The sequence below is a fragment of the Ovis canadensis genome, chromosome 25 (assembly GCF_042477335.2).
Source record: "Ovis canadensis isolate MfBH-ARS-UI-01 breed Bighorn chromosome 25, ARS-UI_OviCan_v2, whole genome shotgun sequence".
Lineage (NCBI taxonomy): Eukaryota > Metazoa > Chordata > Mammalia > Artiodactyla > Bovidae > Ovis > Ovis canadensis.
The window spans coordinates 61,678,623-61,734,086 of NC_091269.1; the positions used below are offsets into that span (position 1 = coordinate 61,678,623).

The window sequence follows — 55,464 nt, forward strand, 5'->3', positions numbered from 1 at the left end:
GAATTTTTCAGTTCCAAAATTTTCACTGGGTTACTCTTTACGCCTTCCATTTCCTGACTGAAATTTGATAAAAAATTGTTTCAAGCATGTTTTTAATTTGTTGTTGAAGCATTTTTCATAATGCCGCTTTAGAGTCTTTGTCATGTAATTTGAGTATCTCTGTCATCTTGATATTGGTGCTAACTTTATTGTCTTTTTTTCTTTTGAGTTGAAATTGTCCTTGTTCTTGTTATGACTAGTTACTATCAACTGGAACCTGGACATTTTTTGGTATTAAGTTATGAGACCCTAGCTCTTATTGAAATGTTTTGTTTTATTTGGTGTCTTGGACACTGCTATGACAGAATAAGGGAGAATTTTACCTTATTACGGCCACGTATGGATCCAAATTCTCCATTTGACTTTACAACTCCACCTTAGTAACATAATGCAATGGGACTTTATAAACTCCAGGAGGATTATATGTAGTCCACCACTGAAGATTTTCATGGAGGAAGATCCCGACCTTTGTGAGTCAATATTGTTATATTTGCATACGTAATGAGAGACTATAATGTGTGTGCTATAATTTTATATTTCCAACAGTGCCCAATTAGCAGTCACCAGGGATCCTGGAGCAACCTTGATTTCTAGAAGGTTTTGTTCTGTCCTCTTCTAATGAGGTTGGGTGTGCCCACTGGTCCTGGTGGATCCTAAGTAGTGTCAAGAGACAGAGCAGTACTAAAATACAGATGGGAAAATTCATTTCACTTTCAGCGCTGCTCCCAGACACATGTGCATTTCCCCAAACTGGAGAGGTGGGGCGTGGTAATGCATTTTACCTGCCCTGCAAGTCATTTTTGAGAATTTCAGAGAAGTGTGTGTGCCAGGGACCAGTTTGAGAGGAGGCTGCTGTCTCCCACAATGCCTCGTAACGTTTCCCAGCAAGCGGCGTCTGCTGCTGGCGGTGGCTGAGGTGGGAGCAGAACGGGAGTCCAGGAAACTGGGAGTCTGCAAGGAGAGTGTGCTAGCTTTTTGAAATCCCTGGAGAACTCACTCCCAGATTCCAGTAGAGTCTCAACGGCAATATATGCTCTTCTTTCCTTCCCAGAATTTCATCAGGAAAGATTGCCATGGAACTGTCAGTTTGGTTTATCCCAATTTTGGAAAACTCTGGATTCATATGAAGAAGAATGCTTAGCAGACATGATACACATGTTGAAATTTTCTCTGGGGCAAACTAGGGTTATTTCAAATACAGGTGTTTCCCTCTCTTCTTCCCTCCTTCCTTCCTTTCTTCTCTCTCCCTCTTTCCTTCCTTCCTTTATGCCTTTCTTTCTCTTTCCTCCCTTCCTTCTGCCTAAACCAGCACCTTCCTTTGTTTCAAGAGTAGAGGACGAGTCTCTGGTTGCTGTTCATTGCATGTTGGTGAGTACATGACCTGAGTGTGACTGGATGATTTTGTAATTTATTTATTTTAAACCGAAGCAAAATCTGCTTCTCTTTAAGCTGAGCTTACATACTGGGCTGTATCAGATGGCTAGTTCAGAGATCAAAGATGAACATTAATTGCGTGAGAAAGGCTCACATAAGAGAAATTTATGGATTAAAGAGTGAAAGGTGTTATTTTATTTAGGTAGACAATTGGAGAGAAAGTGAACTAGAAAATAATTGCGGGAGTCAAAGCAAGCACTCCCTTTTTGTCCTCACCCTGAGTGAAAGTGTTAGTCACTCAGTCGTGTCTGACTCTTTGTGACCCCCACGGACTGTAGCCTGCCAGACTCCTCTATCCATGGAATTCTTCAGGCAAGAATACTGCAGTGGGTTGCCATGTCCTTCTGTAGAGATCTTCCCAACCCAGGGATCAAATCTGGGTCTGCATTGCAGGCAGATTTATTTATTTATTTATTTATTTATTACCATATGAGCCACGAGGGAAGCCCAAGTTTCCCCAAATATACAAACTGAAAGGGTCCGGAGATATTGATTCTCCCCTAGACTGAGCACTGTGTGTGTGAAGTCACTTCAGCTGTGTCTGACTCTTTGCGACCCTACGTACTGTAGCCTGCAAGGTTTCACTGTCCATGGGATTCTCTAGGGTTGCCATGCCCTCCTCCAGAGGGTCTTCCTGATTCAGGGATCCAGGGATTCAGGAAACCTGCGCCTCTTACACTGCCTGCATTGGCAGGCGAGTTCTTTCCCATAGCGTCACCTGGGAAGCCTGCACAGGGCAGAGGAAAAATTCTGCTCTTTTACTAGCTAGTCTCAGAGTTTGTAGGAAACTGGCCTTGGTTGGATCTCCAACAATCTGATCAGAGTCTGTCTGTTAACTCTTCTAACCTGACTCACTTTAGAAAGCTGAGACTCCGACCACCAGAAATTCTCCTGCAAGTGATGCTATAAACACAGATGTCAAATTCTGAGTACATCAAGGGGGATTTTTTGTGTGCAGTGACAGACTCCATCACCATGAGTTTTTAAGGCTATAGTTGCCCTTTTGCCATATTCACCTTGAGATGCACGGTACGAGAGAGATCTCACCAGGAATATGCTGCGTAAGTAGATACACAACCAAAAGGACTTTTTTCCTGCTTGGCAACAGACTATTTAGGAAAATGACTAGCACTGTTAAAATGATTTTATGAAAACTTGTAGCTACATGCAGTTCTCGTTTATCCAAGATTTTAGGCTGTGTCTCTGTAAACATAATCAAAGATAGAAATCACTTATATATACTTATTAACGGACAAAAACTATACATGAAATATCATGTTTTAAATAATAAACACATCTAGTCACCAAGCCTACCTTACTTTACATATGTAATAAAACAAGGTTCCTCATTCCTTAGTCATGACACTGCATAACGCAGAGAGGTTATTGAAGAAATGGAAAAGTCATGAGTGGGGGATGCGAGAAACAGGGCAGCAGCTCCGGAACTCACGCTCAAGGGGTTTCCTGCTGTCCAGCCCCTGGGGAAGGTCCTCTTCCCGGTGCACCTGCTGACGTATCTGGCCTCCGTCACAGGAAACACGCTCGTCATCACCATCACCTGGGCTGACCATCACCTCCAGACACCCATGTACTTCTTCCTCAGCAATTTTTCCTTTTTAGAATGCTGCTTTACAACCACCGTTATTCCTAAATTGCTGGCCATCTTTCTGCTGGGGAGGCAAAAAATTTCCTTTGCTGCCTGCATCACACGAGCCTTTGTCTTTCTTTTCCTGGGAGCAGCTGTTTTCTTCCTAATGGCCGTATTATCCTTGGATCGGTACATGGCCACTTGCAAGCCTCTTTATTATGCAACCATCATGAACCCAAGGATGTGTTCCCTTCTGGCCACTGCCTGCCTAGTTTTGGGGTTCTCCCTCATGGTGGTTCCAGTTACAAAGCTTTCTCAGTTATCCGTCTGTGGCTCCCATGTCATTCCTCACTTCTTCTGTGATTTGGGGCCCTTGATTAATCTCCCTTGTTCTGACATCAGGTCTATTGAAATGTTGGCCTTTGGCCTTGCTTTGTTTATCCTTTCGACACCCCTCATTGTAACCATGCATACAGCAACATGGTCGCCACAATCCTGAGACTCCCCTCAGCCAGGGAGCGACAGAAAGCTTTCTCCACCTGCTCCTCTCACCTCAGTGTCCTCTCTCTGATGTATGGCAGCTGTGCGTTTATCTACCTGAAACCAAAGCAGGTGAGCAGGCTGGACTCCAACAAGGAGGCTGCCCTTGTGAACGCAGTGGTGACCCCACTGCTGAGCCCTGTCATCTACACCCTGAGGAACAAGCAGGGCCACCAGGCTCCGAGGGACACACTGTCTAGGGTGAGGTTGCAGAAATAGATCTTTGGAGGCTAAGTGGATCCTCTTGACCCTCTAGCTCAGCTTCCCCCCATTGGCAAGGTCCGTCCTCGAGCAGCCCCCCGTCTGGCGGTCCAGCCTGCGCTGCTCTTGGGCTGGATGGCACCGTCTTTATTCTGCAATTCGATCTCGTGTTTGCGCTCAGTCGCTCACTCACGCTGTTTGTGACCCTGTGTACTGTAGCCCACCAGGCTCGTCTGTCCATGGGGTTTCCTGGGCAAGAATCCTGGAGTAAGCTGCCATTTCCTCCCCCGTGGCATCCCAACCCAGGGGTCAAACCTGCATCTCCCGAGTCTCCCGTACTGGCGTGCAGAGTCTCTCCCACTGGGCCACCTGTGAAGCCTTGTTCCTTTATTTGAAACTTTCATTCGTTCTCCATGTTGTGCTGATGATATCTTCCTTGATTTTCTGATGGTCTTATAGGAATTCAATTCAAACAACATTTATGGAGCAACTATTACACGTAAATCACAAGATACAATATCTTTAAGGTAATAATTCAAGTGTTGCCAATCAGATTTAATAAATGTCGTTCACGATACATTCCGATGCTTTAATTTTCTGAGACCTATGAAAAATAGATAGAACTGTTCTTTACCTTTAGATATTCACGTTTGAATTTTAAGAAACAAATTTGTTTCTGAATACTACGAAAAGTCATAGTACAAATTAATGTTGTTTTATTAACTGAATGTGTTTATGTAAATGAATCTGCTATATGCTCACTGGTTCTCTCTGGGTCTGTTGATGTTAGTATAGTAACAATTCAGTGTATCTCTAGGTGGTTCAGATGAATCATCTTTGGCTGTATCAAACATTGTTAATAAAATTTTCTTCAACTTCTTAAAACACAGACAAAAGCACATTTTTTCATATTTCTGTAACTTTATTACTTAAAACAGCAGTGGAGAGAGTTTTATAGGATTTCCTAGCATAATAATTCTGGATGTTTGGTTAAAATCTACTCTGGATGAAAAGGAAATAAAAAATGGTAATGTTAATGACATATATAATTACTAAATAACTCAAGTTCATATGGTTGGCAAAACTGTTTAAAAACCTGAAGATCAAAGGGGAACAATCGAGAAAATGCATGAAACTGTGTTCTCTGGTGGGAACCTTTGGTCTACAATCCGGGGTGGTCCCCTGCCCTATTAAGGACAGATAGGATAATTAAGGTAAGCAAGTTTAAACCTGTGCACTTATTTTTCCCTAACTGATGTTGCCAAGTTCTGGATTCAACCGTTTGTTGAAAGGCAGGTGATCCCAGTAGGAAATGCTTTCTCCCCATCTAAGTGGTATTTTCTCCTTAGTGTGACCTTAAGGTGTGGGAACTGCTTCCCTTAACATGTCTTCCCTGTTAAGGTAAATTCTGGTTGACATTCTAGGTAGCAAAAGCTAATAGAACTCACACTAAGAAAACTTTAAAAGGAAAATGAGTGCCTTAATAATTAAAAAGTGGATTAAAATGGAGGCAGTTATCATGTTTACAGGTTCACTGAGGAAGTGACTCCCATCAGAAGACAACTGGCCCTAGTGGAAACGCGGTTCAGTCACATCTGATACTGTGTGTGCCTGAGCTACACTGGAATTTTAGTATGTCTGACTTGAGGGCATATCTTCCTTTTAGCTTGTTCTGAGAAAGTAAATTATATTTAAGATATAATCTCATTAGGAAGAATTTTAGGCTGTCAAAAGAGTGTTTGGTGATTTGGGTTTTTAAGTAGGAAACGGTTTGATTACAAGCAGTCCTGGGGTTACGGTTTTCCAAGGACAGGCACGTCTGTGTCACTCCCTTCTCCAAAGTAGGAATAAGGTGGGTAATTTTTGAGCCTGATCTAAAGGTAGGGAACTCCAGACAGTTCTCTGTCTTGGTTTCTGTGCATTAGATAAAAGAGCCAGTCTTCACAGATGTGATGTGGTCTATTTCACCAGCTTTTCATCTTATAGATCATACATTGATATCAAGCCTAACAGCTACTTAGTCCTAGATTCCAAAAATTTCCTTTCCTCTTATATTTCCTAAAAAAAATTTTTGTGTTTTAAGTTTGTCTGTAATCCATTTTGAGTTAGTATTTGTATAAGCTGTCAGGCTTAGACTGAAGTTTTCTTTTGCCTGTGAATGTCTAATTGATCCATTACCATTTGTTAAAAAATTATCCTTCCTCCATTGAACTATTTATATATCTTTGTCAAAAATCAGTTGGGCTTATCGTTAAAGGTCTATTTCTGGTTTATCTATTCTGTTCTACCAATCTGTGTGTTTATGTCTCCACCAATATCACACTGTACCTACACAATAAAAATTAATACTGAATAGAGTAATCACTCCTATTTTCTTTATTTTTCAAGATTAAAAAAAATTATGTGGCCCAGGCCAATCAATATAATTTGTAGAGTAAGTTTGTCTATGTTTACAAAAACTTTTCTGAGATTTTGCTGAAAACTGCCTAAAACCTGCAGATCAGTTTGGAAAGATCCTAGTGTTAATCTGTTGAATCTCCCAATTCACGAACACTGTAAGTTTCCTCACTTATTTAGCCTTCTTTGATTCCTAACTAACACCCAAAAAAGATGTCCTTTTCATTGTAGGGGACTGGGATGCAAAAGTAGGAAGTCAAGAAACACCTGGAGTAAAGGGCAAATGTGGCCTAGTATGGAATGAAGCAGGGCAAAGGCTAATAGAGTTTTACCAAGAGAACACACTGGTCATAGCAAGCACCCTCTTCCAACAACACAAGAGAAGACTCTACACATGGACATCACCAGAAGGTCAACTCCGAAATCAGATTTGTTATATTCTCTGCAGCAAAAGATGGAGAAGCTCTATACAGTCAGCAAAAACAAGACCAGGAGCTGACTGTGGCTCAGATCATGAACTCTTTATTGCCACATTCAGACTTCAGTTGAAGAAAGTAGGGAAAATCACTAGACCATTCAGGTATGACCTAAATCAAATCCTTTATGATTATACAGTGGAAGTGAGAAATAGATTTAAGGGACAAGATCTGATAGACAGAGTGCTTGATGAACTATGGACAGAGGTTCGTGACATTGTACAGAAGACAGGGATCAAGACCATCCCCATGGAAAAGAAATGCAAAGGAGGCCTTACAAATAGCTGTGAAAAGAAGAGAAGTGAAAAGGAAAGATAGAAGCATCTGAATACAGAGTTCCAAAGAATAGCAAGGAGAGATAAGAAAGCCTTCCTCAGTGATCAATGCAAAGAAATAGAGGAAAACAACAGAATGGGGAAGACTAGAGAGCCCTTCAAGAAAATTAGGATACCAAGGGAATATTTCATGCAAAGAAGGGCTCAATAAAGGACAGAAATGGTATGGATCTAACAGAAGCAGAAGATATTAAGAAGAGGTGGCAAGGATACACAGAAGAACTGTACAAAAAAGAGCTTCACGACCCAGATAATCACGATGGTGTGATCACTCACCTAGAGCCAGACATCCTGGAATGTGAAGTCAAGTGGGCCTTAGAAAGCATCACTACAAACAAAGTTAGTGGAGGTGATCAAATTCCAGTTGAGCTATTTCAAATCCTGAAAGATGATGCTGTGAAAGTGCTGCACTCAAAATGCCAGCAAATTTGGAAAACTCAGCAGTGGCCACAGGACTGGAAAAGGTCAGTTTCCATTCCAATTCCAAAGAAAGGCAATGCCAAAGAATGCTCAAACTACCGCACAATTGCACTCATCTCACACACTAGTAAAGCAATGCTCAAAATTCTCCTAGCCAGGCTTCAGCAATCCATGAACCATCAACTTTTAGATGCTTAAGCTGGTTTTAGAAAAGGCAGAGGAACCAGAGATCAAATTGCCAACATCCGCTGGATCATGGAAAAAGCAAGAGAGTTCCAGAAAAATATCTATTTCTGCTTTATTGGCTATGCCAAAGCCTTTGAGTGTGTGGATCACAATAAACTGTGGGAAATTCTGAAAGAGATGGGAATACCAGACTACCTGACCTGCCTTTTGAGAAACCTATATGCAGGTCAGGAAGCAACAGTTAGAACTGGACATGGAACAACAGACTGGTTCCAAATAGGAGAAGGAGTACCTCAAGGCTGTATATTGTCACCCTGCTTATTTAACTTCTATGCAGAGTACACGCTGGGCTGGAAGAAGCACAAGCTGGAATCAAGACTGCCGGGAGAAATATCAATAACCTCTGATATGCAGATGACACCACCCTTACGGCAGAAAGTAAAGAAGAACTAAAAAGCCTCTTGATGAAAGTGAAAGAGGAGAGTGAAAAAGTTGGCTTAAAGCTCAACATTCAGAAAAGGAAGATCATGGCATCCGGTCCCATCACTTCATGGGAAATAGATGGGGAAAGAGTGAAAACAGTGTCAGACTTTATTTTTGTGGGCTCCAAAATCACTGCAGATGGTGACTGCAGCCATGAAATTAAAAGATGCTTACTCCTTGGAAGGAAAGTTATGACCAACCTAGATAACATATTCAAAAGCCGATACATTACTTTGCCAACAAAGGTCTGTCTAGTCAAGGCTATGGTTTTTCCTGTGGTCATGTATGGATGTGAGAGTTGGACTGTGAAGAAAGCTGAGCACCAAAAAATTGATGCTTTTGAACTGTGGTGTTGGAGAAGACTTGAGAGTCCCTTGGACTGCAAGGAGATCCAACCAGTCCATTCTAAAGGAGATCAACCCTGGGATTTCTTTGGAAGGACTGATGCTGAAGCTGAAACTCCAGTACTTTGGCCACCTCATGTGGAGAATTGACTCATTGGAAAAGACTCTGATGCTGGGAGGGATTGGGGGCAGGAGGAGAAGGGGATGACAGAGGACAAGATGGCTGGATGGCATCACCGAGTCGATGGACATGAGTTTGAGTGAATCTGGGAGTTGGTGATGGACAGAGGCCTGGTGTGCTGTGATTCATGGGGTCGCAGAGAGTCAGACACGACTGAGCGACTGAATTGAACTGCATTGATTTCTTTCATCACAGTGTCTACTTTCCGCACATAGATTATGTACATATTTTGTTAGGTTTATACCTAAGTATTTTATTTCCTTTGGAGCTATTATAAATGGCAATGTGTTTTAATTTGTTTCCACAGTTTTATTGTGATTATATAAATATGTGGTCTTTCTTTTGGGGGGTTGATCTTGCACCCTGTGATTATACGGAACTCACTCGTTAGTTCTAGTGATACTTTTGTAGGTTGCTTAGGGTTGTCTCTGTAGATATTCATATACTTTCCCAACAGAAACAGTTTTCTTTCTTTCTTTCCAGTCTTTATGCATTTTATTTCTTCTTGCCTTACTGCAGTGGCTAGAACTTACAGAGCTGTCATGTTCTCTATCTCAGAGAGGAAGCATTTAGCCTTTTAGCACTGAGAGTCCCTTGGACTGCAAGGAGATCCAACCAGTCCATTCTGAAGGAGATCAGCCCTGGGTGTTCTTTGGAAGGAATGATGCTAAAGCTGAAACTCCAGTACTTTGGCCACCTCATGCGAAGAGTTGACTCATTGGAAAAGACTCTGATGCTGGGAGGGATTGGGGGCAGGAGGCGAAGGGGACGACCGAGGATGAGATGGCTGGATGTCATCACCTACTCGATGGACGTGAATCTGGGTGAACTCCGGGAGTTGGTGATGGACAGGGAGGCCTGGCGTGCTGCAATTCATGGGGTCGCAAAGAGTCGGACACAACTGAGCGGCTGAACTGAACTGATGATGTTACCTCTTTTTTGTAGATTTTTTTTTGTTAAGTTGAGATGGTTTCTCTCTGCTCCAAGCTTGCTGAGAATTTATTTATGTTTATTTTTTATCATGAATACGTGGGGAAGCACAAATCACTGCTCAACCTTGATGAAGAAGGTGTGGTTTTTCAGGTTGGCATGAAGTTGGAGTAAGACTGGTACTGATAAAAATTCATTTTCTATTAGGCCACTGTCTTCCAGTCCTTTGGCTAGGGGGCACAGGCCTTTTTTTTTTTTTTTCCTTGAAATAGTTTAAAAAATATACCCTCTGGCGATTCTATGCTGGAGGATTCGGCTGCACCCTGCCTGGGAAATACGAGAGGCAATAAGGAAACGCAGGGAAAGGACTGGCATGCTGTTCTTCAGGACTGCCCCTAGGCAGTCCACTGCTCCTTTCTACTCTTCCAGAATCTTTCTATGGTTCTTTGCTGTGTTATGTCCAGGATATTTTAATTAAAGAAGGAGGACCTGGGAGAAATGGGTTACTTTACCCTGATCAAAAAGTCCTTGATAAACTTCTTATAAATCAGGTTTTTTGATGTGAAAGACATTCTTCATGCAGAAACCCATGTAAATTTAGATAAAGGATTGATTCACAGAAGAACCTTCATATTATTGTGTGTGTGTGTGCGTGTGTGTGTGCGTGCGCGCGAGCACTCTGTTGCTCAGCCATGTCCAACCCTTTGTGACCCCCTTGACTGTAACCTGCCAGGCCCCGCTGTTCATGGGATTTCCCAGGCAAGATTACTGGAATGAATTGCCATTCCCTTCTCCAGGGGATCTTCCCGACACAGGGATGGAACTCGGGTCTGGAGCCGCCTGCATTGGCAGCTGGATTCCTTACCGCTGAGCCGCCAGGAAGCCATATTATTACTACGTAGGGCATGCTTGGTCGCACAGTTGTTTCTCACCCTTTGTGACCCCATGGACTGTAGTCCACCAGACTCCTCTGTCCATGGGATTTTTCCAGGCAGGAATACTGGAGTGGGTTGCCATTCCCTCCTCCAGGGGATCTTCCCAACCCAGGGATCGAACACGTGTCTCCTGAGTCTCCTACATTGACAAGCAGATTCTTTATCACTGAGCCACCTGGGAAGCACCTATTGTGTATATAAACATGGACAAAAGTTGTCAATTTCTGACCATACCACATGTTATAATTATTAAAGCTCTGTTTTGAAACCAGAAAAAAAGTTGTGAATTTTTGAAGAAATGAACTAGGTAGTAGAAGGAAATTCAGTGTCTGATTTGAATTAGTCAGAAGTACACCTGTAAGCAAGGATTTGAAGAGGGTTAGCTTATTTGACGGAGAAGGCGATGGCACCCCACGCCAGTGCTCTTGCCTGGAGAACCCCATGGGTGGAGGAGCCTGGTGGGCTGCAGTCCATGGGGTCGCAGAGTCAGACACGACTGAAGCAGCCAGAAGCAGCGCAGCAGCAGCGGCAGCAGCTGGTGATCAGAATGCCTCTTTAACCAGTCTTTCTCTGTTGCTCCACCCATTCAGGCACTTAGTGGGCTCCCTTGCCTGGGGTCCTTCTCTGTTGTTTAGCACGTCAGGCACATAGAGGGGCCCCCCTGACTGGGGTCCTACTCTGTAGATCAGCATGTCAGGCACTTAAAGGGGCACCCTGGGTGGGGTCCTACTCTCCATTTCAGTGTGCCAGGCATCTGATGGGCCAGCCTCTCTATTGTTCAGCTGCTGATGCTGGCATGTGGGGAGAGGGAGGCTCTGGTGATGGCTCCACCCCCATACATGACTCAGCAGTACCGCTTTGCTTCGGGGGCTGCCTGGCTTTCCTCCACTGGCATTTCCCACCAGGATCTCCTCCCTCAAATCCCCTCAATCCATCCGCCTGTAATCAAGAGCAGCCCTCACCCTGGGATTGCTCCACAATCCCTAAACTTCAGCTCCCAGCTGCTGCGCCTTCCAGGAGACCAGCGTTCCTGTCTGCGATGTGTACGGCTGCAGCAAGGACTGTGTGATTCTCATTCTGTTTAGGCTGCCACAGATCAGCTGTTTCACTCTCAGTCTTAAATATTTCTCCTCTGACTCAGACAATTGCCCTGATGTGGGGATGGGACCCCTGCTTCAGTTCCCCCACCCATGGAGGGCTGGTCCCGTCCTACTAACACTCGCGTTTCCCCCTAGTTCCTTCATCCTACTGAGTTTTGTGTGGTTCTGTATATTCTTGTCCACTGGTCAGGGACTCCTGTCCACTCTCAGCTGGAGTTCTGCATGCACTTCTGTGTCTCAAGGTGTGCTCCTGATGTATCCATGGGGAGAGAGGTGCTGCCCGTCCACCCACTCCCCCGCCGTCTTCTGGACTTCTGTTTCTGAGCTTGCTGACTCTCTCTTCCAGATGGCTGCTCTATTTTCAGAGTTTCCTGATGAACTCTTCATCCCATTTACCAAGTTCCTCAGCTCCAGAAATTCTGTTTGCTTGTTTTCAGAGTTTCAGTCTCTTTGGTAAACATTTTCTTCTTTCATTAATTTTATTCCTGAGCTCACTGAACTGCCTTTCTGAGTTTTCTTACAGCTCATTGAGTTTTTTATGACCACTATTTTGAATTCTCTATCAGCTACATCGCAACCTTCCATGACTTCAAGTTTGGTTTCTGAAGGACTGCCATCTTCTTTTTGCGACACTGTGTCACTGTGGTTTTTCACGGTGCTTGATGAGTTGTTCCTCAGCCAGTCCACATCACGTAATGAACACTATTCTCATTTAGGCAAAGATGTGTTTACTTTGATTCTAACAAGTCAACAGATTGGTAGCTGGAGACCGTTCTTTCGATTTTCAGTAGGTGGCATTACAGCGCAAGTTTCTGGATTTTCCTGGCTGTGCTGCCTCTGGCTACATTTGAGAATCTGCGCTTTCTACCTCCCAGTGTCTGTGCCAGAGTGTTGCTCATGCCCTCACTGATGCTGCTTGAGCCCCTGGGGTTTCTGGTGCCTTGGAGCTGCAAGTGGCACTGCTGCCACTCGTGTTGGCACCGGGGGCGCTGGGTTGGTAACGAGAGACAAGGAAGGTCATTCCATAATGATAAAGGGGTCAGTGCATCAGATGACGTAACAGTTGTGTGTGTGTGTGTGTGACAATCATATGTGTGTGCGTGACAATCATATGTGTGTGTGTGACAATCATACGTAGCTATGCTACATATGTGCCCAACATTGGAGCACCTAAACATATTAAGCAAATGCTAACAGAACTGAGGGAGAGATAGACAATGATACAAGTAGTGATTTCAGCACCCCACGCTCATCATTGTGATGATTTCATCAAATCATGCAGACTGAAAATCAACCAGGAAATTGAACCATGTGCTAGATCAAATGAATCTAACAGACATTTTAAAAACATCCCATCCAGCCAGGCAGCAGCAGGAGAATGCATATTATTCTTAAGTGTGCACATACCATTCTCCAGGACATACCATAAGATCAAAAAACAGGGCTTAGCAAAATTAAAGACTGAAATAATTTCAAGTATATTTTCGGATCACCATTGTTTGAAACTAGAAATCAAGAACATGAGGAAAATTAGAAAACCTGCAAATATGTGAAAAACAACCAGCATATTCCCGAACACTGATAGTCAAGGAGAAGCCAAGGAGAAACAAAAAATATTTTGAAACAAATGGAAATGAAGACACAATGTACCAAAACTTATGACATGTTGGAAAAGCAATTCCGAGAGGGAAACATGTGATGGTGAATTACTATGTTGAAAAAGAGAAAGATATCAAGTAATCAACCCAACTTTACAGCTTAAGAAACTAGAAGTGAATAGACCAAGTTGAAAGTCAATAGAAGGAAGGAAATAACAAAGACCAAAGCTGAAATAAAGGAAATAAACAAAAGGGATGAAAAAAGTTAAGCAAAACTAAGAGCCGTTTTTTTTTTTTTTTTGAATTATAAACAAGGGAAGTCTGGCGTGTTTGTAGTCTATGGGGTTGCAAAGAATCAGACATGACTGAGCTACTGAACTGAACTGAAACAAGGGGAAAAGAGAGAACACTCTTCCCAGGTGGCACAGCGCTAAAGAATCCGTCTGCCAGTGCAAGAGGTGCGGGTTTGATCCATGGGTCTGGAAGATCCCCTGTACGAGGAAATGGCAATCCGCTTCTCTACTCTTGCCTGGAAGTTCCATGGGCAGAGGAGCCTGGCAGGCTACAGTCCATGGGGCTGCGAAGAGTCAGACATGGCTGAGCACACCAGCATGCGCACTTAAGTAAATTTCATTCAGCCTTAAAATAAAAGGAAGACAATCCTGGCATTTGTGACAACATGGATGTGCCTGGGGACACCATTCCAAGTCAGATAAGCCAGACACAAGGAGGAGCAACGCTGGATGATTTCACGTGTGTGTGGGGTTTAATCAAACCCACAGAAGCTGAGAATAGAATGGTGATGGTCAGGGCTTGGGTGAGGGAGAAATAGGGAGGTATTGATCAAAGGATACAAAGATTCGGTTATATGAAATAAATAATTTCTGGAGATATGCACAACATAGGGCCTATGATATATAATACGGTATTGCCTATGAACAAAGATGGCAAAAAGAAGCCTGTGGAGGTGATTTGTTAGTGATGATTTCACAGATGTCTATGTCTGTCCAAACACATCAAATAACGTACATTAAATATCTATAGTTTTTCTGTCAGTCATACTTCAATAAAATCATCTTAAATGTTATGAATGGAAACACCTTTGATGCAGAATCAGGTTAGGGAACTTGTCTCTATAAAATGTTTCACAGCACCAGAGCCTAGCGCATGAATCTGCATGGTAGCGTGTGTCCTCACTGGGCACCACCTGTAGCTGGCAATGACCAGGCTAGATTCATACATTAAATTTTGGCTTCCTGGGATTCATTCTTCTATTCATCAAGTCCACCACTCAATCATAGTCTATCTTAAGTAACATAAAGTACATCTGAATAGTTTAAGTATAATAAATTATAATCAAGTCTTGATTAAACCTAAGAAGGCTTCCTGTTATTTCTTGATTCCTCAACTTATTAATAAAATACTAAATATCAACGACTTCAGTACACTTTTCAGTAGTTTATCTTGCAGGGTGGAACATTATTTCCATGCTCCTACGACATCTTGAATCATTTTCAAGTGGACTTGAGATTGTCTGGCTCAATCGCCACATGCTATGGATGACATGACTTAAGTACTTTCGGAAGTTGACCAGTGAGAGGAAGGCAGCAGAAGCCTCAGAACTCAGGGCTTCCAATGCAAACTGCTTCAGAGTCTACGAGCGGGCCCTTCGCATTCCATCTCCACCGCCAGTCCCCTAAGCCGTCGCTCTCTTTCTCTTGATTTCTGCAACAGTCTTTGTATCCACTCTCCTCCTTTGATCTTTGTTTTTCCAATGTCTTTTTCATACAACATCCACAGCTATGAATTAAATACGCAGCTAATCAGAACATACCTGTGATATTTTTAGAATGCATTTGATACCTCTTCATTGTCAGGAAGATGAATATAAACTTTGTAATATGACCTTCAAGGCCAAGTGTGATTCAACCACGGTGTAGGACATATTTCATAAAATTCATCTGTGATTACTTAATCTCAGAGTTTGGGTTAAAAAGCAAACAAGAGAGAAGAAAAACGGTATTAATCTAGAGGTATTTCCTCTGGAAATGAAACAGACACATTTCTATCCTGGAAATAAGAGCTAAAAGCACACAAAGGATGAGAATTGAGATAATAGAAATGTTGGTTTTAAAAGAAGTTGTCATTCAGAAGATAACCTTGTAGTTGACACCACAAGCCTACCAGAAAAAACTGTTTAAATTATTTTCATTAGTAACATGAAGTAGGTTGATAAGCAAATAACTTATATTTCATTGCCTTGTGACTTTGGAAGCAATCAGACAAGTGTGGATTAAGTGCTCCTTTTCACTGATGAGCACACCCATTCTGTAGCAACAATTTTAGGATAAGAACCATCATAAGTACACATTTTGCAACTGGAGTTGGAATAAATTATTTAGAAAATAGAAGCACTGATCAGCTGTGGAGTGCTGTGGTTAATCCCCCTCCTTAGAGGACGGTCCGGAGAAAGTGATGGCGCCCCACTCCAGTGCTCTTGCCTGGAAACTCCCATGGATGGAGGAGCCTGGTGGGCCGCAGTCCATGGGGTCGCTAAGAGTCGGACACAACTGAGCGACTTCACTTTCACTTTTCACTTTCATGCCCTGGAGAAGGAAATGGCAACCCACTCCAGTGGTCTTGCCTGGAGAATCCCAGGGACAGGGGAGCCTGGTGGGCTGCCGTCTATGGGGTCGCACAGAGTCGGACACGACTGAAGCGACTTAGCAACAGCAGCAGAGGATGGTCTGAGAGCTAACACAGTTCTATTTCCTTTAGCATGAAAGTGATCCATACATGTGCAGCTAAGCTATCTAAAAGCAGCACTTAAGAGCACATCAGGCGCAAGCTATCTATATCCCATTATAAAGGGCACTAGAACCATTATTTCCTTGAGGTAGGCATGAAGGGCATGTAGACCTGAGGACTGGTACTATAGTTATCTTTTCCTTTATTGTTTTAATTATATGGGTGCTTGGAGGGAGATGCCATACCCTTCTCCAGGCAATCTTCCCGACCTGAGGATCAAACCGGCGTCTCCTACGTATCCTGCGTTGCGGGTGGATTCCTCACCAGTGCGGAGCTGCCTGAGATGGCCTGAATGATTGTAATTCAGTTGGCTGATGTTGATGGTCAGATGGTGCGTGCGTGCTCAGTCATTCCAGTCGTGTCCGACTCTGCGGCACTATGGACTGTAGTCCAGCAGGCTCCTCTGTCCATGCCTTTCTTCAGGCAGGAATACTGCAGTGGGTTGCCATTTGGGCCAGATGGTAGTAAAATAAAAAGAGCATAAGTTACTAAATTTCAGAAATTTCAAAACATGGTTTATATCAGAGGGAAGAATGAAAATGTATTAAAGGATTTTACAGTCAAAGTCAAATGTCATCAGTATGTGGCATATTTAGGGAGAAAATATTCATGCACACCAAGGTGAAAAGCGGCCTTGAGAAAACAGATCTTCGCTGATGGGGATGAGTTAACAGAGATCAGGTAAGGTCTGCCACAGACTTCCCACGACAGCTCTGGGGACTGCTACAGTGTCCGGAATGAAGACAAATGGTTTTCTGAAGCCTTCCACCCCAAGACCATATGATTTTTTTTTAGCTTGATATTTTCATCCTGAACATCATTTTTCTCAGGGCCTGGTGGACCTGCTTGTTTCTCAGGGTGTAGGTGACAGGGTTCAGCAGTGGGGTCACCACTGTGCTCACAAGGGCTGCCTCCTTGTTGGAGTCCAGCCTGCTCGCCTGCTTTGGTTTCGCGTATATAAACACACAGCTGCCATACGTCAGGGAGAGGACACTGAGGTGAGAGGAGCGGGTGGAGAAAGCTTTCTGTCGCTCCTTGGCTGAAGGAGTCGCAGGACTGTGGCTACTATGTTGCTTGCACAGTGATGCTTTCGACGAGGGATGTCAAAAGGACACACAGAGCGAGGGCAAAGGCATCCATTTCAAGCTTAGGGTCAGAGGAGGAGAGATGGATCAGGGGGCCAAGGGCGCAGAAGAGGTAAGGGATGGCTTGGGGGCCGCAGAAAGAGAACTGGGACACCTTCACCACCAGACCAGACATCACGGTGAACCCCAAAGCACAGCAGGCTGTGAACAGGAGGCAGCAAGTGCTCGGGTTCATGACGGTTGTGGAATACAGAGGCTTGTAAATGGCCAAGTATTGGTCCAAAGATAACACTGCTATGAGGAGGAAGCCTGCTGCTCCCAGAAATACTAACACAAAGGCTTGTGTGAGTCAGGCAGCAAAGGAAATTGTTTGTTTGACTGAAAGAAAGATGACCAACAGTTTAGGAACACCTGTACTTGTGAAGCAACACGCACAGGTGTCTGTAGCCTGGAGTCAGCCCAGGTCACGGTGACTGAGTGCATCGCCCGCAGCGGGGGCCAGGCGTGCCAGCAAGAGCACCAAGAAGAGGACTCTGCCCAGGTGCTGGGCAGCAGCGAAGCTCTCCACGGTGGACTCTTCGACAGCTGTCCCGTTCTCAGTTCCATCAACATTCCTTTCCACAGCAGCATCATCTGCAGGTCTTAGCCTGCAAGAGAGACATCACAGCGAGAACAAAGCTTTTAGAGGCGCACAAGGTCAAGCTCCTTAACTACCCAAGAAGGCAGCGACATGGAGAGCAAAGCAGTCCTGTTCGCTGGTTATTGGATCAACAAGGCATGACTTCAATACTAGTTCAATACTGAGTTCTAATCCTTTGAGAGATTGATTCTCTTGGAAAGTTATTAATGGTTAACATTTGTGAACTTCATTTTCACTCTGTGTAAAAGGAAGACAGGATCTATAGCTCACGTACCGGTGAGAATTAAATGAAATAAAGGATGTAATTCACTTGTCATGTGATATCAATGATTCTTATGTGTTCCTCAAGGTCTAATTTTAATATTGAAATCACTAGTGTATTCTTAAATATGGCATGATGAGTAGGCAGTGTTATTCACATCTGCAAGTTATAAAATACAATATTACCAATTTATATTTAAATAAAGACAACAGTAGTGCAATAATATTCCCTTTGAATATGCCTTTTACAATATGCAACAAATTCTATGGTTCAAATTATAGTCATCAACATTGCTGAGAACTTTACTAGTGCTTGGTATTTTGCTGGTCACTGAAATCCGGTGTTTCTCTTGCTCTACACAATAATCGCGAGTGTCAGATTCCCTCACTCCTTCTTCTACACAAGGGGAATTTGAGACATAGAAAAGTTCCAGAGAGGTTAGGTCACACAGCTGGGACTTTAGCGACTTCTGTCCGAAAGCCCTTACTGCTTCCAAATGCTATGAAAATAGAAACAAATCTCTCGGTGATGGTCTCTCAACCTTAAGTGAAAGTTTAGCTTTATTGATCTTACTTGTTCACCATTCAGTTAATATCATTGAATTACTGACCCACAGTATGACAGGTCTTAGATTAGTATAACCAGGTGTAGTTTAGTATAATCATTTCACAGAACAGATTGGAGACCAGGGGTGTTGGGGAACTGCTCAACAACGTGGCACAAATTGTCAGCCCAGGATCTGCTCTGCCCTTTTAAGTCTCCGTGCTGGCAGGTCAGAGAGATGGGGAATGAGAGCAGCTTGCAGAATTGGCATCCCTAGGAAAGTGACCGGGGAGCGTGGCGCTGCGCTCACTTTCGCCTCAAAGCCCGTTCCCGCAGTCTGCTCAGTAAACCACCCCTCTTGTGACGGTGCTTGGCTCTGGCGTCTCAGTAGGAAGCTAAAGGTCTGGCGTCACTTAATCTCTCAGTCACGTCTGACTCTGTTGTGACCCTATTGACTGTAGCCCACCAGGCTCCTCTGTCCATGAGATTTCCCAGCGGGGAATAGTGAAGAAGAAAAAAAAAGGATACTGCAGTGGGTTGCCGTTTCCTTCTCCAGGGGATCTTCCCAGTCCAGGGATTGAGCCCATGTCTCCTGCATTGGCAGCAGATTCTTTACCACTGAGCCACCAGGGGAGCCCAGAGGTCTGTAGCACAGAGTAAATGTTTCTGTCCGGCGGAGGGGCTAAGTTCTCTTTAGTGACGCTCATGCAAGCAAACTGCTCACCCCAGAGTGACTCCGCTCCCAGGGCAGCCTAGAGGTACCCCTGCTTCTGTTTCAGTTATAGTAGCTAGTCCTCAAAACTACCATGGCCCCTGACGCAGGAACACAGAAGTCACCTCACTGGGGGTGGGGTGGGGGTCCCTCCTCTTACAGTCATTCTCTTTCAAGAAATCCAGCACGTTCTCTGCGCTGAGGAAAAAGGAGAGGAAGAGGAAGCGGCACAGCCTGCTGCTCCGGTGTGGGGGGAGCACACGTCCCGTGCTCTCTGTGTCCCGGGCTGGCAAACCCGGTTTCTGTAGCCCATAAGTGTTTACACCACAACAAGGCCGCGTGGCAGCCTTGGCCCCTGAAACTCCAGGAAGGAGCACGCGGAATGAGACACTCGCACACTGCTGCCCCCAGTCCCACGTGAGAGCTTGAGTCTAGGACCACTTAGGATTCTGATCAAAGTTCGGGCTCTGCTTCCCGGAGCTGGTGATTGCCCAGCCTAACACCAAACACTGCCATCCACCTCCTACACCAGCTAATGAGAACAGGCGGCTTCTTTTGAGTCCAGCTCTGGGAGCCGCTGAGACAAGTCTTCTGCTGAGGTACACTGCGGTCACGGGCACCTCTGCTCCAAGACACCTCCTATTGCCCTGCACTCCTCCATGACATCCCCACCTTCCTATGTGAAGAAGCATCCTTCTTCCACTGAGTCAGTGACGAGAAGCTCCAGATGGGCAGGTCTGGGCCTCTGTGATAGATTTCCCATAAGATTGTGTTTGGGATTGTACCAAGCAAGATGGACCCAGCTGATGAGCAGAGTGCAGGCTCTCAAACCTCGTTAGCGGCCAAAGGGACAGGTTCAGAAAGTAAAGGCAGAGCTGGGGCCTTGGGGACAGCTAATGGGTCCCTGTGGAGAATAAGATTTACTGGCACGATGCTTACGTTTATTCTTCCATTGTTCGTTGTTACGACGGCTCCCAAGTTTCCATGGCGTTCTCTGCCAAGATCTTCAAAGAAATTAAATGACTTAATTTCCCATGGGTTTTTAAAATCCCAATTTGAATGTTGCTACTGATTCCAGGTAAAAGTCCAGACTACAACTTTCTACATGTTATGCGTACCCTGAAGCCAGATCACAGAGGTTAAAACAACATGTTTTGTCATGAAAAATAGCTGGCTTACTGGCTTTCATCAGGCTTTGGGGAAGATCGTTTTGAGGAAGGAAATGTGGGGAATCCACCTTCTTCTCTCAGCTATTCTTCAGGCCTCCACCAACATTTGAATTTTTTTTATTGGCTTTATTTGTCTGAAGAATATTTTTGTTGCCTTCCCCAACCCCCTTGAAAAAAGGGAAGTATGCACTTCTTCTCTAGAGAAAAGGAGGAAACTGCGGGTGTTTTCTGTGACATCTCTAACCTGGCCTGCCTCTCTCTATAAAAGAATATATAAAGTGGATCCCTAGATTACTTCTAATGCAGAACAGGAAGGAAGAGATGCGAGCCCCGTGGTGGAAAAACTACTGCCATAGCAACCAGTGGCTTGGAAGGTTGTTTCTCTTCCTCGGTACCCTAGCTGGGTTGCTGTGGTTAAGACTGGCCCATTGTTTGGTGGCCTCTGGCTTCCTGTTGAAAGCTAAGGAAGGGAACTAAATTTCCAAGGTCCCATGTTCCTACAAATAGTCAAAATCATTTTTGAAACATCCATCCATCCATACACTTTGCTCTCAATCAAGGCCAGACGACACCTGGACTTCATTTTCACATTTTCAGTGAGAAGGTAGGGAAATACAGAATAATAGACGAGCAGCAGAAGCTGGAACAAACTGAGGCTAGTCGTAGCAACGCCCTAAGGCTTATTCGAGCTTCCCTGGTGGCTCCCAGCGGTAAAGAATCTGCCTGCAATGCAGGAGACCTGGGCTCAGCTCCTGGGTGGGGAAGATCCCCTGGAGAAGGACATGGAAACCCACTCCAGTAGCCTTGCCTGGAGAATCCCACGGGCAAAGGAGCCTGGTGGGCTACAGACCATAGGGTCACAAAGAGTCGAACACAACCGAGCAACTAAGCATGCGAGGCTTATTTGCATGTGGTTGTTTTAATCTTGTTTGGCACCAGCGTCATGGTTCAGGAGTGCCTGTCCCATCTGAGCAAGTCCCAGTGATAACATGATGGTGGGAAGGTGGGAAGAGGTCTAGCATGTGGCTGGATTGAAAAAAGCTTACAAAGGTAACACTCATAGAAATGGGTAGACTAACCGTATGCAGGAGATGACAGTCCCTGGGTTGGGAAAATCCCCTGGAGAAGGAAAAGCAGTCCACTCCGGTAATCTTGCCTGACGAACCACATAGGAGAGGAGCCTGGTGGGCTATAGTGCATGGGATGGTGACTCAGCGGCTAAACAGTAATAACAAAATTAACTGCACTATGCATCTAGCTTAAGGGGCAGAGCCTGGCACCAAGAAATGTTTCAGAGAGTTTCTTGCTCTGTCTCTCTTTTCTGGATAGTGTCTTCGTAGCCCTCCAACAATCGGTAATTTTTTGCTTTTAATGACACCTTGAGTCTCATGTTATCTGTGAAGTTTTTCTGAATTCCTTGTTGTTTGAGGATTTAATTAGCCAGGTAGGGTAAAGAAAGGGATAATTCTTAAAGCTGTATAAGGTAGACGTTGCTGTGTGGGCTTTCCTTTACAGAATATTGTTTTGTTTCTCAATCTGTCTGTGAGCCGGTCTTGAAAAAATTAAGCTGCGCCAATATTTGGGATCTAGATAATAAGAATATTTTGGTTTAAAATGTATATGATTGATGTAATCTATTCATAGAAAGGTTTTAATTCCGAGGGGTTTATCCCTGAGTAAGAAGTCTGCCTGGGCTTCCCAGGTAGCTCAGTGGTAGAGAATCCACCTGCCAAGCAGGAGGGGCAGGTTCAACCCCTGGGTCAGGAAGATGCCTGGAGAGGGCGAGGGCAACCCATGCTGGTATTCATGCCTGGAGAATCCCATGGACAGAGGAGCCTGGCGGGCTACAGTGCAAAGTCTGACACCACTTACCGCTAAGCAACAGACAAGAAGGCTGTGTGAGGACTGTAGAAGAGTAAATCCTATCAGCTATGGTGCTGTAGGAGAGGGACTGGGGATGATGTGTTCAATAGGAAATGGCTGTTGGGATGGGAGAAAGCACCATCAGCAGGCTGAAACCCAGTCTGAGGGTGGACTTGGTAAATACTAATAATACTTTGAGAACCAAGCTGTCCCTTCATGGAGTTTCCATTAGAATAAGCCAATAATCCAACCCCAAGGGGGACCCAGAACACATCAGTCCTGATCCAGTCCAGTTCAGTTCAGTTCAGTCGCTCAGTCTAGTCCCACTTTTCACAACCCCGTGGACTGCAGCACACCAGGTCTCCCTCTCCATCACCAACTCCCAGAGATTACTCAAACTCACGTCCATTGAGTCGGTGATGCCATCCGACCATTTCATCTTCTGTCATCCCCTTCTCCTCTTGCCCTCAATCTTTCCCAGTATCAGGGTCTTTTCCAATGAGTCAGCACTTTGCATCAGGTGGCCAAGTACTGAAGTTTCAGCTTCAACACCAGTCCTTCCAATGAATATTCAGGATTGATTTCCTTTAGGATGGACTGGTTGGATCTCCTTGCAGTCCAAGGGACTCTCAAGCACAATTCCTTTAAAATGGGGGCAAGGTTCACATTTGTAAGTTCACGAGTCTCCTAAGATCCTCACAGTTTATCACACGATATACAGTTTTACCATTTTGGGAGGGGAGCCTACTAGGAGGAAACTGTGAAAGATGCGCAATGGAGAGAGAAGACGAAGTTCTGTGACCCCTTTTAGAAAATGTGGTCCTTGTGACTGGGCTTGGGACATCACCTCACCAACTAACATTATATAGGTGTGTGTCATAAAGTCAGGTTCTAAAATTCTGCGAGCCAGACAGATCTCTTTCCACATGTGGAACTCTGTGGACCTCAGGGTTAGAGTTGTTTGTAAAGATGTTGGGGAGATATTCCCCAGAACAATAACATAATCAAATTCTGTCTTATTTAGTCATTGCTTAAAGGCAAAGTTTCTGAAGAGAACTCTCGGGAACTAGAGGCGACGCACTAGGATGCTTCAACATCCTAAGATGGTTGGGCTGCTCCACTTTGGGTGAAGGTAGCTATCTGCCTCTTCTCCATCACTTGGGAGGTGAGGCCAGCCACAAAGCAGCGACGGAAAAGGGCCCGTGCTGGCACAGCGGGGGAACCTGTGCTCAGGATCACGGAGAGACGTGCTTCCGGGGCAAGCATGTGCTGTACCGCCAGGAGGCTGGCTTCTCCTGGCAGCGAGCCTCTCCTTCACACATCATGTCAGAGGAAGAGAAAGACACATCCAGGCAGACGTGAAGGGGCTGGGTGGGCACAGCTCTGCCTTCTGCATGTATCTACTTTAGTTTGACTCTGTTTTGAAAAGAAGGGACATCTAATCAATCTTGGTCATTTGAAGGGGTTTTGTTTCATGAGTGGCATCTCATTCATGGAAATTTAGAAAGAGATGTCACGGTAGCCTTGGCCCTCACGGACGTAAAGTTGGAGACAGGTCCTAAGCTGAAGGCAGTTCTAGGAATTGCAGCATCTGTGTTCTTGGATCGTCTTCCAACGCTCTCTCCGAAGCACGCTAGCTGCATTCTTTGTCTGCCTCTTTATGGCCTTCTGCCAACGGTATTTCTGTACTCTTAATTTTTATCTCTCTGACACTTCAGTGACACAGGGTCCATGGCAGCTATGATGCTTTCTTGTGGTTCATCTCAGTGCTTTATTTAGGGGAGAAGCAATGTAAATCTTAAGCACTCTTGCCAAAAGTATGAAAAGAATTTATCTAATAAAATTTCCAAAATACGCTATGCAGCAGGCTATCATTCCCCCCATGCCGGGTCTATGCAGATGCAATTTGCCCGTAGTGTCTGTTTAAGGTTTGCATAGTAACGATTTGACACGTGTATACATCACAAAATGTTTTCTGAAATAAGCTGGTTAGCGCACCCTTTGCCTCACAGGACCAGTCTTGTTGCTCTGATGGTGATAACATTAAAGATCCGCTCTCACAGGAACTTTCAAGCATGCGTGCAGGTTTTGACGACAGTCACCATGCTGCACCTCAGGTCCTAGGAACCTTCTCATCTTTTACGGGTAAGTTATAGATGCAGAAATTACAGTGGAAAATCTGACCATTTAGCCAATCTCTTTTCATTTCCCTTACTCAGCCCCCGACAACCACCATTCCAATCTGAGGTCAGTGTTTCAGATTCCATATATGATTGAGAACAATCAGTATTTGTCATCCTCTGTCTGACTTGGTTTGTTTAGCAAAATGCCCTCAAGGTCCACTCAGCTTGTTGAAATGACAGATTTCCTCCTTTATAAGCCTAAGCGGGTCCCGCTCTGCTCTGTTCCATCCATCACATCTTATTTTCTTCTTCCTCTTTAATTCATGGTTGTCACCCTGCTCTCAGATGCGTCCCCAGGACCATTTATTTTATAAACGTGAGTGACTCTGTGCCTTTTGGCCGCCTTCACCCATTTGCCTGCCCCGAACGTCACACCCTACGCTCGGCAACCACCAACTGGGCTGCTGCACTGATGCATTCTTTCTGGTTTTTGCTTTAGTTTAGATTCCGCATACAGATGAGATCCTGCAGGGTGTGTCTTTCTCTGGCTGACCTACTTCACTCACCACAATGCGCTCGAGCTCCATCCGTGCGTTCTCACATGGCAGGACGCCCTTTAAAATAGCTGAACACTGTTCTGTCGTATTTGTCTATCACCTATCTTCATCCACTCGTCTGCTGATGGACAAGTTTCCATGTCTTCACTATTGTAAATAATGGTGCGAAGAGCGCGATGATGCAGGCTTATCTTGGAGTTAATGATGTCATTTTCGCTGGACATATACCTAGAAGCAGGATTGCTGAGCCCTGTAGTAGCTCTATATATCATTCCTTGAGGAGTCTCACACTCTTCTCCACACGGCTGGACCAATTTGCTTTGCCATCAACAATGTACAAGTGTCCCCTTTCTCCGTATCTTTGCCAGCACTCATTATTTCTTGTCTTTTGGATCATTGCCATTCCGGCGGGTAGGCGGTGATCGCCCACTGTGGTTTCCGTTTGCGTTTTCCTGATGACTGGTTGTGCAGAGTACCCTTTCGTATACCTGTTTTGCATTTGTGCTACTTCTTTAGAGAAATCTCTGCCCAATGCCTTTCCTCCGTTTAGAAATGGGCTGCTCGTTTTGGCAGTAGGTCGTTGGAGCTGCTTCTATGTTTGGAGGTCAATGCTTTGTCAGATGTGTGCTTTATTTTCTCCCATTACTTAGATTACTTTTTCATTTTGCTGATAGTTTCTTTTGTTATGCAGGAGCACAGCAAAAAAACCCGAAATTAAAAAGTTTATTGTTTAGAAACACAATCTTCTAAAACAAAGTTGACCCTTGAACAATATGGATTTTAACTGCACAGCTGCGCTTATTCAGGGATTTTGTTTTCCAGCAGTGAACACTATAGTACAAAATGATTCAAAGTTGGTTGAATCTGTGGATGTAAAACCACGTATATGGAGAAGCCGAGTATATGGAGGGCCAACTATAAGTTATATACAGATTTTTGACTGCAAGGAGGGTCAGCATCCCTAACTCCTGCATTGTTCAGAGGCCAACTATAGTCTTTGAGCTGTGAGTGTATTTTTGTGCAAAAATTAAGTGTTGTAAAACTCTTTCTGATTTTAAGTTTTTAATGATATTTTAGTGACTAATGCTTTAATGATTAAAGTTTTGATGGTATTTATGCGTAAAGTACAAACTTTCCCCTGACTCTAACGTTCACATCAATTCATATCTTGTGTGCTGACTTTGAGGGAACTTTTAGAAAAATGTGAGACTTTTTAGGTGCCAGTGTTTCTATTGATAGTGAATTGTAGTGTGTTTAAAAATATGTGCACCTTCCTATTTCTCCAGTGGCTCAGCAGTAAAGAATCTGCCTGCAATAGAGGAGGTCTGTGCTCGATCCCTGGGTCGGGAAGATCCCCTGGAGGAGGGCCTGGCAACCCACCCCAGTACCCTTGCCTGGAGAATCCCGTGGACAGAGGAGCCTGATGGGCTACAGTCCAAGGGTCACAAAGAGTTGGACATGACTGAAGCCACTGAGTTCACTCTGCAAATACTTTTCTACTCTTTATTTTCATGATGTTTAGATGGAAACGCCAATGTAGGATCACCAGGATCGATTCCAGTATTGCCATGGACACATTCCACTCGCTCAAAATTTCTCTGCAGAAAGAATTTTTCTTATAATAGAAGTTTTGTTTAACCAGTCACCATGTCCTTATTTCCCTTGTAGATTACAGTGATGTAGAGGAATGCTTCATAAAAAAAGGACAAATTTTGTTCAATTATAAATTCTAGTGCAGCATATAATTCTGTGTCCATCACAAGACATAGTGATTCAGATTTCAGATTACTTATAATATTTAAATAATTGTATTATGTTAACAAAAACCAGATTTGGCTGAATAAAAATCTATGTGATGTTAATAACTGTAAAAGCCAGCAAGAAGTCTCGGTGGGTTTTTGCAGTAATACACGGAGAAGAGAACAAGGCCGTATTTGTGACTTCTGATTATTAAAGATGTGCTTGTCGAGTGCTCCCAGGACCTTTGAAGGAGAGAAGACCTGGCAGAAGAGTGAGTGGGTTTCTATTAGAAAAGCACCACTGGGATGACTGCCGAAGCGCTTCCAGCAGCCACAGGGATTATAGTGGAAACCAGTAGATGGAGCAGGGAGAGAGACGGAATGAAGACTTCTGGCATCATCAACCCGTCGTGTCCAACATTTACACTCTGTCTCCTCTCCCCACTCCGCCCAGCCACTTGCTAGCAACAAGTCTTCTTCCAAGCATTGTTGAGTAACCAGTCCAACTGGCCTTTACAGTTCGACAGAAACTCCACATCAGGGGCACACTCCTCCTCCTTCTGCCAGTCCAGGCAGTGATCAGATCAGCACTTGCAATGGTTCCCAAGCTTTGCGCGCATCAGTGCCACTTGGCCTGTTAAACACAGACTGCTGGACTACAGCCCAAGACTTTCTGGCTCTATAGGTGGGACCTAAGAGTTTGAATCTGTAACAAGTTATCAAGTGATATATTGCTCCTGGTGTAGAACCAATGAAATACTTCATTCCTTTGACATCATCCCACTTCTAGTAAGTGTACGTTAGACTTTTAAGAAGATTAGCAGTGAGAAAAGTGAAACTGAGGAAAAAATAAGCTGTTTTATGTCCAGGAACAAAGTGGAGTGTAAGCAAATCAGTGTAGTGGGAAATAAGCCTCAAGTGTGTTAGTTGCTCAGACGTGGTCTGACTCTGCGACCCCGTGGACTGTAGCCCGCCAGGCTCCTCTGCCTGTGGAATTCTCTAGGCAAGGTTACTGGAGTGGGTAGCCATTCCCTTCTCCAGGGTTTCCTCTTGGCCTAGGGATCGAACCTGGGTCTCCTGCGTTGCAGGCAGATTCTCTACCATCTGAGCTGCCAGAGAAGCCCTAAAGCCGTAAACCAGGGGCTTATTAAAACTGAGCTCTTTGTAGGAAGTGGGAACAGAAAGAATGAAGAGGCAAAAGAAAGAAAAATGAATTTTACTTTTTTGTTTATATTCACCTACTTTGTGTGTCAACTGACTCAGATCCATGAGCAAAACCAGTTAGTGGTAATTGTGATAGAACATTTTCAAGGACGGGCTGCCCAAGTGGCGCTAGTGGGGAAGAATCTGCCTGCCAATGCAGGAGACGCAAGTTTGATCCCTGGGTAGGGAAGATATCCTGATGTAGGAAATGGCTGCCCACTCCTCTATGCTTGCCTGGAGAACCCTGAGGACAGAGGAGCCTGGCGGGTTGCAGTCCGTGTGGCAGCAAAGAGTTTGGGCGTGACTAAGCACAGCACGCATTTTCAGGGAATTCTCCTGGACGCCACGGGACTCCTGTCATCCTTGAACACCATGAGCAACGCACCATCAAAGGGAATTTCTCCACATATTTGAACTTAAGACAGAAAGTAATAAATTTATTTCCTAGCTTGCCAGTCACTCTAGTGGTGATAAATTAGCAGAGAGTTAATTTGTTAGGGAGTACTTTTTTTCATTGTTTAGTTCAACTTGGAAATGTTTTCTGTGAAACTTTTACCCCTATGGGAAATCATAAAATGCTTCATTCTTGCTGACGTTCTAATTAATTAATACAGGAAAGTGGTTAGCAGGCATCCCCTCCCCCCACACAACCAAAACTCAGTCAGTCTGCTCTTTGAACTCAGAGCAAAGCTAGACCAAGCAGTTACAATGTAAGAGGCATTCATGTCATTTAATGACACTGAGCCTGAGTCCTTCGACTGGGGGAGAAGGGACATGAGTCAGGATCAGAAGTGCTGAGAAACTGGCGAGGCAGGATTGGACGTAGGTGATATGCAGAAAGAAAGAGTAAATAAGTGATTCTAGGAATTATGCCAGGTAAGATGGAGAAAACATGTTCCACCCTATCTCTAGAGAGGCAGCTGTGCAGCTCTGAAGCAGAACGGAGGGAGCAGCTGTCAGACGACTCTGCGTGAACAGTAGCAGGAGGGTTGGAGAGAAGACCAGGGTAAAGTCTCATCCGATCAGTGGTGAGTCTGCCATCTCTTTATCCCCTGGTCCTCTTGCTGCTTACTCTACGACACAGGTGAAATCAACAAAAGTGAGCAGCAGAGAAGAGTAACTAAGGCCCCATGTTCCTGGGTATGGAACCTAAGAGGCACTTCAAGGACATGAAATACACTGAAGCGATTATGATGAGCAGGGAAACTCAGGAAAGCAATCCTGTTAAACTGTTAAATAATTCTAAGAATTACTCCCAAACTGTGCATGACTAGATATGAATGATCCTAATCAGTAAAGATTTTGAAAACTGAATTTCCAGAAAAATCTCTGGCAAGAACCCAGACCACCGTTGGATGCACATGTGGGACAGTTCTGAATGGCTCTGCAAGGCTTTTACAACTGAGCTGACACTGAAACCACAGCCTATAGGAGATGGGAGGGAACTTACGGCCTGAGTTTAATCTGGTCAATTTTTTGGCAAAATAAAAATATCAACATTTTTCAAAGGAGTAAAAAAAAAAAAACCTAAAGAGCCTGAAAACATGACATCCCAGTCCAAAATTACTTAACAGATGAAGAAACTGGAAAATTTCAGTTCTTATGAGAAACGACAATCAACAGACATCAGTACTGACAGGACATAGATGTTAGAATTATCTGACAACGATTTTAAATTGGTTATTTAAAATATTCTATCAAGCAATTTTAAATTGGTGATTTAAAATATTCTATCAAAAAATATTCTATCAAGAAATTGCAAGCACTTTTAAAATTAATAGATAAATGGACTCAGAAATGATGTGTAAAGAAGAATCAAATGGAAATGTTAGAACAGAAAAATATAATAACTGAAATATAAAACTCATTGAATGAGCTTAAAAACATAATGGAGATAGGTAAAATTGACAATTTATCAATAGAAATTATCTAACCTGGAAAATAAAGTGAAAAAATATTTAAAGCAAATTAACAGAGCCTCAGCAACCTGTAGGAAAACAACAAAAGGTATAACATTCTTGTCATCAGAGTCTGAGGACAGCAGAAAGCTTTCAGTGCTGGAAAATATTTTACACACTTATTTATTTTATTTGGCTGTGCTGGGTCTCAGTTGCAGCATGTGGGATCTAGTTCTCTGACCAGGATTGAACCTGGGCCCCTGCATTGGGAACATGGAGTCTTAGCCACTGGGACCACCAGGGAAATCCTTAAATATATTTTATTTATTTATTTTATTTGGCTGCACTGGGTCTTAGTTGCAGCATGAGTGCTGAAAAAATATATTCCAAGGTATAATGTCTGAAAACTTCCTAAGTTTGGCAAACCACCTAAACGTACAGATTCACGAAGCTGAACAAATCTGAAACAGAATAAGCCCGAAGAAATTCCATGCTGAGATCAATCATAATAAACTATTGAAACGAAAGACAAACAAAAGTCTTGAAATCACGGGAAAAAATGGCACAGTATGTGCAGGGGAAGAGCAATTTGAATGACTTGATTTTTAGCCAGAAACTGCAGAAGAAAGTGCGTGACATTTTCAGCTGCAGAAAGAGAACTGTTAGCTCGAAAATTCACATTCAGTAAGAAGGGCCTTAGGAATGAAGGTGGAATGGTGTTTTCAGACCAAGGAAAACTAAGAGAACTTGCTGCCAGCAGATCTGTTGTAAAGAAATTGTTAAAGGAAGTTTAACAATTCCCCTTCAAGAAGATTGAAGGGGAATGATACCAGAAAAAAAAAAAAAGTGCATCAGGGATAATAGGTGAGAGAAACGGTAAATATCATGGTACATACAATAGGTTATTCCTTCCTTGAATTCTTTAAAATATACTTGATGATTGAAAGCGAAATGTAAAACACCACCTGCAAGTTTAAAAAAATTTAAATAAGAGACAACCATAACATATAGGGGGTAAAAGCTGTGAGACAAAATGTCAGTTGTAAGACAGTTAAAGACAAAATGTCACATAAGAGGTGAAGTATTAATTCTATTAGGCTGTGAGAAGTCACATATGTCAATTGTAATTTTCAAAGTATTCACCAAAAACGATCTATACAAAGAGATACACTAAAGCACACTTTGTCAAGTAAAGTAGATTAATAAAAATATACCAATAATTCAAATAAAGGCAAAAATTAGGGAAACAAAGGAAGGGAAAACAGGAAAACCAAATATACCAATAATTCAAATAAAGGCAAAAACTGGGGAAACAAAGGAAGGGAAAACAGGAAAACCACATTAATCATAAAATAAAATGGCGAAACCCAAATCCCAGCAGATCAATAATTACGTTAAATTGAAATGACCTACACTCTCCAGTGGAAAGATAGATTGTCACAACAAGTACCGTAAGATTCTGCTTGAGGATCCTAGAGGAGTCACTCTCTTAGGAAAAGAAAGTGAACTAGTGGGTGCCAGGTCGCTGAGGGTCGGACACGACTGAGCAACGTCACTTCCACTTCTTACTTTCATGCCCTGGAGAAGGAAATGGCAACCCACTCCAGTGTTCTTGCCTGGAGAATCCCAGGGACGGGGGAGCCTGGTGGGCTGCCGTCTGTGGGGTCTCACAGAGTTGGACATGACTGAAGCGACTCAGCAGCAGCAGCAGGAGCTGGAAAGAAGGGAGTTTTTTTAATGGTTATAGACTTTGAGTTTCATAAGACTAAAAATTCTAGAGATCTATTACACAATAATGTACCTAGAGTTAACACTTTTGTTCACTTAAAATGGTTAAGATGGTAAATTATATGTTATTTTTTTACCACAATAAAAAGTTGAAAGTATCAGATTAATTTTAAAAATACAAATAAACAAATAAAGCAGGACCAAACTGTGTGATTTACAAGACGCTAATTTCACATATGCTGCTGCTGCTGTTATAAGCAAAAGAACAGAAAATTATGTAGTATGTGGACATTCATCAAAATAATGCTGGAGTGGCTATATTAATATCAGAAAAAGGTGTACTAGGAAACCAGGAAAATTACCAAGAATAAAGAGGAATGTTATATACTGAAAAACACTAATTCACCAGATGCAAAATTCCTAAATGTATCAAAGAACTTCAAATGCATAGAACAAAAGGGGCAGAATTAATGAGAAATAAATCCACAAATATAATCGGATACTTCAAGACTCCTCTATTTATAATGAATTCAGCTAGGAAAAAGAAAGTCAGCAAGTATGTGAAAGAACTGAACACCACCATTAACTAAATAGATCAATTGACAATTACAGAATACTTTTACTGGCTAAAGAGCAGAATATACATTATAAAATCCTGTATCCAAAATCTACAAAGAACTTCTAAAACTCAACAATAATAATCTGATTAAAACTGGACAACAGATCTGAACAGATATCTCACTGAAGATTTTCAGAAAGCAAAAAAGCATGTGAAAAGATGTTCAACATCATTCATCGTTAGGGGACTGAAAACTCAACAGTGAGTTATGTGAAATGACCAAACCATAAACTGATAATACCAATTGCTGGTGAGGCTGCAGAGTAACAGGAATTCTCATTCAGTGTTGCCGGAAATGGAAAATGGTACAGCCACTTTGGAAGATAATTTGGGAATATTTTGCAGTTTGTAATACTACCATAAAATTCAGCAATTGCACTCCTGGGTATTTAATGGTCTGAAAGCTATATCCACACAAAATCCAGCACGTAAAAGTTTATAGTAGCTTTATTCAATATTGGCAAAAACTTGAAGCAACCAACGTGTCCTTGAGTGTGTCAATGCACAAACAAACTGTGGTATATCCAAACAATGGGACACTACTCACTAATAAAAAAATCAATGAGCCATCAAGCTATGAAAATACAGGGATAAATCTTAAATACATATTATTAAGTTAAACCCATCTGAAAAGGCTACATATTGTGTGATTCTTGTTATACGACACTCTGAATAAGACAAAACTATTAATATTATAAACAGATCAGTGGTTGCAAGGAGTTCAGGGGAAAAGCGGGAGGGATCAGTTTACCAGGTGAAGCTCAGAGGATTTCTTAGCATGGTAAAACTATTTTATACGATACTACAAATGCAGCTACATGGCACATATATGTCAAAACTCATAGCACTTCACAGTACAAAGAATAAATCTTGGCGTATGCAAGTTAAAAATCGTTAGGAGGTCAGAGTATCCCAGAACGGAATGTAGAATGTGACTAAAGAGCCTAACTGTATACAAATGTATACGAAAACTTCACAGAGGGGAGAAGCTGCTGACCTGAGAAACTGTGATGTGAGATAATCCGTGAGACTAAAGGCTGAAGACACTACGCGTCACCACGCTCTGGCTGGTAAAGTTGTCTGCCTCGGGGGTACAGTCAGCAACCCTGAAAGCGAGACACACACAATGGGACTGAACGACTGTGTGGATGATTGGCAGATGGCGGGAGCCAGGTTGTCTGTTGTTGGAGCTGGAGACACAGATAACCAGGGAAGAAAGCTAGGGTGATCCATGTAGCTATGGATTAGAGTTCACGTGGAAGAGATCCATATGAACTGATGTTTAGCTTAATGAAGATATATATGGTTACATATAGAAATATTTGTTTGTTTGTTTTGGGGTTTTAAACATGCTTCCTTAATCTGTCAGCTGAGAAGCCTTAGCAGCAGTGACACCCTAGGAGCAATGAGCCAGCATTCCCAGACCACGGTTCCCACCACTATTTTCAACAGAAGCCACCAGGGCTCCTTGGAGAAACGGCTGATTCTAAGATCGGTACAGGAAATATACAAGGGAAGCATAGAACATCTTGTAGTGTAAGAAAAGAGGACGTGCTTAAAAAAAGTCCCCAAATGATAGGGATATGGCACAGGGAAAGAGAAGCCACCTGAAAGAGCTCTCAAAGACCAATGCTGGAACAATCTGAGCAAAGAAATAAATGCAACAGGGTTGGGTAATAAGCCATGCTTGAGACCGAAAGCGTGTTTGAGAAATAGCCACTACTATTGCTGCTACTGCTAAGTTGCTCAGTTGTGTCCGACTCTGTGCCACCCCATAGATGGCAGCCCACCAGGCTCCCCGGTCCCTGGGATTCTCCAGGCAAGAACACTGGAGCGGGTTGCCATTTTCTTCTCCAGTGCATGAAAGTGAAAAGTGAAAGTGAAGTCGCTCAGTCATGTCTGACCCTCAGCGACCCCGTGGACTGCAGCCTTCCAGGCTCCTCCATCCATGGGATTTTCCAGGCTGAGTGTAAACTCAGAGCTGGGATGAGAATCTCTGGCAGCGAAGAGCTAGAGGCAAAATGGGAAGGGTGCAGCTCAGAAGAGGCAACGTCCATCTGAAATACACTGTAATCAAAAAATGCCAAGTAAATAATAGATAACACTGAAATAGCATTTTATCTCACATTTTGGCCAGCACTTCAAAGAACAGTAACAGCAAGCGCAAGCAAAGGGCACTGGAAAAAGGCCCATTCCTCTGCTGTGGATGTGTGAATTGCTGCAGCCGTCGTGGATTTCTTGAAATAGAACTTGGCAGGACCTTTTGAACATGATCCAGCAATCACACGGGAGAGCCACCCTATAAAGCTTAAGGCCCAGTGAGTAGAAATCTATGGGCAAAGATCTGTATCCCAGACACAGCCTCCACACTAGCAAATTGTTGACGATGACGTGTACTTGAGGCCATTGCAAGGATGAAGGCTAATATATAGGAAATACATTTTGCAAATTAGGTATCGATATTAAAACACAGCAATGTGGAAACACCGTGAGACTTCCGCAAGAGGACCTCAGCTTTCCTGCTGCGATTGCTCGCAGCTCCCTCTCTGCACTCTGCGTTTCCCAGAGCCCAGCACGCAGTGAAGGAGCAGGAGGGACAGCGGGCACAAACGCGCCATTGTGGAGAGAAGCCTGCGTGCCCCCAGCCCGAAACAGACTCGCCCTGGAGGCCTGCCCCCTGGAGCTCCGGCTCTGAAGTTTACTGATGTTTCTCTTGAGTATTAATCACCCCCAGAAAGTGTGGGTTGAGGCCAGAAAGAAGTCTCTGGATCTTGGAGACAGAGGCTGAGTCCTGGCCATGCCTCCAGCGATCTGGGATCCAGCCATTATCTGCTTGTCTCTGCGGGCTTCGTTATCTCGCGGAAGCAGTTCTCCCAGTGGGTGCTTCCAGGGAGCGTAGAGGCTCTGGGACAAGTTTTCAGGGACCGTTTCTGGCCAGAGACGACTCTGGGAACCTTTGTTAAACTTTTAGTAGATCAGAGACGTGTAGGTTCCAGGGGAATTACGATAGTTAAGAGAAAAGTCTACAGGCTGGAGTGAGTGCACGCCAGGAGAGATGGAGGCCCCACAGGGCTCTTTGCTTGGGGAATCATTTACCTTTGTGCTAATGATGCCTCAAGTTAGTGAGCAGGCTTTTGCAAAAGCCTGATCTGCAGGGGTTAGAATGCTCGCTGCTGACTAAATGGAGATGTGTAGTGCTAATAAGGGTCTTCCTCCTTGACCCTCACCTAAATTGTATTCCCCTCAGCCCAGCTCCCATGTCTCTTTACCACCTCTCTGGCAATTAGAATGCCATGGCCCTTCAAAGACAGTAAATGTTATGAAGCTAGTGTGACGAGGTGAGGTCCACGGAACTCAGCTGGAATCAACTTTATGAGACCCTGTGTCTGTACAGAGAGTCAGAAAGACGCAGCGCACGTGAAGCAGGACCACGGAGAACACCTCTCTAACTGCTTGCCATGTGTGTGTCACAAGCGGCTTTGCCTCTGAAACCTCTCTTTTGTGAAGTGGCGTGAAACTGCAGAGGAGCCCTGCATGCATTTGTCCCCTTTTGAAATGAAAGCTGTGCTTCTGAAAGCAGGCACGATGGGTGTTAGGCTTTCCAGGTGCGCCAACGGCAAAGAACTTGGCCATCAATGCAGGCGATGTTGAGAGATGCAGGCTCGATCTCTGGCTGGGAAGATCCCTTGGAGTAGGGCATGGCAACCCACTCCAGTATTCTCGGTGGAGAATTCTATGGACAGAGGATCCTGGCAGGCTACAGTGAATGGGGTTGCCAAGGGTTGGGCGTGACTGAAGCAGCTTAGCATGCACAGACACGATCAGCTGGCTATGCCTTCCAGGGGTCATGTGTGGATGTGTGGGCTTGGTCATAAAGAAGGCTGAGCACCGAAGAGTTGATGCTTTTGAACTGTGGTGTTGGAGAAGACTCTTGAGAGTCCCTTGGACAGCAAGGAGATCCAACCGGTCCATCCGAAAGGAAATCAGTCCTGAATATTCATTGGAAGGACCGATGCTGAAGCTGAAGCTTTAATACTTTGGCCACCTGATGTGAAGAACTGACTCATTGGAAAAGACCCTGATGCTGGGAAAGACTGAAGGCAGGAGGAGAAGGGGACGACAGAAGATGAGATGGTTGGACGGTATCACCGACTCAGTGGACATGAGTGTGAGTAAACTCCAGGAGTTGGTGATGAACAGGGAAGCCTGGCACACTGCAGTCCATGGCGTCACAAAGAGTCGGACACAACTGAGTGACTGAACTGAACTGATGGTTTCCAAATAAAATTCTTATAATCTAATAGAAAGAAAAGTAGCCTTCAAACAAACTATAAATATTTAATAAATTAATATGCAGCAAATACAGCTTCACAAGTAAGTATTGGTGTTCAAAATATTTATAAAAATAGGTACTCACTTCACAATGTAACATTCAATCAATTCTATCTGAATTAAAGAGTTAAACATGGAAAATGAAACCATGGAAAGGTATGATGTCTATTTAACTAATCTCTTAATGACAAATGGGCTTCGCTGGTAGCTCAGACGGTAAAGAATCTGCCTGCAATTGGGAGACCTGGGTTCCATCCCCGGGTTGGGAAGATTCCCTGGGGAAAGGAACGGCTACCCACTCTAGTACTCTGCCTGGAGAATTCCATGGACAGAGGAACCTGTCACAAAGAGTCAGACACAGCTGAGTGACTTTCACTTCACTTCACTTAGTGGCAAATAACTTAAGCACAAAACTGAAGAAGGAGAAGGAAAATTAGTGAGATAATAGATTTAACTATGTAAAAATCCAAACCTCTGTATATTGAAAACTATTGGGACTATATGAGAGAAAGAATTAATACTATTAATATGTAAAGGATCATCCAAGTCAGCAAGTAAAATATAAGCACTCTAAAGCATGTGTTAATGCACATCTGGGCCTTTGCCATTGCGTAGGCGACGTCTGGATCTTGCTCTTTTAAATGATGCACAATGAGGCGAGTTTTCCCTTGTGTGTTATCACTTGAATTTCTTTTGTTATTATCTGTTCCTGTCCTTTGGCCACAGTTCTTTTACAGAAATAGGGGAACTGCCCCTGGAGAAATAAGGATCATGGGGCAGCTCGCTTCTAAGCGGAAAGGGAAAGAGAAGGACCGGGACATACCTGCTCAGTTTTTCCGTTAAAATTCACCAATAACATAGGTCATTCCCAACCCATAGCTCTGTGGGAGAAGAGTGAGTGAGACTGGAAGAAAGCAAATGTGTTACAATGGTAGGAGCTTTGCCTGGACAGAAGCATCAGGAACTGAGAGGAAATTCCTCCTTTCAACAAGCAAAGCCGGTTTTTTTTCAATTAATTACTAGTGTATTACTAGTTTCTATTGCTGAGTAACAAATTATCACAAAGTTAAAAACTTAGAGCAACACACAGTAATTATCTTAGAGTTGTGTTGTTGTTGTTGTTGTTGTTGTTGTTGTTGTTGTTTTGGTGGGTCAAGAGTCTGAGTATAGATGGCTTAGGTAGATGCTCTGTAAGATTCCAGTCAAGATGTTGGCCCGGATTTGGTTCTCATCCAGAAACTTGACTGGTCATGTGTCCACTCCCAGACTCAGTCAGGTGTTGGCAGAATTCACTTCCTTGTCACTGTTAAGACTGAGGCCTGGCTTCTTGCTGGCTTTTAGCTAGAGGCCACTCTGAGCTCCTAAAGGTTATTTGACCAGATAATCATGATGGTGTGATCACTCATCTAGAGCCAGACACCCTGGAATGTGAAGTCAAGGGGGCCTTAGAAAGCATCACTACGAACAAAGCTAGTGGAGGTGATGGAATTCCAGTTGAGCTATTTCAAATCCTGAAAGATGATGCTGTGAAAGTGCTGCACTCAATATGCCAGCACATTTGGAAAACTCAGCAGTGGCCACAGGACTGGAAAAGGTCAGTTTTCATTCCAATTCCAAAGAAAGGCAATGCAAAAGAATGCTCAAACTACCGCACAATTGCACTCATCTCACACGCTAGTAAAGTAATGCTCAAAATTCTCCAAGCCAGGCTTCAGCAATACGTGAACCGTGAACTTTCTGATGTTCAAGCTGGTTTTAGAAAAAGCAGAGGAACAAAGAGATCAAATTGCCAACACCCGCTGGATCATGGAAAAAGTAAGAGAGTTCCAGAAAAACATCCATTTCTGCTTTATTGACTATGCCAAAGCCTTTGACTGTGTGGATCATAATAAACTGTGGGAAATTCTGAAAGAGATGGGAATACCAGACCACCTGACCTGCCTCTTGAGAAATCTGTATGCAGTTCAGGAAGCAACAGTTAGAACTGGACATGGAACAACAGACTGGTTCCAAATAGGAAAAGGAGTACGTCAAGGCTGTATATTGTCACCCTGCTTATTTAACTTCTCTGCAGAGTACATCATGAGAAACGCTGGGCTGGAAGAAACACAAGCTGGAATCAAGATTGCTGGGAGAAATATCAATCACCTCAGATATGCAGATGACACCACCCTTATGGTAGAAAGTGAAGAGGAACTAATAAGCCTCTTGATGAAAGTGAAAGAGGAGAGTGAAAAAGTTGGCTTAAAGCTCAACATTCAGAAAACGAAGATCATGGCATTCAGTCCCATCACTTCATGGGAAATAGATGGGGAAACAGTGGAAACAGTGTCAGACTTTATTTTTGGGGGCTCCAAAATCACTGCAGATGGTGATTGCAGCCATGAAATTACAAGATGCTTATTCCTTGGAAGAAAAGTTATGACCAACCTAGATAGCATATTGAAAAGCAGAGACATTACTTTGCCAACAAAGGTGTGTCTAGTCAAGGCTATGGTTTTTCCAGTGGTCACGTATGGATGTGAGAGTTGGACTGTGTAGAGAGCTGAGCGCTGAAAAATTGATGTTTTTGAACTGTGGTATTGGAGAAGACTCTTGAGAGTCCCTTGGACTGCAAGGAGATCCAACCAGTCCATCCTAAAGGAGATCAGTCCTGAGTGTTCATTGGAAGGACTGATGTTGAAGCTGAAACTCCAATTCTTTGGCCACCTCATGCGAAGAGTTGACTCACTGGAAAAGACTCTGATGCTGGGAGGGATTGGGGGCAGGAGGAGAAGGGGACGACCGAGGATGAGATGGCTGGATGGCATCACTGACTCGATGGGCATAAGTTTGAGTGAACTCCGGGAGTTGGTGATGGCCAGGGAGGCCTGGCGTGCTGCGATTCATGGGGTCACAAAGAATCAGACACGACTGAGCGACTGAACTGAACTGAACTCTGAGCTCCTAAAGGTTGTTTGCAGTTCTCTGACCTGTGGCTCTCTCTGTAGGGCCCCTCACAATGTGGCGGTTTGCTTCTTAGAAGTCAGTATGGAAAAGGAGGAAGTACTGGTAAGATAAAGTCTTGTACAATGTTATGCAATCACAAGAGTGATAACCATCATTTTTGCCATATTCTGTTGGTCACAAGCAAGTCAGGGTCATCTGCACTCAAAGTTAGATCACACAGGGCCTGAACACTAGGGGGTGAGGGTCATGTTGGCCATCTTAGAGTATACCCGCCACACTACTGGAAAACAGGTGCCTTCTTTGCAAGACAGTCTGAGTAAACACTCTTATGTAATCCAGCAATTGTACTTCTGAGCATTTACCCAAAGGAGCTGAAAATGTATGTCTACACAAAAACACAGACATGTATTTTCAACTTTGTCGGGAAGATCCCCTGGAGGAGGGCATGGCAGTCCACTCCAGTATTCTTGCCTGGAGAATCCCCATTGACAGAGGAGCCTAGCAGGCTACAGTCCATAGGGCCACAAAGAGTCAGACATAACTGAAGCAACTTAGCACGCACACACAATAGAACCTACATGCAGATATTCGAAGCAGCTTTATTCATAATTGCCCAAACCTGGAAGCAATGAAGATGTCATTTAATAGGTGAGTGGAAAATAAATTGTATTATATCCAGGGGGAATATTATTCAGCACTAAAAAGCATATTACTAAGTGAAAGAAACCAATCTGAGTAATAGATTGATAACAGAATAGCCTATTCACGTGCTGATATGAGCATCTCAGTACATTCCCCCTAGTTTTGCTGTGTGAACCCACAATTGTTCTAAAGTCATAGTCTTAATTTAAAAAATGTAAATAGAAAAATTTAACAAAGCCAAAGTTAACTTTTTTGATAGATGAATAAAACTGACACGTTTCCAGATAGCAACATTGATAGATTTACTAGAAAGGAAACATAGATGCAAAAATAGATTGCAAAGAAAGACTGATATCAGGGACCGCGGCTCACTGTCCGGCACACGTTGCTGTTTCTCAGTCTCTAGGTTCTGTCCGACTCTTTGCTGCCTCACGGACTGCAGCGCAGCACGCCGGGCTCCTCTGTTTCTCACTGTCTCCTGGAGTTTGCTCAAATTCATGTCCATTGTGTCTATGATGCCATCCAACCATCTCATCCTCTGTTGTCCCTTTCTCCCCCTGCCCTCAGTCTTTCTCAGCATCTTTTCCAATGAATTGGCTCTTTGCATCAGGTGGCCAAAGTATTGGAGCTTCAGCTTCAGCATCAGTCCTCCCAATGAATATTCAAGGTTGGTTTCCTTTAGAATAGACTGGTTGGATCTCCTTGCAGCCCAAGGCACTCTCAAGAGTCTTCTCCAACACCACAGTTTAAAAGCATCAATTCTTCGGTGCTCAGCCTTCTTCATGGTCCAACTCTCACATCCATACATGACCACTGGAAAAACCATAGCTCTGACTGGACTGACTTTGTTTGCAAAGTGTGTCTCTGCTTCTTAATAGGCTGCTAGGTTTGTCATAGCTTTTCTTCCAAAGAGCAAGTGTCTTTTAATTTCATGGCTGCAGTCACCATCTGCAGTGATTTTGGAGCCCAAAAAAATAAAGTCTCTCACTGTTTCCATTGTTTCCCCATCTATTTGCCCGAAGTGATGGGACCAGATGACATTTTTTGAATGTTGAGTGTTAAGCCAGCTTTTTCACTCTCCTCTTTCACTTTCATCAAGAGGCTTTTTAGTTCCTCTTCACTTTCTGCCATAAGGGTGGTGTCATCTGCATATATGAGGTGATTGATATTTCTCCCGGCAATCTTGATTCCAGCTTGTGTTTCTTCTAGTCCAGCATTTCTCATGATGTACTCTGCATAGAAGTTAAATAAGCAGGGTGACAATATACAGCCTCGACATACGCCTTTTCTATTTGGAACCAGTCTGTTGTTCCATGTCCAGTTCTGACTGTTGCTTCTTGACCTGCATACAGATTTCTCAGGAGGCAGGTAAGGTGGTCTGGTATTCCCATCATTTTAAGAATTTTCCACAGTTTGTCATGATCCACACAGTCAAAGGCTTTAGCACAGTCAATGAAGCAGATGTTTTTTCTGGAATCCCCTTGTTTTTCCTATAATACAAGAGATGCTGGCAACTTGATCTCTGGTCCCTCTGCCTTTTTAAAATCCAGCTTTACATGCGGAAGTTCTTGGTTTGTGTACTGCTGAAGCCTAACTTGAAGGATTGTGAGCATTACTTTGCTAGCATGTGAAATGTATGCGGTTGTGCGGTAGTTTGAGCATTCTTTGGCATTGCCCTTTTGGGAGATTGGAATGAAAACGGACATTTTCCAGTCCTGTGGCCACTGCTGAGTTTTCCAAATTTCCTGGCATATTGAGGGCAGAACTTTAACAGCATAATTTTTTAGGATTTGAAATAGTTCCACTGGAATTTCATCACCTCCACTAGCTTTGTTTGTAGTAATGCTCCCGAAGGCCAACTTGACTTCACTGGATTTTTCTTTAGTTGGCTAAAATCAGTTTCAGCAACTTAGAAGCATAGAATCATAAATGAAACAACTGGTTTAACTGCCAAACTCGTCTTTATTTGATAGATGAGCAGATTTAGGACCAGAGAGGAAAAATGAATTGCCCAAGGGCACATGGGTCTTCCACAGAAAAGGATCTAGAGCTCAGGACTGATCATTTCAATGCAGAGAAATCTCTCTCTGTCACACTGCCTCACCGCCTCTTATATTTAATAGCCCCTTTCTCCCTGCCCCGCCCCAGATGCACACGACCACTGAATACCCAGTTTTCCCACACGTAGGCTCCGTGACGTAATTCAGCCTTTTAGAAGTGGGGGAAAATAAAATACCAGGGAAAGGATGGGAGGAGCAAGTTCTAGATGAGGTGGTGAGTTTATGAAGTGAATGCTACTTGGCACTTAGTGATACAGTGCTGGGGCACCGCTCTGGGACCACACTGCCTATTTCCCAGCTGTTCCCCGTCTCCATCTCGCTATGGAGTGTAATTGGCTTCACATTTATATTTAAATTGTAAGTATAATGCATTCATAAGGCAAAAAGTTCAAATAGTTGTACTGAATCAAAGGTTCAAACTGTGGAGAGCAGACTAACTGTTCAACTCTGAAACGTTCTCTAACGTTAGTTTCTTCAACAGCATTCTTCCCTGCAAGGGCTCTGGCCTTACCTCTGAGCCTTCCTCTTAGTGGCCTTGAACCACTGTTCTGAATGAATTTTCAGAGAATCCTTGGAAACTGTTTTTCTGAGCAGAGAAGTGTTGAAAGCCTGATGGATTTTAACAAGGAATTGGCTAAGGAAAGAATGCCAGGTATGTAAAGGGAGAAATATAAAATCAAGGAGGAGGCTGTATAGGAGAGCAAAGAAAGAGGGGAGCACAGAAAATGGCTATGATTTAAAAAAAAACACTTTACATGATTTACTTTCCTACCAAAATAAGAAAGGGACTTGCTTATATCCCTGTGCTTTGTATATATTTAATGTCTAAGTTACGGTGGAAATGGAAATGACATCCAGGTAATTTGCCTAAAGTATGCTCAAGTTAAGAAATTCAGTTTGTATCCTTAAAGACATTTTACTAAATCCTAGCTGTCTGTAAAGAGTGGCTTCAAATTTGTTAGCGTTTTGAGTATGGTATTTTCAAGGGAAAATACAAGTTCAATGTAGGGAGGCTGGTTTCCATTTTATGTCCTTTGCTGCCCTCTAGAGACTGTTCCAGGTAGTGTAAACAAATGAAGGCGTCCAGCATCCCAGAATGAAGACTCCAGGAACCGAGTACATTCCGCGTCCTTTGCCCGCGCAGTGCCCTCATTGGCCTGGAGTGTTTCTGATTGAGCCTCGGAATCTGATCTGCTGATTTGCACCAGTGGTGACACTTAGCTCCTCAAGAGCACTTACTAAACGTGTTTCTGGGTCCTCTACGAAGGCAAGCAGACCCCTGAAAATGACAAGTGGGATTCAACTAAAGCGCAAGCAGATAGCCATGAGGCCATCACGAAAAACAAGCCCACCACTGAAGAGATGCATATGTGATTACACGGAAGCTGAGCGTCTTCCTGTGAGAACCCAGCCTTTTCTATAAGAACTTGCTGCCCTGTGTGTACATTGTATCTTTTGTTACTGTATCTTTGGGACCAGTTCCTCCACAGCGTAATTCCTAGGTCAAACAGTAAACCCACATACAAATCTGCTAGATATCGCCAAGTTCTCCTCTGCAGAGGTCCAATATTTTGTATCCCCACCAACAAAGAGTGAGTTTGGCCGGTTCTCCCTAGCTTTGCCAGCGGAGCAGCGTTCACACTTTTTGGCAACACCAACCTGGCAGACAGAACACGACAGACCCTGCACTTCCGGCTTTGCTTCCGTTTCGACTGTTGTTTCAATCAAAGTCCAGTGAGGAAAAGAAAACCACACCAAATATTTTAATACAGAAAACTAAATGCAGGCAAAATGTTGAGCAAGAATTGGACTAAAACGCAAAAAGAAAGCACGAGGAAATGGAGAGTGAATGCAAACTAAGTCAGCTACATTAAAACTCTCCACATTCGGAATGAACAGTGACTGTGGCCTTCAACTGACCTTGACTTCTCCCCATGACTGCTGCCCCCAAATCATCATATTGACCTCTCTCTGACTTACCTGGGCAAACTTTGACACTTAGCCTTTTAACCTCACTGAATTTAGAGGCGTTTCTTACGTGCCAGAAGATTGCCTTGAACATAAAGATATGACCGGGAGGGTTCTCTGAGATCTGAAAAAGATCCTCATCTCAGAAGCTTTATTTAAGTCAACATGCCCATCCCCAACTTTTGAATTTTTAAGAATCTGTGCCTGAGAGGTCTCTTGAAAAACTAGGATGCAGAATGGCACATAAACAAGCCACTACAATCTTGGCCCATTTTCTCGAAAACTATGATGTGGAGTCACAGCAAAGTATTTTACAACAAAGATAACACATAAGAAAAAACTTACAGCAGTTACTTCACGTATGCTGATGCAAAAACTCCAAATAAAACACTATCAGATGTTATAATGCTAATAATAAAACAGCACTAGCAACAAAATCCTATTACTTAGTAGGTATACTTTCTAGAACTTATTCAATGCATTACCAAGTAAATGGGTCAAAGGAGAAAGATATCAATCACCCCCTCAAAAAATAATCACAAAAGATTTCATCTTATTATATTTAAATTTAGACAACACTTCTATGTGTACCTGGTTTTTTCTCCAAGGAAAGCGACCAAGAATTGTATCTCTAGTTTACATCTTTTCTCATCTTTCAGTAGCAAAATTTATGTTTCAAACTGGAGTGGATTAGTTTGCACTTATTATGAAAAATGAAGCAAAACTAATTATTTTACCAGATAAGCCCCCGTGCTGTATCTAAAACGGACAGAAAAGCATTTCTGGGTGATGAGTTTTATCGTAGAACTCTGAGTTTAAGAATCAGCTCAATACATTTTTACCTGAAAAAAAAATAAAAGGGAAGGAAATGGATAGCCCCTTTCACCTCCAGGGTGGTGGAAAATGCAGGCTCAATCCTGTTTTGTAGTCCCCTCAGTACTCTTGCCTGGAAAACCCCATGGACGGAGGAGCCTGGTGCTGCAGGCCCTGGGGTTGCTTCGAGTTGAACACGACTGAGCGGCTTCACTTTCACTTTTCATTTTCATCATTGGAGAAGGAAATGGCAACCCACTCCAGTGTTCTTGCCTGGAGAATCCCAGGGACAGGGGAGCCTGGTCGGCTGCCGTCTGTGGGGTTGCACAGAGTCGGACACGACTGAAGTGACTTAGCATTAGCAGTGCCTCGAGTTGCACCACAACCTAGGGCCTCATGTGGCACCTGGACTTCAGAGGAGCGTCCTCTAGTCTTCCCCATGGCGGTGGTTGGGGTGCTCACTGTCCAAGCTGACTCATCGCTTTGACGTCAAGGTGGGGGAGCAGGCCCACCCCCTGTGCAATGAAGGTTCTCGCCCTTACAGGTGGGCCCCCGGGTGGCTGTGCACCATGCTGTGCACTGGCCTTGACACACACACTCTGCGTGCAAGAGGGATGCACAGCCCTTTCTCCCGTGTCTGAAGACTGTACAGGTCTCAGGACCAAGTTCCTAATTCCAGGGGTGGCGTCAGCAATCCTGGAGTTTCAGGTTGCTGTAGCGATGTATGGGGTTCAGGACCATCTCCCCGGATGAGTGTGCTGTCTGGAGGAGCGGGCTGTGGAAGGGATGCCTCTGGTCACTGCTGTATCAGGCCTGGCCTCTCTTGCTGGCCCGGAGCCCTGTGTATGTGCACCCGGTCACGTCCCCCTTTTTGCGACCGCATGGACTGTAGCCCACCGGGCTCCTCTGTCCATGAGATTTCCCAGGCCAGAATACTGGAGTGGGGTACCATTTCTTTCTCTGGGGGGATCTTCCTGACCCAGGGATCGAACCCGTGTCTCTTGCGTCTCCTGCCTTGGCAGGCAGATTCTTTACCACTGGCGAGGTCCAGAGCCCCACCAGCCAAAAAAGAGTCACCATCTGCCCCTACCCCACCCTCTCCAAAACGTGGCTCAGGGACCGAGCCCGGCATCACCGTCCTGACCCTCAGGGACACCACACGTCAGCAGGGCAGCCACTTGCTGTTCTCCGGGCAGACCCTTCTGTGCTGCGCAGCGTCCACTCCGTCACGCACCCCTACCTCTCACCATGCCAGGCTCTCCACCTCCGCCACAGCCAGCCACACACAGGGCCTTGAAAAGACAGCTCAGCTGTGGTAAATTCTCAGAAGTTCTGTGGGTTTTAAAATCTGGATTTCTGGTTTCTCTGGAAAGTGTCAAGATGTGGCCTATCTGGGCCTGATCCTCCGACGGCCACAACGACTGAAACCGGGTCAGGTGATCCTTTTAGACGGGCAAGTGCGCTTCAGGGCACAGCTCTTCCCACCTCGCTCACTCACAGCAGCTGCCTGACCTCCACAGACTCCCAGGGTTTCGACTCCTTCAGTGTACATGCCATCTGCTCCAAGGGCCCTTCCCTCTTCCCTGCACCTGATGAAAATCCTCCCAATCTGAATGGCAATCAGACGGTATAGTCATTACCTGTTTTTTACTTTCACTTAAAATTTACCAGTTCCACCAGTCTTTGGTAGACGCACACACGGCCAGTTCTCAATAAGTATTTTATCTTCTCAACAGAATGACAGCACTTTCCTTCCCTATCATGGGGCCTAAACAGCATTTGCAGCTGTGTATCTTTATTTTGAAGACATACTCCCACTACCTGTCAGAAGTCCAAACAAATACTTCAATTTCCCTTAGGAACTTACTAAATGGTTCTCGTCCTCTATAGGTGTAACTTTCTTTCAAGAGTACTCACTCAGTCAAAATAAAATTGAACTAACCTTTAAATCTGAGAGTAATACTTTTGCTGCTGACAATTTTAGATTTAATTCAACAGCTTTTCTGCATCCAAAGACCTAATAAGTCAATCAGTAAAATCTAAACAATGTTTTTTGTAAAAGATAACTGTGTTCACTTTGTAAGGTATACCTTGTTTTATTGTTGTATTCCTTTAAAAAAAGAATTGAGGTTTGTGGCAGGTTTCTGGCAGCCCTGCACCGAGTGCCTGTCAGTGCGGTTTTCCCAGCAGAACTCGGTCACTGTGTTTCTGTGTCGTAGTTTGGCAATCCTTGCAACAGTTCAAACTTTTTCATTATATTTGTTATTTTCATTATATTTGTTACATGATAGGTGATGTTTCATGTTACTGCTATGGTTCACCGAAAGCTCAGATGATGGTTAGCATTTTTAGCAATAAAGTATTTTTAATTACAGTATTACATTGTTTTTTGGACATAATGGTATTGCAGTTAATAGACTACAATATAGCGTAGACACAGCTTCACTACACACTGGGAAACCAAGAAAGTCCATGCAACGCACTTGACCGTGCCATTTGCTTTACTGTGGCACTCGAAGGCATGCCTGCGCTCACACAACACTATGAATATCCTGTTGGATCAAACTGCTGTTGACAAAGCCATCTGCCATGACTTGGCGCTCAAATACAAGGCCATGAGGGAGGCAAAGTTCAAGTTTGAGGCAATCAAAGACAGGCAAAACAAGAGGCTCTTCCCAGGCTGTGATTTAGATGCTGCCTACATCATCAGAGCAGCCTCCCAGGAGAAAAGCAAACAGAAGGCAGCAATATGCAAGGTACTCTTTAAAACATGTTTATGGATAACTGTCATTAATACAGCAGGATCAGATATGATTATGAAAGATACAAAAAAAACAGAAGAATGTTAGCATTTAATAGAAATTAAAACCTGAGCTGAAGGCTGATCAAAATGTTTGATACTTGGCACTATTCTCATGAAAGATAAGAAACTTGTTTGGTCTTATAAATAAGACAGGTAACTTAGAAAAAGTTAAACTTAGATTTCAAAAAAGCTACAATGCAGTAACACTTGACTTTTTCAAAACTTCACTATGCTACTGGCAAACATTTAAGATAACCAGGGTTATAAGAAGCTCTTGAAGGGGGAGGGCAGGGAAGCATATAAATTGTGGATTTTTAATCTGCAAGTTGAGATTATTTAGAAGAAATAATTTTGGTTTATTTATTCATTTAGCTCTAAAAGGCTGGCTCGGCCTGTCAGAGCACAAGAGAGAGCTCAAAGACGTGGGTAAGGACTGCCATGAAGCCGTTTCAGCTTCTAGAAACGAGCGGCGTGGTGTCAGACCACCACAAAGGGCAGCATCAGCGGGGGCAGGAGGCCCACGGTCGAACTCGCTGCTCTCTTTGGCTTCCAGAGTGTCACTTACTAAGAATTTGATGAAAATCAATAGGGAAGCTCTACTCTTTTAATTAGTAACTATCTATAAACAGGAGAAATGAACAAAAAAAGCTAACACAAACTGATGTACTTCACTGACTAAAAACCTGTGAACGTGAATTCATTTTAGTCTGCTGAACCTTGAGACATACTTACAAACCAATGGGTAATATACTGCAAAACTTTAAAAACATAAACTCTCATCTACGACAGAACTCTAAACCTGATGGAATTAATCTCTCCCTTTTAATTATTCTTTCCAAGGAAAGTCCTGAAACTGAGCAGTCACTGGAATTTCTACACCTTTACACATCATCAAAACATGATTTTTTTTTTTTGGTCAAAATGATGCAGGAAGCAATTTCAAAAGAGCTCAAGGAGCTTATGTTCTCTAGAAACACATTTCCTGTTTTTTGTACTGCAGGTTACATAAAAAAATAGGGAAGGCTGGACTCATAATCTCTCCGATCCCAATGTCACTGAACTCCCAACGTCCTCATGCTAGGAAAGGATACAGTGTTTAAGGACACTATTAAATTTAAAAAATACCTCCAGTTCTAAAAGAAACACTTTTTATTTTTTAAAAAAGGGCTGGTGCAGTGCCCTTTACTTAGCGGAGACCAGCCACTGACTTCCTCCCTTTACCAGCTTTCCAAGATGACACCAAGTGAGCTTTCGCCCGGACGCTCTTGCCCCGGGCCCTCCGGGGCTTCTCCTCCTTGTGCACCTTCATGTGCTGCCTGAGGTGCGAGCTCTGGCTGAAGCACTTGCCGCACTCACTGCACTGGTAGGGCTTCTCCCCGGTGTGGGTTCGCTGGTGCTGAATGAGGTGGGAGCTCTGGCTGAAGCACCGGCCACACTCGTCACACTGGTATGGCTTTTCTCCAGTGTGGATTCTCTGGTGCTGAATGAGGTTTGAGCTCTGTTTAAACCTCTCTCCACACTCATCGCACCGATAGGGCTTCTCCCCGGTGTGGACGCGGCGATGCTGAATGAGGTTAGAACTCTGAAAGAAGCTTTTCCCACAGTCTGCACACTTGTGGGACTTCTTTCCAGTATGGATCTTCTGGTGCTGGAAGAGAGTCGAGCTCTGACTGAAGCTCTTTTCACATTCGACACATTTATAAGGCTTTTCATCCAGGCCTCGTCTCAGTCTCCTGAAGCTTGAGTCAAATCGGACAGTCACCCCCCACCTCTGCCGCTGCCGGCCGGTTCTGCGCTGGTTCTCATAGACTTTTCCTTGGCTGGAGCTCCGAGATATAGCTCCTTTAGGTTTTCCTAACCGCATGGTGAAGAGCCAAATGTATTCTTAAGACAGGCTATGTCCTTCTTCTGAGCGACTGTTCCACTTCCTAGAGCTACACAGCTCAGAATTTTCTGTATAAAAGAAAAAAAAAACAAATTATAGATGACTTGTTAATTATTCAACTTTAACACCTCTTCTGGAGAATCCCAGGGACAGGGGAGCCTGGTGGGCTGCTGTCTCTGGGGTCGCACAGAGTCGGACACGACTGAAGCGACTTAGCAGGAGCAGCAGCAGCAGCAACACCTCTTTAAGCCCATCAAAATTCATCTATTTTTAAATTACGAATGTATTCAATATATATATGAAAACAAAGATAATTCTAGGGAAAATAATGTGCAAAAAAATTCTAATAATTTCAGTGAAAGTCACTCAGTCCTGCCCGACTCTTTGCGACCTCAGGGACTATACAGTCCACGGAATTCTCCAGGCCAGAATACTGGAGTGGATAGCTGTTGCCTTCTCCAGGGGATCTTCCCAACTCAGGGATTGAACCCAGGTCTCCCACATTGCAGGCAGATTCTTTACCAGCTGAGCCACAAGGGAAGCCCAATAATTTCAGAGTCTAAACTTAATAAATACAACCAAATTTACCTTTGGAGTTCTTGTCTGTGGGACAGGACAAAAAAAAGTGATAATATAAAATACAAATTTCTGTTGGGCAATAACAAATGAGTATGTAATTCTGAAAGATTAAAAAGTAGAGACAACATAATATTTTAATGGGAATTTAAAAATAGCTCCAAAAGACAATCAAAATTTGGGTAACAGATCATCATTACATTTTACTATTTGCTCCCATATTAAGCCGATTGTCATTTATGGGTGGCTAATTAGGGTGTCCAAATTAGAAAGAAATGACAACTCATACTCCTTTATTAAATATTTGTTTACCCTTATTTGCTCAGCCACTCTGCTTTCACAGCTGTGGAGGACAATCCAGTTCTAACTTTGTAGCATAAATTGTTTCAAATATGAGAACTATTCTATAAGCAGTGGAAAGTTTCTGTGAATCTATTCAACAAATACTGGATGAGGAAAATGTCAACAAAGAAACGTTTCATTATTATTTCTTCTAGATTCCAATGGCCCAAGAAAGGACAATTGTTTGAAAGCGTGGTACAAGAGGATTTTTTTCAGGGAGGGAAAAATTTCCAAAGAACTTTATTTGATAGTGTAATGAAACAGAATAAAAGGTGGTAGGTAAAACATAAGAAGAAGAAAGTAAGTATACACGTAAAAATAGGGAGGAATTTAAAAAATACCCAAATGCTGCAAGAATTCCAATGTTCAAATAAATTAATTTCACTTAATTACTTACAAGGTTATTTAAAATTGTGGCCACAAACAAGCACAAACTCCAAATAGGTGACAAATGTGGGAGAACCTAAGCCTGCAAAGGTCATACCATGATTGGAACTAATTTCCACCTCCTGTGTCAGCAAGTAAGTAGACTTTAAAATGGGAATAATCACCTTGGTCTTTGCACACAAGCTTACCAAGCAAATAACTGGAAACAATAATTACTTCATGGTTACTGCTTTTCCGTCATTATATTATATAACTGAGACTGTAGACCTGATAGTGCTGAGACTTTAACTGTGTATTTAACAGTTACATCTGCTGTAATTACGGTAAGTACCAAAAGAGAAAACGGCCCACAACGCAAAATTAGAGCACTGCTCATTTCTTAACTTGGTAAATATTTGTGGAGCATCTATTTCAAGGAGACATCTGTCAGGTACATGATGTTGGTGCTCAAAAACAGCTATAATGGTAATTATACACTGAAAAAAACCCCATATTTATTTTTAAATACTACGGAAGGCAGTTCTAGTAGGAAGCTCTAATTCAGCTGGAACACTACAGACGAGGAAATCACACAGGTAGCCTGGGTCACTGTGCTATTTCATTCTCAGAGCAGGTTTATGGGACTATCTTCATTCTACTCCCATTTCTAAGGAATTGGCAGGCATACTTTGGCCAGGCTCCCAGCCCCTAGAAGCCTGACCCCAGAACCTGTACTCGCAGTGAGAACTGACTGCGACCGCAACTTGCAATGCCAAGTCCAGCGCTCCGGCCGGGGCTCTGCCCAGCTCCACGGCAGTCGCGGGCATCAGGGTACATTTGAGTGAGTGGGCCCGCTGGCCACGCCAACAAGCCGAGCCGGAATGTGCCTGCTTTCTCGCCAGCAACACTGGGACGACAACGAGGCCGCCACATCACCAGGGTGTTAGAAATTCACGCGCGTCAACGTCTGAAGGGCTCGCAACAGCCCTGCGCCACCCAAGCGCTTCTGCAGGCCGTCTGAGCCGGCCGCGCGCCCGGCGGACGGGAACGCGGCCCCGGAGCCGGGCCGGCCCTCGGCCTCCGCTCGCCGGGCCCCCGCGGAAGGCCTCCCGTGCCGGGGCCTCCGGCCGCCGGGCCCACCCCGCCCGCCTCGCCGCCGGCCGCGGGGGCCCGCGGGGCCTCCCGGAGCGGAGCCCCGAAGCCGCGCCCCCCGCGCCGGCCGGGTCGGCGCCGCCCCGCCGCGGCCAGCCCGCGCCCCTGCGGGCTCGGCCCACTCACCGCCGCCGCCCTCGCCCGCTCGCCCCGAGCCCTTCGCGCTGCCGGAAGTGCAGGCCGCGCGGCTGGTCTGCGCCACGCGGTCGCTCTAGGATCCTGGCGGAGTGGCCCTCTATGGTCCCGAGCCCACCGGAAAAAACCGTCCTTCGTGTCCTCCCGTCCTTCCGTTTTCATCTCCTGTCCCTCGAGAGGCGTCGTGTGGCCTCCCAGGAGCGCAGGGCCTGCGGCTATCTCCCTCTGTGACGGAGGAGCCACCGGCAGGCCGGGAACCGCAGGCACGGTCTCAGGGCTTTTGAACTCAGTACCAGCCCGTTCGACCCCGAGACTCCATTGTACAAGTATTAATTACTGATTATATGGAGGTGCTTCTGGAGAGCCTAAACCATTCCTGATAGCTTTTGAGTCCTGATACTTATTTAATTATACCAAAAAGCCCCTACAAAATGGGAACGATCATACTCTTTTTAAATTTTTTTTTCTTAAATGTTTTTTATTGGAGTATACTTGCTTTTTTGGAGGCTTCCCTGATGGTTCAGCGGGTAAAGAATCCGCCTGCAAAGCAGGAGACATAAGAGATGTGGGTTCAATCCCTGGGTCGGGAAGATCCCCCTGGATGAGAAAATGGCAACCCACTTCAGTATTCTTGCTTGCAAAATCCCAGGGACAGAGGAGCCTGGCGGACTACTGTCCACGAAGAAATACGGAAACGACTGAGAGACGAAGCACACACACGTAGTTGCTTTACAGTGTCGTGTTAATTGATCATTCTCATTTTACAGCTAAGGAAACCAAGGCTTAGAGTAGCAGTTTGCTCAAGGTCAGACTGTGTTAGTGGACCGCTGCATATCGGAATGTGTCTTTTCCGCTCCAAGTCTCGTGATTTTCAACACACCACCTGTTTTTCTTTCCTAATGACGTCTCCTGGTTTTAATTTCTTGGAGCCAATCACCTTCTTTTCCCACCTAGTCTGTGCGGGGTCACCTGATCCCTCCTCTTCTTCCTGGGCCCTACTTTGCCTACAGAACGCCTCCAATCTGATGGCTTCAGATACTATCTGTATGTGCTGAACACTCTTGAACTGGTAATTCCAGTCTGAAGTTGGGATGCAAGTATTACTGAGCTCTAGATTTGTATATACAGTTATTCAGTGCCCACCAGATGAACTTACTATATTCACCAAACATGTTAATTCAGCAGTCTTCATCCTGACAGTTGATGGCAATTCCAACTTTCCAGTTGCTCAGGTCAAAAATCCTGATGTCACTGTTGTCTCTTTTTTTACCCCAAACCCAGTTCCAAGCCATCTATAATTCTGTTGGCTCGATCTTCAGAATATATCCTGAATTGAACCACTTTCATCACCTCCTGCTATTAGCTCCACCAAGCTCTATTACCTCCTGTCTGCAAAGTTCAGTTCAGTTCAGTTCAGCCGCTCAGTTGTGTCCAACTCTTTGCAACCCCATGAATCGCATCACACCAGGCCTCCCTGTCCATCACCAACTCCCAGAGTTCACTCACATTCATGTCCATTGAGTCAGTGATGCCATCCAGCCATCTCATCCTCAGTCGTCCCCTTCTTCTCCTGCCCCCAATCCCTCCCAGCATCAGAGTCTTTTCCAATGAGTCAACTCTTCGCATGAGGTGGCCAAAGTACTGGAGTTTCAGCTTCAGCATCATGCCTTCCAAAGAAATCCCAGGGCTGATCTCCTTCAGAATGGACTGGTTGGATCTCCTTGCAGTCCAAGGGACTCTCAAGAGTCTTCTCCAACACCACAGTTCAAAAGCATCAATTCTTCGGCGCTCAGCCTTCTTCACAGTCCAACTCTCACATCCATACATGACCACAGGAAAAACCATAGCCTTGACTAGACAGACCTTAGTTGGCAAAGTAATGTCTCTGCTTTTGAATATACTATCTAGGTTGCTCATAACTTTCCTTCCAAGGAGTAAGCGTCTTTTAATTTCACGGCTGCAATCACCATTTGCAGTGATTTTGGAGCCCCCCAAAATAAAGTCTGCCACTGTTTCCACTGTTTCCCCATCTATTTTCCATGAAGTGATGGGACCGGATGCCATGATCTTCGTTTTCTGAATGTTGAGCTTTAAGCCAACTTTTTCACTCTCCTCTTTTACTTTCATCAAGAGGCTTTTTAGTTCCTCTTCACTTTCTGCCATAAGGGTGGTGTCATCTGCATATCTGAGGTTCTTGATATTTCTCCCGGCAATCTTGATTCCAGCTTGTGTTTCTTCCAGTCCAGCGTTTCTCAGGATATACTCTGCATATAAGTTAAATAAGCAGGGTGACAATATACAGCCTTGACATACTCCTTTTCCTATTTGGAACCAGTCTGTTGTTCCACGTCCAGTTCTAACTGTTGCTTCCTGGCCTGCATCCTGTCTGCAAACCATATCCAGAATTGAGCCCCGTTCAGCACCTCCACTGCCATCAATGCCACCAGGCTGCTATCGCCTCTTATCTGGATTACCGCGTCGGCTTCCTCTCTGGTCTTCCTACGCCTACTCACAGCCCCAGGGTGGTCCTCGGGAAAACAGCTTAGATTACGGCATTCACTTTGTTCAAAGTCCTCCAAAGGCTTCCTAAATTCTCGAAAGACTGCTCTTAGAGCAAAAGCTCCCCATTTTTCTAGAACAAGAGCTCATGACTTCACAGGGGTACCAAAGCTGTCATGATCTATCTCCTGTTCTTTGTCATATCTGTGGTGCTCAGAACAGTGCTCAGAAGGTAGCAGGCACTCAGCAAGTATTTGTTGAATGAGTGAATTTATAAGATTTCTCATTTTTCACAAAGTGCTTTTACATCCGTTCTCTGGTCATTCATCTTTACTATAGTCTCATGAAGCAGGGATCCTAGTATCTGTCTTAAAGAGCAATAAGATAAGGCTAAGAGGGAAACTTGCCTGGAATACTTAGTTGGTTGATGGCAGAAGCAAGACTAGATCCAAGGTTCAGATCTCAAGATGGAGCCTTCTGCTCTGCAGATGGCAAAGCATGAAACTGTCCTGGACAGGGACTGTCAACTCGGTAATCTAGATGATAGCCAGACTGTTAATGATTAAATAAGGTAATGTAAGGCACTTAGCACAATGCCTAACACATAGGAAATATGAGGCATGGTTTGTTGTTGTTCCGTTGCGAAGTTGTGTCCGACTCTTTGTGACCCCATGGACTGGAGCATGCCAGCCATTGTTATTTTACTATTAACTTATTACTACAAGTGGTGGATTCTGGTGGCTGGGTGGGGGTGGGGGTATGGGACAGTGCACAAAGATAGTTTCGGTAAAGTTTCAAGAACAAAA

The 55,464-nt window shown here is 44.1% G+C and overlaps 1 protein-coding gene and 2 pseudogenes across 3 annotated transcripts; 1 reads left to right on the plus strand and 2 right to left on the minus strand.

The window, feature by feature from the left end:
* The first annotated feature begins 2,495 nt into the window (after nucleotides 1-2,495).
* LOC138430232 (olfactory receptor 6C75-like) lies at nucleotides 2,496-3,820 on the plus strand (annotated as a pseudogene).
* Nucleotides 3,821-16,575: 12,755 nt separating this feature from the next.
* LOC138430233 (olfactory receptor 6C75-like) lies at nucleotides 16,576-24,979 on the minus strand (annotated as a pseudogene).
* Nucleotides 24,980-48,834: 23,855 nt separating this feature from the next.
* ZNF22 (zinc finger protein 22) lies at nucleotides 48,835-52,458 on the minus strand. Of its 3 annotated transcripts, none has more exons than XM_069572325.1 (2): nucleotides 52,151-52,458; nucleotides 48,835-49,656 (listed from the first exon to the last, which is right to left on the minus strand). In XM_069572325.1, exon 2 carries the CDS (start codon nucleotides 49,565-49,567, stop codon nucleotides 48,890-48,892), a length of 678 nt encoding a protein of 225 aa, XP_069428426.1. In that variant the 5' UTR covers nucleotides 49,568-49,656; nucleotides 52,151-52,458; the 3' UTR covers nucleotides 48,835-48,889. The 3 variants fall into 3 exon arrangements, with proteins under 3 accessions (XP_069428426.1, XP_069428427.1, XP_069428428.1); XM_069572326.1 differs by lacking the exon at nucleotides 52,151-52,458 and adding an exon at nucleotides 51,602-52,019; XM_069572327.1 differs by lacking the exon at nucleotides 52,151-52,458 and adding an exon at nucleotides 51,082-52,015.
* Between the last annotated feature and the right edge of the window lie 3,006 nt (nucleotides 52,459-55,464).

Excerpts from the sequence above, each read along its gene's own strand:
- ZNF22 (XM_069572325.1), bottom strand. The coding sequence starts at position 49,567 with ATGCGGTTAGGAAAACCTAAAGGAGCTATATCTCGGAGCTCCAGCCAA.